The following is a 72,089-nucleotide window of genomic DNA, read 5'->3' as shown; positions in this document are numbered from 1 at the left end:
ATGATCCAATAAGAACCAGAGCGTTCTTAAAAAGTGAAAATCAGAATCTGCTCTCAGAAGCTTAAAACTAATAGTCTTGTTGTCATCAGCATCTGAAAGCAAGACGACAGCTGTAATCTGGTATCTTCTGGCTGTAAACTCGTGTTGGCTACAGGTAAAAGCGTGCATCTGAAGGGACGTCTTCCTAGGTAACTGTGCAAATCGTTTCAGAAGTCACTCTCTCACCTAACGTCATTTCTCATTAAATGCAATTGATTATATTTGATTTTGTAACTGTTCACTGTCATAAAATGCATTACATTGTCTTTTCAAATCCGTGTCTATAAATTCATTTCAAATTCTTTTAGGGTTTCTTTTCGCTCTCTTTTCATTTTCCTTTGTGTATGCATTGCTGCAATCTGTTCTCTCTTTTCTCTAACCCTAAGCGAAAACCAAGTTCTTGTTCTTCTCTCAAAGTTGCTCAAATGGCTGCCTCATCATCTCTCAATGCTGGTCCCTCTGCACCCATTCATCCTCGCGAAGGAGAACAACCGTTGGTTCTGGTCATCACTTGCTCAATCCCTAAAGACAAGTTGGAAGTTATCTGTGAACTCATGGTTGATTTTGACAGTCTTGAAGAACATGAGTTTCGTCTTAAGGAGGACATGATTTTTCAGGGATGGACATCACTTTTTGCTGAGTTCTGTGGTCCTACTTACCCAGATTTAGTGAAGGAATTCTGGATTCATGCCGTCGTCACTCCTACCTCCATCCTATCCTTTGTTCATGGAAAATTTGTGGTAGTAACAGAAGCAATTCTGAGAATGATGTTTGATCTCAGAACCGCTGAAGGAGCATTTGAACTTAATAAAAGAGAAGACTGGGATGACATTCTATCCACTCTCTATGATGGAGGAAAATACAACAAGCCTGTTAAAGATTTGAAGCTCATTTATCAAATCTGGACAAAGATTCTCTTGGGGTGTTTCTATCACAGGAAATCAACCCACTCTGTTGATTATGTGAAAAAGGAGCAACAATACATTCTGTATTGTATTGCTACCCAGAAGAAAGTTGATGTTATTCACATCATTTTCAAACACATGTGTAAGGCTGTGAAAGAATCTAGGGATACTTTCAAATCGAAAAAGAGCTACATCATTCCGTTTGGAAGAATCTTTACAAATCTTTTGGTCCACTCCAAGATTGTGGAAAGTCTGGAATCAGAAGGAACCATTAAAGATCTTGCAGTTTGCTCAGGAAGCTGCTTGAATGCTCTTACCTTGAGAAAGATGAATGTAATCAGTTCTGTAAAGAACGTTCCTAAGCCTCTTCCTGGAGTTGAAGACAGAAGGGATCCTATTCTTGCTGAATTTGAATCCTTCTTCAGAAATGAGATTCCAGAAGTTAGGACAAGGTATCTCAACTCTCTCAATGAAGAAGCTGTCCAAACTGTCCCTGAAAAAGGCGAAAGGAAAAGAGCCCCTTCTTCAAAAGCTGCTGACTTAGAAGAAGTCCCTGAACCTGCTCAGAAAGCTGCTGTCAACAAAGAAAGAAGGACTAAAAGGAAGCTTGATCGTTCCTCTGGTAGTCAGGATAAAGAAGTTCTTACAGAAGTTGTTCCTGTAGCTACTGACAGTTCTGCTACACTTGAAGCTATAGTTGAATCAGAAGCAGCATCTGAGAAAAGAGCAGAAAAGGAAGAAGATGTTGCTGTTGAGAAAAAGAAAAAGAAAAAGGCATCTAAAGTTGTTGTTGTTCAAAAAGTTGCTGAGAAGAAGAAGAGAAGAAGAATGATTGTGACTGATAGTGAGGAGGAAGAAGTTGCCTCAGAAGCTGTAGAAAAGGAAGAAGACAGTCGAATGGCTGCCAGAAGAAAAGAAATTGCTTCTGGAAAAGCAAAGGTGGTGGAAGAGAAGAAATCCAAGAAGCAGAAGCACCGTGAAGCTGAACTTGCTGCTCTTCAAAATGTCTCTAAAGGTATTGCCTTCTCTGAACCTGTTTCTGCACCTGCTTATCAATCAGAAGCTGCACCAATATCTGTTGCCCCTCCTTCTGAATCTCTAAACCAACCAGAAACAGACCCATCAGAATCACCCATTCTTGTCCGTGTTCTCACACCTTCTTCCTCTCCAATAACTAAAATCACTACTCCTTCTTCTTCACCTATTTCAAATGTTCTCATTCCTCCCTCTCCTTCTCAAACAAAAACTGTGTCTAACCAAGTCATTGAACCCACTGTTCTTGACATACAACCCCTCCTAACTGTCATTCCTCCCACAACATCTTCACCATTGTCTCTACCCCCTCCTTCTGAAAATAATGAACCCATTCCCTGCACCTCACTAAATAATTTTTCAGAAACCGTAGAAAATTTCCTTTTTCCACTTAACCGTGATCCGCAGCCCTTCTCCATACTTAAACCAGATTTTGGGCTACACAAAATCAAACCTCGTCGTCCCTACAGTATTGGTGTACGCTTTACAATTGTAAAGCAGCTTGTAGACAGAGGTGGGGAAATCCTTCGTGCAGCTCATCATGGTGGAATAGATGATGAAGCAATGCGCAAGATTTGGCGGTCCTTTAGATTCATGTCTGATGTTGCCTTTAAAGCCCTTCAGGAGTCTTGTGAATATCTTGCTCCAAGACCTAAAAGGTTTCTAAGGGATGCTGAAGATTTTTGGTTTACTAGTTGTAGTGGCCGATTCTGCTTTGAAGAGAAAAAATTCATTGATGAGCTTGAATTAACAAGGCTCCTTGCAAAACTGAAAGCGAATCCCTGCAGAACTCTTGTGGTCTGGCGACCAAAGTTCATGGTTCTGACTGGTGACTTTCAGGGGCTGTTCAATTGGTTCAGAATGAACCCTTCTGAAAGTGCTCCTGGTATGCACTTTCCAGAAGTGGTCTATCCTGCAACTGTTGCTGGTCCTCCTTCTCCAACAAATCTTGCAGCCATTCTTCAAGCCCTGGAAGATGGAAATTCTGAGTTCCCAGAACCAGAATATGTTGAAGCTATTTCTGAGTCTGACTCAGATGTGGAGATGGAAGATGCTGAAGAGATTGACTGTTCTCATTCAGAAGATCATCCTGCTGAGAATGTGGTGGTACATTCTGATGATCTCCCTAAAGAGACTACCATGGAAGCAGCAGTGGAGAATGATATGCCAGTCAACAGAAGTCTGGAAGTTTCTTCTTCTGGTGAACCCTCCTATCTGGTGCGGACTTTGGAGGCCATGCAAAAGAATCAAAATGACCTGGCTTCCCGTTTGGATAGGCAAGATGAGACCAATGCAGAGTTCAGAGCCTTCATGGCAAGGCAGACTGAGAGCAACAATGGGATCCATGAGACACTAGCCAAGATTTTGTCAAAACTAGGGTCTTAGTCTTTGTGTCTTAGTTATTTTCTGTTTGTTTGTTGCATCTGTTTTCTTCATAACTCTTGTACTTCTGCTTGTTTTATCAATGATTATTTGTTTCTCTTTCCTTTGTCGAATGCTTACATCTGAATCTTTTACATTCTTTTTGATGTTATGACAAAAAGGGGGAGAAATAGTGATAAATGATTTGATTTATATTAGCAGTTGCCGGGAAGAAAGCCCCCACATTACTAACAGAAGCTGCAAGCTTCATATGTTTCTAAGTTGTGTTGTTGCAGGAATTGAAGATTCAAGATCAATAAGCAACAAGATGAATCAAGTTCTTGGATTCTTGAAGCAAGCTGAGTGCTACGAAGCTTCAGAATCAGAAGCAAGAAGGAAGAATGTTCAGATATTCTGATGATAGAATATGTTCTGATACATTCTATATGGCTTACATGGCTCTGATACATATTATGTGTTCTGAAACATATTCTATGTTCTGATTCATTCATGCTGACTTTTGTCGTTTAGTTTTGTTCTGTAACATTTCAGGATGTAGAGATGCTCTGATGATGCTCTGGTACATTCAACAATGTTCTGATACAATCTAGCATGAAGTGATGTAAGAAGAAATTCAAGCTCTGAAGCCGTCCGCTGGAAGCAGAAATCAGAAGCTGTGAATGTTCTGAGGATCAAAGAAATTCAAGTTCTGAAGCTGTCCGATGGAAGCAGAAATCAGAAGCTGTGAATGTTCTGAGGATCAAAGAAATTCAAGTTCTGAAGCTGTCCGATGGAAGCAGGAATCAGAAGCTGTGAATGTTCTGAAGCTGTCCTATGGAAGCAAAAATCAGAAGCAGTGAATGTTCTGAAGTTCAAGCATATGTGAACGTCTCTACTGAAATACTCAGGGAAGTCTTTTATTTATAAAATTCTTCTAGTATTAATTTCAGGGGGAGATTATTCATCTCAGGGGGAGATTGTTAATCTCAGGGGGAGACACATTCACATTATGTTTATATGCTTATGCTATAACTGTGTAATTGTCTTTTGCCGTCTGTTATTCTGATTGCAAATTCATATCATTTATATATGTTTTTGTCATCATCAAAAAGGGGGAGATTGTTAGAACAAGAATTGTTCTGATCAATAATCTTAGTTTTGATGATAACAAAGTATATGAATTTTGCTCAAGATAATGTGGTACTCTAATCCTATGCAATTTCCTTTTCAGGAAATATATAAAGAGTATGCACAAATCAGCGCTAAGAAGCTTTGACTCAGAAGGTTCAGTATGCAACTTCAGCACATGGTCTGGCAAGACATCAGAAGATGGTCAAGCAGAATCAGAACATGGTCTATTAGAAGCATCAGAAGAACTTGAGTTCAGAAGCAGAAGCACTGAAGTCATGGAATCACGCTCAGAAGCATATCAAGATCAGAAGATCAGAAGATGCTCTGCACCAAGCTGTTTGTACTCTGATGATATTCAACGTAGTATTTACAAAGAACAAATCAGAATCAAGTACTAGATGGCAGGCTACGCTGATTGACAAAAGGAACGTTAGAAGCTATTAAAGGCAATGTCAGTAGTCACAGCAAAAGCAAGGCTCGAGGTAGTTGACAAAACAGTGAAACATTAAATGCAATGCTGTACGGAATACGCAAAGCATTAAATGCTCCCAACGGTCATCTTCTCAAACGCCTATATAAATGAAGTTCTGATGAGAAGCAAGGTTACCAATTCTTAACATTTTTCTGTGAATATTAACTTGCTGAAACGCTGTTCAACTCAAAGCTTAGAAACTTCATCTTCAACCTCACTACATTACTGTTGTAATACTTTAGTGAGTCTAAGCTTAAATCTGTAAGAGAAATATCACAGTTTGTGATTATCGCTTTTAAGAAGCAATTGTAATACTCTTAGAATTTGTTTACATTAAATTGTAAAGGACTAGAGTGATCGGGTTGTGATCAGTATACTCTAGAGAAGTCTTAGAAGGTCTCTAAGCAGTTGTTCCTAGAGTGATCAAGTTGTGATCAGAAGACTCTAGAAGACTTAGAAGTTGTCTAAGTGGAAAACCATTGTAATCTCGTGTGATTAGTGGATTAAATCCTCAGTTGAGGTAAATCACCTTGTATAGGGTGGACTGGAGTAGTTTAGTTAACAACGAACCAGGATAAAAATACTTGTGCAAATTATTTTTATCTTACGAGTTTTTGAAACTACACTTATTCAAACCCCCCCCCCCTTTCTAAGTGTTTTTCTATCCTTCAATGATGTGCTGATGTGTATAGTAAACGCTTTATTTTGGAAAACTCCTCTTTGAGAGTGAGTACTATACGTATATATATATATATATATATATATATATATATATATATATATATATATATATATATATATATATATATATATATGTTCATATCTTTCGTGTGTTATGTATCATTTTATTGGCAGGTGTTGTATGCTTTTGGCATCGCTGATGTCCGTTTGTTTTCTAGGTGTTTGTTTGGTTACTTGGTGTAACATCCTAATTGTGTTGTATGAAAATTTAATACTCTGATATTTTATTGCCTAACCGCTTTGGGTAGAATTGGGGTGTTACATTAGTGGTATCAGAGCAGGTTGGTCTGTCCGGCCAGTGTTGTCTAATGTTGTTTAATTCCTCAGTACGTGATAAGTGTGTGGAGCACTGTCTGTACTTATTGTGCCTCTAGCCGGTTGTGTGCAGGAGTGTTTGAAGCTTAGTGGGGGAGAAGATATGCTTCTCGGATATGTTTCAGTTGCAAGATGTTAGTATGCTATTGAGGGCAGCATTACTAGTGTTGTTGGGATTTGTTGTTTTCTGAAGTGAAGGTGACTTGGACTTAAGACTTTGATTGTTAATCAAGTTGGAGTGTCTCGGAGTATATTTTGGTTATTTCTAAAGAATGGAATTTAGAAAGTTGTGATGCTCTAACGCTACTGATGGACTGTGAAGTTGTTGTTTGAGTAGCCTTGTGTGAGGTGTCTTTGTTGGATCAGTGATTTAGGAAAGTATTGTGGTAGACCTGGTTGTAGGATTTTTTGTAAGTAATTGAGACGGTGGTAGGAGTTATTAACGTTGTTGGAAATGTTCTGAAACTCGAGTAAGAATTAGGAATATGAAGAGATGAGTAGGATCTCAGGTATTTTGTTTTGAGATATTGTTAGAAGTGTTTTGGTACGTAGCTACCGGACGTCGGTGTTAGCTGGCTCAGGTAATCTTGGGAGAGTTGTGAATTATGGAATCACAGTGCTTCTGTGCTATGAGCAAAAGTTGGAAAAGAATATTATTAATGTTGGTACTGATAGTTTATACTCTATTATGATTGTCGGCTACCTATTGACAAATTGAGGACCTGATCACCCTTAAACTCTTGTTGATAGTAGACGGGATCGTATTGGACGTGATAGGCTTATCTGGCTAGTTTGATAATATTGGAAGTGAATGAGTCGGTGCAATGTGGTACGATGTTGTTTATGTTGTCGACGACTTTGGATGTTCTTGAGGAATAGCACTTATGGGAATTGCAGATAGTTGTGCATTTGTATAAGTGTTTCTTGAAGGTTTAAGTGATTCGTCGTAGAAAAAGGGGAATTTCATCTGGGAGTTCTATTTTGACGGATTTAGTTCCTAGAACTATTGTTGTGTCGAGGGTTCCGTATCGGATGCCAACTTCTGAGTTGAAAGAGTTGAGGAGTCAACTTAAGGATTTTCTTGAGATGAGGTTTGTTCGTTCGAGTGTGTCGCTGTAGGGTGCACGTGTTTTGTTTGTTAAGAAGGAAGGTTCTATGAGGCTTTGTGTCAATTTTAGACAATTGAGAAAAGTGACAATTAAGGAAAAGTATCCACTTTCGAGGATTGATATTTTGATGGATCAAATTGGTTTGAGCTTGTTTGTTTTGCAAGTTTGATTTGAGGTATAGGTATCATCAGTGTGAAAATGATCATGCTAAGTACTTGAGAATTGTTTTGTCCGTGTTGGGAAGAAGAAGTTGTTTGCTAAGTTTCCTTGTGTGAGTTTTTGGTTGAGTGAAGTGAATGTTCGAGGGGTAAGTGGAGGTTTATGCTTTTATGCGAGTTAAGATTTTTGAAAGGATTTATCTGTCACAAGATTTATAGTTGGCAGTTGTTATTTCTGTTTGGGAAATTTGAAGGCACTAAATTTTCGGATCTAGATTTGTGTGTGCAAGTGACTACAAGAGTTTGAAGTATTCGTTTGATCAGAACGAGTTGAATATGAGAAACCATTGCATACGTCTATGTTGATGATTCGAGTATTGTGATTGTTGAAACAGTTGTGAGATTTGAGTTTGGTTCGTAAAGCGACTTCTTCAAGTGTTGAGCTTTATATGTGAAAGCTTACTTATGGTATTCTTGATGAGATTAGAAAAGGTTAGAAATCGGATTTGAAAAGAGGACTTTGGATGGAGAGTGTCATAGTGATTTGAGTAATCATCCTGATGCTACTAAGATGTATCAAGATTTGAGAAGGTCATTTTTAGTGGCAAGGTAATGCAGAAGTATATGAAGGGATTTGTTTATTTGTGTTTGACTTGTCAGGAGTCGTCTGGTTTCATGTAACTGTTATCCATTCCTGAGTAGAAGTGGAATAGCATTTCTATGAATTTTGTTTCTGGTTTGCCGAGGACGTCGAGTAATTGTGAGGCGATTTGGGTCATTGTGGATATATTGACAAAATCTGCTCACGTTATTTCAATAAGAATGGATTAACCGATGGAAGTACTGGCGAGTGGTATGTTGATAAAATTGTTTGTTGGTTTGTTTGTTTGCATGATGTTTCGTAAGGTAATGTTCGGATTGAGATCCGAGGTTTATTTCTGAAATTTTGAGAAGGTTCGCAAAGTACTTTGGGTACAAAGTTGCGTTTGAGTTTGGCGTATCATCCTCAAACGGATGGTCAGACTGAGAGAGCGATTTGGTCACTTAAGGATCTATGAGGGCTTGTGTTGTGAAACAAGGATGTGTTTGGATTAGTTTTTTTTTGCCTTTGATTGGATAATACAAAGACTTTTGTCTGGTGTGTAAGCTGACACAACAGATTAAGAGGTTGAGTATGTTAAGAGAGGACAATGAGTTTCTGGTGAATACTAGAAAAAGATGGAAGTTGGATATGTAATTGGTAAATATGTTTGTTGTGGGAAATCAGAGTGCGCATCGGAAGCGTGAAATGACGCGGCTCGTATGTGTGTGTATGAATTGTTAGAGTTCAAATTTTGGACAATGGACGTGGTAGGAATGATAAGACTACCAGATGTTTTGATTACATGTTTGACTGCTATGTCTTGGCATGGTTGTTTGGATGCTGTGCGACCGGGTTGTTGGTATTCTAGTTTTGTTGAGGCTGTTCAGAAGTTGCATTTGTCGTGGAACTTTATGTCCTTATCAAAGATGGTGTCTCATTTCCATGGTGATGATTCGAGTGCATGTAGCTAATTCCTTTGATGGGGGATTAGGGGTGTGTTGCTTTTGATGATGGTAACAATCTGGTTGCGGTTTGGTCAATGAGTGCATTGTATGGGTATTGCATCTCGTTGTCGTTGTTGTGTTTTGGTTGTTTTGCTTTTAGCTAGAGTGATTCGTTGTTGGTGCTGATTGTGTCGTTGCTTTCGTGGCTTGATAGTTGGTTAGCCGGATGCAAGAGCGTATCCAAGTTTGTTTGCGTTTGGGATATTTCCGAGGACAGAAATGTTCTAAGTGGGGGAGAGTTGTAACGCCCGGAAAAAAATAAGTATATGCTTGATTTGGACGTTGTGACGTTTATTAGAATTTTACCGTTTTTGGAGTCGTTTCAGTCGGTATTAGTTCGGGATGGCGGACTAATATTTAATTGAAGGTTTTCATATTTTTGGTACTAGAAATATTAGTAAGGTAATATTCCGCGTTTTGGGGCGTTTGAACGATATTTGAGCGTAGGGGCATTTTGGTCATTTCCGCGGGGTAGATATTTTCTTTATAAGAAAGAGATATTTGTGAGAAAGGAAAAAGGGTGGAAAGAAAAAGAAGAGAAAGAAAGGGAAGAGAGAAAGAAGAAGAGCAAAGATGGAGAGAAAGTGAAGAAGGGGATTTTGGAGAAGATGAAGAATCAAACCAAGGTAAGGGGGTGAATCTAATTTATCTTGGATGTATGATTCTTTTAGCCTTGTTCTTGTTCATCTTCTTCATCCTTTCCATGTTTTCCATTCTTGCTTGTTTTGTAAGAAGTTGTGATGTTTTCATGATATAGCAAGATTCAAACATGTCTTGGTTGGTATTTTGTATAGAATCATGTCCTTGTTGTGTTATGGTGATTGATCATGCTTTCTTTTGCATTTCCATGGCTTGATTGAGTTTGAATAAAATGTTAGGTTTTGAGAAATATTGATGATTCAACCATGAAAAGTTTGATGTTAGGTTGTTTCTATGGTTTGTATGTGTTGTATTGGTGTTATAATGTTGTTTTAGAGTGATTTTGGTGGGTATAAGGGGATTAGAACAGTTCTGGTTCGTGCTTATTTTTTCTGGGTTTTCGTAGGTCCGCTGAGTGGAGGGGGGTCCGCTGAGCGGAGTTTTCTTTGGCTTGCTTCTGGCAGGGTCCGCTGAGCAGAGCTCAAGCGGCCAACAGCATTTTCTGTTTTTCCAAAACTTTGAAACTTCGTAACTCTTGGACCGTAACTCCGATTTTGTCGTCGTTCGAAGTGTTGGAAAGCTAACGCAATGAACTATACTATTATCTAATTAAATGATTCATAGGATGTAGTCTCCTATTATGTTCAACTATCCAAACTTTGAAACCAGGTCTATGGCTACGGTTATTTGTGTGTAGCAGTAGGCTTGCAACCATTCAATCCATCATACAATACAGATAAATCTTAATTGAATACTCAGATTAACCAAAAGGCACCTTCTGAATACGATGACGCTGTTAATCTCTCCCAATTCGTCCCGGTGGCAAAATCCCCAACCGAGGAAACTGTAAACCCTAAAAATGGTGTATCATAATACCTGCATCTAAACTTTGAATTAATGGCACAGGGAGTTTCGAGACACCATCACGATCAATAATATGCAGTAATATATTATGTATGATGCTTATATAAACATAATCAGACTCAAAAATTTGACACAAACCGTGGCTCCAAGGGAGACGATTCTGGACTTGGTGATCGAAAGTGATGATGTAGTTCGCTCCAGAGTGCTTCGAGAATTGTTGTTTTATGCTTGTGAGAGCTTGAATCGGCCTCAAGAATTGTCCGCCATGGCACTTTGAGCAAACGGTTTTCTTGAAGCTTGTTTTTGGTTTTTGAGGCTGCCAATAATCCTTATGAAAAATCCTCTCATCCAGAACGAATATGTAGTTATATATAGTGAGATTAGGGTAACTAAAACTCAACAAATCTTCTTGAATCAATCCATGGATCTTTGATTGGAAATACATGTAAAAACCTTCTATTTTTGATTCAATCACATGCCAATTAAATCTTTTTCTCTATCCACGAATTTGGGATCATATATTTGTCCTAATGATTGATTAAAATTTATTTGGAGATCAAATATTTGATTAAAACTAATTTTTTCACATTTATATGATTTATTCCATATTTAAATGAATTAAAAATTCAATTAAATTGGATAAATGTTATAAATATAAAATAATTAATTTAATGATCATTCTAAAGTCCATGGACATGTTTGGAGTGTATTTTTTTGGCCCATTGATCCAAAAATACCAAATTGTGCGATTAGGTTTTTGTGTTTTTCTTGAATTTTGCCCAACTTGTGCAAGCCATAACTCCTTCATTTTTTACTGTATGGAAATGTTCTTGATCTTTTTAGAAAGCTTATGGTGTCTTCTAAATGATGCTTTTGGTTTCATCTTAATTGAATATTCCATTCTCAAGTTATGAGCTTTGACCCAAAAGGTGTTTTCGTTGACTTTTCGGAGGACCTGTAATATATTGGCCCATATCTCTTATGCGGAAACATTTCTTGACCTTGGGCCCAACATCAAAGTTGTAGAGAATCAAATTTACTTGAGAATGAGATTTGGTTGAGGAATTTCTGAGAAAGTATGAGGGATTTATGGCTGGTCAAAGTTTAGTTGACTTTTACCTAGAAACCCTAATTTAGAAACTTTTGAATTTGTTGATTTCTGATCTTTCCTTGATGAACCATGATCAATTCTTGATCAAATGGTGAATGATACTTCAATATGAGAATCTTGACAAAAAATCAGGAGTTTTGACTTTACTTTGACCACAGTTGACTTTTAGGTTAACCTGGTCGACTGTTGACTTTCTGAACAATTGAGTGACCAATTCTTTGAGATGAGACTTTATACTTGTCATGGAGATGATGTGAGATATATTGAGCCATATGAGATGCCTTGGAGCCATTGATTTACTGATTTTCCTTTGAATAAGCGAAATCCTAATTCTCTGATCTTTGCTTAGGAGAGTGTGTCTCGAAGCTTTGTGATTTGATTTGAATTTGAATAGGAGAAAATGTGTGGGAAAATTTTAGGGTATGACAGGTTCTTTAAAAACTCTATAAAGGAAAGATAGATAGAACACAATTATTTTTATCCTGGTTCACCTTCTCAATAAGGCTACCTCCAGTCCACCCTCAACAAGGTGATTTGCCTCTCTCAACGAGGACTTAATCCACTATAATCAAAACCTGATTACACTTGCATGACCAACTACCGTGACTCACATTACCATGCATGAGCCAAACTGTTGGTGACTAACAATCCTGCACAAACCAACTGTTTGTGACTAACCAACTTCTAAGACTCAACTAGTCCTAGACTTCTTGAGACTCCTGGCCCAACTGGTCTCTCAAGGACTCAGTCACCATGTAACTTCTGATGACAGTGTATAGTATTGCTTCTAGAAAGTTGTAATCACCACTGTGATATTTCACTAAGATTAAGTACAAAGTAATGAAATTTGAGAATGAATATGAAAATTTGCTTCAGAGAGTTTTTTCCTCACACTTGATGATTTTTCAGAATAATGATGTTCTCGTGTGTGATTGATATATTTGATTCAAGAGATCATGAGTATATATATACTCAGGATTTTTTTCCTGTTAACTTCAACTCCTTTTTGCAGCATTAAATGGTTTGCTTGTTTGTCTCAGCTTTTGTTTTCTACCAAGGATTTGCATGTGGATAGATTCTTCAATCATCCTTGGGAATTGCACTTTTGAAGTGTTGCAGCCGTCTTAGTAATGATTATGTCATTAACGCCTTTATTTTGAATCGGTCTTCGTGATCTTCTGATTAGCTGTGCATTTCAGCTTCTGTAGTAGATATATTCTTTCGTGATCTTCTGTTCAGCTTGTATTTCAACTTCTGTTATATGTGTATTCGCAGCGGTTTGGTGCAAGCTCTGAAGTTTCCTTGACGACTTGAGTATCTCTTGCATTTATCCAGCTTTACATTTATTCCAAGTTCTGATTGTGCTGGTACTTGTACATCTTCTAAAATATGAAATATATGATTAGAGTACCATGTTTGCTTATACAAAATTTATTTGTTTGTTATCATCAAAACACTAAAATATGATTAGAACCAAACTATGTTCTAACAGGAATCAATATTTGCATCCATATAATCGATAAAAAATTCAACAATCATATTTAGATTAAACGACAACACCGAACACAACCACACAATAGCATAATGAGTAGGACTAGCACTCAATATCATAGAACCACACAATTGCTTCATGATTATTTCACCTTCACTATAACATGACAACACGTCACACGTATTCATATGATTTCATATCCATTCATCATACATAATTAAACTCGTACTCCATCACCATGGGATAGTGCTTTGTGTTAAGTTTTCACCACTTCAAACGACGCGTCATTTGGACCTATGAAACTAAAGTTACGGTATAAATCGTCGGTTAATAAAACATAGTTCAGTTTAGAAAACTTTCAAAATTAAGCCAACATCAATCGATTGACATATGGTGTCAATCGATTGACATCAAATCCATTTGCTCACTGCCTTTTCAAAAATTTCTTCAGGACTTCATTTAATGGATTAATTCAATACATTAATCAATTGGCATAATTTTTTTCACTTTTCACACGCATGCAATCGATTGACACGGGATGTCAATCAATTGACATATTTCCATTTTCTAAAAAATCCAATTTTCCCAGTATCGGTCGTCTTCCTCCTCACCTATCTCTCATACCCCATTCCAACCTTCATTATCACATTCAAAATATACAAATGCACCTTCCATCATGATCAAACATGTCAATTATTCACTAATTAACACAAATCTATCAATTTCAACATGGATTGTTCAATCATGTTCATACCCTAAACAACCCAATTTCACATCAAATTCATCATTTAATCTAGGTTACATCTTAATTCATATTATTAGGGTATTCTAATTAAAATTATAATTATATCCCCCACTTACCATTGTTCTTACTCTTGTAATTCTCTTAATTCTCAAATTAATTCCCTCGTTTCAATTAAAAAATAAAATAAACTATTATTATCTAATTATTAAAATAACTCCAAATTATTCTAACCAACTTCAACGCCTCCATCTCAAGGTCACACACCCTCATAACCCATAATTATTTAATTACCACACATAATAATTAAATAAAATATATAAATTCATTAATTATTCAAATAAAATAATTAAATCAAACTGGGGTTTTATAGAAAGCAGGTTCTTTTGTCATCAAAGTGGATTTTGCTAAGGCTTACGACAACCTTAGTTGGAGTTTTGTCCATAAAACTCTTACTGTGGTGGGATTTTCTCACTCTTTAATCCAAGTCATTATGAATTCCATCTCTTCTGTGTTGATGAGCCTAAGATTGAATGGTAATCAATCGAGTTATTTCAATTATGTGAAAGGCCTTCATCAGGGTGATCATATCTCTCCCTACCTTTTCGTTATCTGTATGGAAGAATTGTCACACATGATAATGGGTTAAGTGGACTGTGGAAGATGGAAAGGTATCAAGGCTGGGAGGACTTGTCCAACAATCTCACATTTGATGTTTGCGGATGATATCATTTTATTTGGAGAAGCTTATTCCCGTTAGATGAGGTGTGCTGAGGAGGTGCTGGAGAACTTCTGTAATATTTTTGGCCAAAGATTTAGCAATGATAAAACTATAGCTTTGTTTTCGAACAATACGCCAAAATTTTTAAGACGCAAGCTCATTCATATGTCAGGCTTCAAAGAGACCAAAGAACTGAGGAAGTATCAGGGTATGCCCATCACGGGGAGAAGCTCCAAACCCAAATATTTCAACCTTATCCTAAAGAATATTAAGAACAAACTAACCAGATGTAAAGCACACCATTTATCTTTTGGAGGTAGGATGACATTGGCGAAGACGATGGTGGAAGCCATTCCAACTTACTCAATGATGATGTGCTCTTTATCCAAGAATTGCGTCAAGGAGATCCATAAACTTCATAGAGGTTTCATACGGGGTCATAAAGATAAGGAGAAGCATATCCATGCAGTCAATTGGAGTAATATCATGCAACCAAAATAGTCGGGAGACCTGGAAGGATTGTTGGTTGAAATATGGGGGCATCCATAACCATTTGGATAACAACAACAATTATCTTCATTTGGAAAAAGTGTCTGACTTGGTTGATAATAACCAAGAGTGGAACTTAGGCTTGCTGAATAGTGATTTTGATAGGGAAACAATGGAGAAAATCAAAATAATTCACCCTTCTAGAATGTATCATAGTGAAGACGCTTGCCTTTAGAAAGGTAATTCTAATGTTGTTTTCACGATCTCTAGTGCATACAACCACATGAATATAGATAACCAGGATAAAGGCAATGATAAAGTTTGGAAGATCATCTAGAGATTGAAATTTCTAGAAAGGATTAGAACCTTCATCTGGATGGTGAATCATGAGAGAATTCAGAAAAGACGTATCTTCATAGGTTTTCCATCTCTGATTCGTGGTGTGATGACTTTGAAGGTGTTGAAGAAGACTTAAAGCATGCCTTAAGGAATTGTTATATAGCTACAGTTGTATGGTTGCATCTTGTTAGTGAGGATCACTGGGGATTTTTCTTTGATTGCAACTTAAAGGATTGGATTTATGGCAACCAAACAAACCAGCTTTATACAGATAACCATAAGATTACTGTAAAAACAAGAGGAAGCATGATGAGAATTTTATCATGCCTAATGATTTTCCTTTGATGATTCATGATCGCGTATGACTTAGTATGTCTAATGAATCTGACTGCAAGCGTACAGTCTTATCGCGTAGCTTTAAAGATTATCGAATCCCAAGGGACTAAGAATCGATCTACCGGTATCTAATTGTTACTGCGTAAATCTAAGGCTAGTAATCTGATTTATTAGGATCAGAGGGGAACTCAAGGAAAATAAAATCTAACTTAAATTATCAGAGGGGAATGCCGGTTTGTAATGGTCGGACTTCGGGAATTTAGTAAACTATTGACGCATGTCGTATTTTTTTAAAACATCTTTCAGTAGAAATCATTAATTTAAAAACCTTGTTCTCACACTCTCGTGTTTATTGATCTAGATCTTATTACTAAACCTAAGTGAGCGCTCTCACTGTATCAGTTAAAGTCTAAAAATAATTTTTGAAAATAAATGAAGTATAATTACGCTTAAAGTGCTCTCGTTGTATTTAAGGTTAATGCTCGATTCCTACTATCTAGTTAAAACCTCAAACTCTCATTTTTGTTGATTCTAACTTCTATCCGCTTTTTACTCTCGTAACAAAATAGTTGATAATTAATATTATAAATTGAAACCAGAAAAATACTTTCATTAAAGTATATGCCGATAGTGTTACTAAACCCCTTAGTTTATGTGACCTTACATAACGGTATAACAAATTTAGCCGGACATAATTTTAAACATCAAACCAGAACAAAAATAACAGATTGACAACAGTCAAAATATGTATTCAATAAATAATAGTAAACAATAATTATGCTGAAAATAGAAACATGGAACTAAGAATGAAATTGAAACGGCAAATCTTCTAGTACCAAAAGCACTCTTCCACAAACTACTAGGCTTTGCTTTGATCTGGAACACAAAACAGATTGCAGCAATTAAATTGATTGATAAAACCTAAACAAAATTCTGAAATCTGGGAAAAAAACTAAGGGGGCAATAGGTTTTCGGTGTGGAAAACTATTGCCAAAATGGTTGGGAAAAAGTAGAACTGAATGTGGAAAATGAATGTTGTAAATTTTGCGAAGAAGGAGAGAGACTTTTTTCTGATAAATGCTGAGTATTTATATTGCTCGAGTTCAGCTAGGTTGAGAAAATGTAGGACGAGATTTCGTTGCTTCCGTCTCCAGGACTCAGTTCACAGAGAGAATTTAGGGAGGCTGGAAAATAGGAGGAAGTTAGGGTGTGACGAGCGCGTCTGAGTGTGTGACTATCGTCACACACTTTTGAATGGGTGGCAGGCGGCAAAAGGGGGAGTGACGGACGTCATTCTCCTGGCTTATGCGCTCCTTGGGCCCGCGCTTGATAGCCAATTGGGCCTTGCGCTTTGGCCCTTCATATTTATTCATTCTTCCACCCCCTTTCTTGTCTTCTATATTTGTATCTTTTTCTCTTCATTTTACCTCTTTTTTGTTCATTTTCTCGTGTAAGCCTAGAAATGTTAAATACCTGAAACATAATAAAAATACTGGTATAATACCAACATAAAGCAACATAAATAAAATAGAATAGGGAAATAATCTATGTAAATTATGAGTGAGAAGCTTTATCGAAGTATCTTTGAAAAACCTCAAGTGGCGAAGAACATTGCTTGGAATTCGACACCTCAGGGCTGGATTTCCGTGAAAGTATATGGGATAATCAATAAGTCATCTAAGGCAGCTTGTGGAGGGCTTCTAAGACGTCATAATAGGGCTTAGTGCGGAGGATTCTCCAAATATATTAAAACTTGCAACATTGAAACAACTAAAGCTTGGGCGGGTTCTGGAGGGTATTAACTTTGTTGTGAGTAAAGGTTTCAATAGGATTCAAATTCGATTGGATAACAAGTTAGTGATTAATAGTATCAATGGCAAGAAGTCTCCCATAGGAGCAACTAAAGGATTGATAAGTCAAATTAATCATGAATTAATGCACTACATCTTGGTTAACTTTACCCGTGTTTTCAGATAAGCTAATCGGTGTGCCGATGCTTTAGCTAAACAGAGTCTTCATATTGATCATGGACCTCAGGTTTATGATGATTTTTTGGAGGATTTATTAAATTTTTTTTTAAGGACTTGTTTGGGGTTGCAACCCGCCGTATTTTTTCCTTGTAATCTTTCTTTTCTCTGGGTTTAGGCCCTCCTTTTTATCAAAAAATAAATAAATTAAAGCCATAACGGATTGAAACGATATAAAGATTTTGTCAATTTCACCTTAAATCTAGATATAAATTTAATAAATAAAACTTTGTCACACATAACAAATATAAAGATAATAGAAATCGATTCAATTCGTAAAGAGTTTACTCTACTCAAACTTCATTAAAAATTAAAATAAAATAACAAATACATATTATTATCTCCACCTTGTGTATAAATATAAGAAGGTGTGATACATTGAGAATCAACTAAATAAGAACTGGTTTCTTAGATAACTGTAATGTAACTGTACAATCTTTAACATGGACACCAGATAAGTGGACCATGGATAACACTTAACAATAACTATTGATTTATTTATTTTTCAATTTATCAATAGATAACATGTCATTATTAAAACATTAAAATATCATCATACTCCTAACTTACATTTTCCAAGAAATTTAGTACCTCTTGGCAAAGTAAGCAAAAAGGAGAAAATTGAAAATGTTGATAACACATAGAAGAGCATAAAAAAGGTCTAACCTAGAATGATTCAAATCTTGTCCACCAAACCATTCCATGCCAAATTTTCCACTAACTGAATTAGATACAGTCACCAATATAGAACTCAAAAACATCCCCATAGAACCTGAACACCAAGACAGTGAAGTACAAATACTTTTCATACTTTCAGGTGCTTCTGAGTAAAAAAATTCAATCATTCCTCCCACTGTAAGTATATCAGACAACCCTAATATAATATATTGGAACAATAACCAAAATACAGAAAGTGTATTCCCATTCTTGAATGCTTCAAGCCTCTTAGATTCCATGATTGAAGCCACAAACATTGATATTGATACCAATGCTAATCCTATTCCCATTCTAAAAAGTGGTTGGTAGATTTTTTTGTTTGTTGTTGTACCTTTCTTTTTGTTAATTTTTTTGAATTGTTCAAATGTGATTATGAATATAAGCGATACGATAAGTGGAATCGTTGCTAGAGATTGTGTAGGGATTGTGAAACTAAGTATCTTTCTGTTCATGAGATTCCCTTGTTGTACTAAGAATGTTAAGCTTTGTGCTAAACTACAACTTATCATGATTGTTGTGAGAAAAATTTGAAGAAGTCCTAGGAAGGTTTTTGTTTCCTTAACTTGAACAACACCAATGTTTTGATCCATCAATGCTTTGTTTAAAAACCTGGAAAAAATTACAACATTTTATTTGATCGTGTGATTCTTAATATCTATTTATTCATATTTTATAACATCATTTATTTAGGCACTAAGTTTTACTAGAAGTAATTCAACTGTGTAAATAAGAAGTTGATAAAAAGATAAATAGCTTACTTGAATTTATCATGAGTTTTCTCTATAGGAAGTAATTGTTCCGTGACATCATGATTCAAACTTCCAGAAGTTGACACTTTTCTATTTTTTACTGAAGCAGCAAGTACCTAGAATCAGAAAATACAAGTAATGTTATTAATTAATGAAAAAAAATACATGTAACTCTCATTTTAACACCATTTCTAACATCTTTTTTTAATTGGATGAAATTTATTAATGTATCACCACTATATATAGAATTCAAATTTGTGATAATCACAAATTTCTCAGTTGCGTAGTTAGAAAATCGATGGTCATTTGATCACCTGAATGATTCCAGTCACTGGACTTCCAACGGGACGTTTATATCTATATAAAGAATATCCAGACACGAAAGTGCCCAGTGCTAAGCTTGTAACAAAAACCATTATCATAAAACTTGTGCTCCACCCATATTTTCGTTCAATTGAAACCATAACACTTGTTGATAGAAGAGCTCCTATGCATATACTAAAAAAATACCAACTGAAATAAGAGGAAATTAGGCTCTTGTTGGTTTGATCAAGTTGATCGGCTCCATGTGCTGGCAAGGTAGATTTGATTCCACCATTTCCCATGGCTATACAATAAAGTCCAATGTAAAGATAAAGAGCTTGAATGTTTGACGGTGTTTCGTTTTCTGGCAGTTGTAAATTAGGGTTTTGTGCTTGATATGTAAGCATGAGTAGTCCCTGCATTTCAAATAAAACAAATTATAGAGCAAATTAGAAAAGTAATGAGTGAAGTTTAGATAAATTTTGAGGTAAAAATTCATCTAATCAAATGTTAAAATATATGCAGCTCGATTTGATTTTGAAGAACTAATTTAAAAAATTCGACCTAATTGTACTTAATTTTATGAAGTTTGTTTTATATCGATTGTTAGATATTTAAATTATAAATTATTTTTTATTAATATCTGTATTATAAAATTATGCTAAAATAATAATTTTAATATAGAATATAATATATAAAAATGTTTAAAAATATGAAAAATGAGATAGGTTTAAAAATAGGTTAAACTAAACTAACAAGTATAGATAAAATATATATAAAAAATAATAATTGAATAGAATAGTGCAATATACTATACTAATGAAAGAATAGAAAAATATTAAAAACATATAAGCGATTTAGTGCGATCTTAAAAAATCAATTTAAAAATCAATCCAAACATATTTTTACAAAGGATATTCAAATAGGTTTAATAATATTAGGCTTTATGTTCAATTTTTAAAAGTTAATTACATATTTTAACTTAGAATCTATAATAAATAAACAAATAATTAAGATTTTCATACCACAAATTGTAAGCCACCAGAAATTACAAATACAGTAAATCTGGTTAGGTAGGAGTCACTAATAAATCCCCAAACAATGCTTAGCAGAGAAGCTGTTCCCAATAAATTGGTAACCATAGTTGAAGAATCAGCAATTGAATAATGCATTGACTTAAAAAAATAGTCACCTAATGTCACTGCATTGCATGACACAATCAAGCTCTGCATTATCTCTACAACTGCACTCATAAAAATAGCCATTTGATTTGTTAATATTGATCAAGTCTTAATCATAGTTATACTAAATTATTTAATTTAATTTAATATTTATTATACAATGGATATTTAAAGGAGAAAAGCGATAAAAATAAAATAATTAATATCAAAATGGAGGATGAATTTGTGAACAATTTATATTACAAAATCAAAATTATAATTAAACTTTAAATAAATAAAATTTAGCTTACCACATGCAAGGGAAGCAGCTTTTATTCCACTATGCTTGTTTTGATCTGCTGTCCTGCCTTTGTAATAAGTATATTTACCACTTTCAACATTGCTTAACTCTGGATCCTATAGATATTTGAAATTAAGTGTAAAAAATAGTCAAACATTTCATAAAATAAGAAACTAATAAGCAAAAAATATTAAGCCTTCTAATATACAAGACAAAGTAAAATTATTGAAATAAATGAAAGCCAGAGAAGAAACATACCATTGAAGAATGAAAGATTTCTTTTGACTAAATGAATTAAAGATTATTACTGTTGTTACGCAATATATATTGATGATTTACAAAAGGATGAGTTTAAATAAGAGAGTTATTATTTTATTTTTGAAAATTTAAAGCAAGGAAATCCTTTGGATTTTTATCAGTCTAATTCCTCCCTTTTTAAAAATTATTTTTACCTCTCAATGTTCTCTTTACAACCTAAGAGAGAAAAAACATATTTGATCATGTATTTTTGCCATTTTACGTTAAAAAGAAAATATTTGACTTATCTTCTAAGTTCATATCATTATATAATGACAATATATGTTAACCAATAATTAGTATAATTAGCTTCGGCTACCCAAAAAAATTCTTGGTCTAATGTGTATCTTATACTTATTAGTTTCGTGTATCTGATAATATTCTATTTTATATAGTGTAGAAATATGGGAGAAATAGTTAATATGTTAATTTCAAGGTTTGAAACATGTAATTTTTTTCTTTTTAATAAATATCCAACAGATCGAATTCAACAGGTCACTTTCTTTTTCACCAGGATAATAAGATTATCTGAAAACAATTCTTTATAAAAAAAATAATTTTACCAAAATAAAAATCAATATATATGTTAAGGGTGAGAAGAAGAAATCATGTTATGATTATTTAACAATTAATAAAATACATTAAGTAAAAAAAGAGGATTACAACTATAAATGAGATGCAAATCTTTGTAAATCTGATTCTTTCTTGATATAGCTAGGACTATAATATAATACGGATAGATAAATATATGTGATATTTCAAGAATGACACAATTTTGTTATAAATATTATTTTTATATTAGATATTTATAAAATATTAAATAAGTTATATATTTATTTTTTTATTTAATTTAAAAATTTGTCAAAAAAATTAAAAGCAAAAAATAAATGGTGTTAGATCACTAAAACTAATTGGATATGTGACCTAGGTATTTGTGACCTTCGTTTTATTAATGTAGCTTTATTGGGGAAATCGCTTGGAGGTTGATCTCAGGCGCTTTTGGCTTGTGATGTATTATTATCCTATATGCTAAGAATGGGACCAAATTGTCGAATCCTTCAAGAGCTTAGGCCTTCTAGTTTCTATTCTACTTCTACCTAGTGGAAATGAATATCACTTTAGGTTCTAAAGTTAATGCATCCTCTGATTAGTTTGCGGATAGGTTGTAGAAAAAAATTGGAGCTGACTTTATCACCTCTTTTTGGGAGGATCTTTGGGTGGGGTCAATCCCTCTTTGAGTTAGGTCCCTAGGATTTATTCTATTTCCAACCATCAATATTATATGGGAGTGGTTGGATATATCATGTGTTTTGTGTAGTGGGCCCTTAGAGTCAATCTCTCGTCTCTTTGTTACTTGTGACTTGGTTGCAACATTGTGGTATAGAGTTTTTATGTGTTGGTTGCAACGTTGTGATATAGAGTTTTTATGCATCTGAGGTGGCCTTTTGTCCTTTGTAGGGACGTTTTGTTGCTTTTTGAGGTCTTTATTTTGTTGTGGATTTTCTATAATTAGATATTGTCTCACCTTGGTTTGGAACTCAGTATTACAATATATCATGAAATCCCTGAATGATTTTATTTTTCCAAGTTTATTAACGTGAAAGATTTGGAAGATAAGAGCATTTTTCTACTTAGATGTGTGGCCTACTCATGTCATTTTGTTCTTTTCTATTTAGATATGTGGCCTACTCATGTCCTTTTCTCCTTTCTCCGACTAATTTCTCAACCCTATTCTTTGTTTCAATCAATAGTACTTAAGAGTTTTTAACCCAGATCTTCGAGTGAAGTGTTCTTATAGCCTTTTTTGAAAAAAATTTGTTTAGATGATGGTGGTTATTGGTGTTGAGATCTAACCTATTTTTCCTTAGTGGTGTGGTGGTCTTAGAACGGTTACTTCATTTTGTTATGGTTCTTTAGCGGTTTTGTGGCTTTTCTTCTCCTTTATTTGATTATTGCTTTTCTTCTCCTTTATTTGATTATTTCAGGATTTCAAGAGGTTAGCTTGCTAGCTCTTGTGCATGTGCTTGATTTTGTATTGTAATATCTAACAGTGTTTTAAAAATCAGACCAAACCGATCGAAACGAAAAATCCAGATGAGTCATCGATCTGTTGTGATTATTGAATTAGGTATGCTATTGAACTAGTGAAAACTGATCAGAACCAATGAAAACCAGTGGGTTAAATGCATTTTTTTCAAATAAAGCAGCGTCATTTTGGTAATTTTTAGATTTTTATTTTTGGGTTTGATTTGTTTTGATTATATATTTTAAAAATAAAATATAATTAGACTTTATTGAAAAAAAATCATTCATTTATGTTTCATACCAGTCCATAATGAAGGGAAAAAAAGTCATAAAACCCATCTCTAATCTCTAATCTTCATACAAACCTAGAAAAGAATTCATAATCCTAGGAAAAAAATCCATAATTCATAAATCCTAAGAAAAAAATCCATTGCCTTTGCATATGATCCAAAATCAAAATCGATTGTGGTGCCAGATAAATTCAGAAACAAGTTTCAATGTGATAGAGGGGTATAATATTATTTATTAGTATTTATTAGTATTATTATTATTGGGCTTTTAGTAGTGTTTGGGCTTTTATATTATTAGTATCCATTAAGAAAGTTATATAATGTAGTCTCATAGAGACATTGAGAATCAATCAAAGAAATGAAATTTATCTTTATTCCTTTTATTTTATCTTCTTCATAGTTTATATTTTCCAGCTTATAGTAGTCTTGTTAGGGTTCTTATTTAGCATCCTAACAATTGGTGCTTTCATTTTCGATCTCACTTCCGCTTAAATTCATGACAATATTATTGTTTGATGGAGAAGAAGATGTCTATTGGTGGATTCTTTGTGTTGAGAAATTTTTCAAGGAGCATGAAACACCGGAGTCATTGAAGGTTTTGAAAGCTATTGGAGCATTAAGAGGTTCTGCTTTCAAATGGTGGATATGGTGGTGTCGTTTTCATCGCAGATATAGTTGGGATACGTTTACAACAGCAATATTATGGCGTTTCAAGCCGGAGTGGAGACCCATTTTACCGCTGGATGATGAAGAAGAGGAACCACCGTATGAATCAATGGAGTCCTTTTATTCAACCAGTGATTATATTGAGGAGAACGAAGAAGAAACTGTTGAAGAATCGTCGTTCTTGAACGAGCAAAGTTGTATTGCCGAGGAGAACCTAGAAGAATCACCGGAGCAACCCAATCTATATGACGAAACAAAACCACCACATAAGCAACCCCTATTGCCGACAAAAGATGAGGAAGAGGAACATGCTATGGATTATTGGGACAATGGGTTGCCTTTAGTCCCAAATTCCTCCAACATTGCTTCTCACTGTTTTGAAAATCTTGACGACACTGTTAAAGATGAAACACCACAACAACCAGGCTCTTGCATTCAAAAACCTAATTTGCTTAATTTCCTTCCTCATTGCTCATTAACACATTCCACAACCTGTGTGTGTTCTTATCGACGACCCATTTCCTCTGAAGCAACAGGCAAAGATTTCGACAACCCTATTGTTCTAATTGATGATGGGATACCCCCACTAGAACCTCCCGACGGAATCACGGCCATGGCATCGTCCCTCATGAATCCAACAATTTATGATTCATATATGTTCTTCATCACTGAGGTAAATCTTGATGCCAACTTCTCATGTTACTTTGCTCGGAAAACTTCTCCATTGGGCTCTTCACCGCAACTTTCCAAGAAACCCCTCTGCAATATTGTTGATGGTCCGGGTATCATCAATGGGGTTTTAACAGTGGTAAACACAATCAGTTTCTTTAGTCTAAACCGCAACTTCGCCATCATCTTTGCAAGTTTGGATATGGACCGTTCTTCATGCTTTATGAGCTTTAAATCTGGAAGCACTGTCAGGGGAAGAATTATAGAATTTCTCATGAATTTGGGAAGACTATCCAAGATAGCTATTGGACCTGATGGAAAAATTCTCGATGCTGAAGAGGCTTTTCATATAGCTGGAATCGAAACTAGTTTTTTCGATTTGCAATCGAAAGAAGAACTTCTGTCGGCTATTTTCGCCGAGGTTATGCAAGGAAATTCTGAATTTAGTGACCATTTGACTCATAAGTTAAAACATCATCCTGGTCAAGTTGAGGTTGTTGCTATAACAGAACATATTTTAGATGGAAGTTATTATGTTAAGGCCGCACAAAAAGTTCATGAAATTGATCAACTTCAGAAGCGTAAACAAGATAGGTATGTGCTTCGAACATCGCATCAGTGGCTTGGACCGCAGGTTGAAGTGATTTGACACACAATAAATATGATTGAGAGGGAGATAAATTCTGTTAAGGACAATCAACTTATTGCTGTTTCAAGGAATAAAGCAGTTCATGGAGGAAATCTCCAAGGTACACCAACCGACATTTCCATGGATTTTGAAGATGATATGCATGATGCCAATGATCTTGAGTCTTTCGATAATGATTTCTACAGTGGCAAAACTGAAGATGCTCCCATGGATTACTACTCCGAATACGATGCTAATGCTGATGATTACTTTGATGATAGTGATGATTCTGACCCCGCCGACTCTCGCAGACCTGAGCAAAATTTTACTATATTGAAAGAATCAGATATCTGGCAACGACAGGAAGATGATATCAGTAGAGTAGCAGCAGTTCTTTCCATACTACGGGTTGCTGCGAGTATCCTACTTCGTCATTATAATTGTAGTGTCAGTAAAGTTAATGATGCTTGGTTTGCTGATGAAGAACAAGTTCGAAAAACAACTGGTTTGTTGGAGAAGAAAGTTTATGTGAATCCTGATGATTCACATAGGACAGGAATGCGCAGTGCGTTTCGTGAGTCAGGGTATAAGGCTTTGGACCTTCCTACTTCTTATGTGCCGATTAGAACTCCTACAAGGAAGCTTCTTGCTACACCGACACTTATGGGGACTCCGCTTTATCAAATTCCTGAAGAGAATCGTGGTCCGCAGTTTCATATTCCTAAGGAAGCTCCTGGTGGTTTGCCTTTCATGAAGCCTGGAGATTATCAGTATTTTGGGGCTTTGTTGAATGATGAAAATGAAGAAGAATTTACTCTCGATGAGCAGAAAGAGAGGAAGATTATAAATCTTCTGCTTACAGTGAAGAACGGTACACCACCACAAAGGAAAACATCTTTGAGGCAGCTAACTGATAAGGCTTGTGAGTTTGGTGTTGGACCTCTGTTTAACCAAATTCCGCCGTTGCTTATGCAGCCTACTTGGGAGGACCAGATTCAGGTTCAGCATCAAACTCCTATCAATGTTACGGCACCGTCGAACGGCGGCGTCAGTGCTGCTCCAAACGCGAACCAGTTAGTTACGACGTCGTTGTACGTCGGTGACTTGGAACTGAATGTTAGCGATTCACAACTTTATGAACTGTTTAATCAGGTTGGACAAGTTGTTTTTGTTAGAGTTTGTAGGGATTTGGCTACTCGCCATTTGCTCGGTTATGGTTATGTTAATTTCAAGAACCCTCTGGATGCAGCTAGGGCTTTGGATGTGTTGAATTTTACCCCACTGAAAAACAGCTCTATTAGGGTTATGTATTCTCACCGGGATCCTAGTATTCGGAAGAGCGGCTCTGCTAATATTTTTATCAAGAATTTGGACAAGACAATTGATCATAAAGCTTTGCATGATACTTTTTCTACTTTCGGACATATTCTCTCATGCAAAATAGCTAATGATGGTACTGGCCAGTCTAAAGGTTATGTTTACGTATCTGCTCAGAATGCAATTGATAAGTTAAATGGAATGCTAATCAATGATAAGCAGGTGTATGTTGGTCATTTCCTACGTAAGCAGGATAAAGATAATGTTCTTAGTAAGACAAGATTTAATAATGTCTATGTCAAGAACCTATCAGAGTCATTCTCGGAAGAAGATTTGAGGGTTACATTTGGAGAATATGGTAGCATTACTAGTGCTGTTTTGATGAGAGATGCAGATGGTAGGTGCAAGTGTTTTGGTTTTGTCAATTTTGAAAGTTTAGATGATGCTGCTAAATCCGTTGAGGCTTTAAATGGAAAAAAAGAGTGGTATAACGGTGGAGACTTGGATATAAAAATGCTAGCTAGATCTTCTTTATTCAAACAATGGGATCGAGGAAAAATATCTCCATTTTGGTATTAATTTTAGAACCTTGAGGACAAGGTTCAAGTGAACCCGGCGGCAATGATAGAGGGGTATAATATTATTTATTAGTATTTATTAGTATTATTATTATTGGGCTTTTAGTAGTGTTTGGGCTTTTATATTATTAGTATCCATTAAGAAAGTTATATAATGTAGTCTCATAGAGACATTGAGAATCAATCAAAGAAATGAAATTTATCTTTATTCCTTTTATTTTATCTTCTTCATAGTTTATATTTTCCAGCTTATAGTAGTCTTGTTAGGGTTCTTATTTAGCATCCTAACAATTTATGAGACTACATTATATAACTTTCTTAATGGATACTAATAATATAAAAGCCCAAACACTACTAAAAGCCCAATAATAATAATACTAATAAATACTAATAAATAATATTATACCCCTCTATCACAATGATAAATTCAAACCCAAAATATAACAAATTCAAATCAAAACAAACCAAATCCAAAAACAAAATCACTCCCAAAAATTTCAAATAGAAGACATTTTCCTCAAAATTACATAAAGATATTCTCATTTCCTCAAATATTTAACTCGCAGCTAGAAAAAAGACAATGTATTAAAATCCAGAAAAGAGAAGCAATTTCCATTTTCATCTAATCCATCGCTTCAGAAAAACCCAAACTCAGACATTTTCAACAATTTCCATTTTCATCAATTCAGAAAAATGGCAATGTATTCTCATCCCAAACACAAGTCAGAAATTTTCAACAATTTCCATTTTCATCAATTCAGAAAAATGGCAATGTATTCTCATCCCAAACACAAGTGTTCCTCATCTTCAACAAATAGAAAAACCTGTCTGCAAACACCAATGGCATCAACTCTAAACATCATCACAAGAACAAATCGTTCAAGACGAAATCGTATATTGGAATAAAATCATTTTATTTTCCCGCAAAGTCATGAGCCAGGAGAAGAGAAAGCACACTCTGATATCATTTAGTGCTTTGCCTATAAAATTACATATGCAGTATTGCATTTTCATCTATGAAGCACGGACACCTCTAGGAGTAGGCGTGTCGCGGTGTCCGACACGCGTCGGTGTCAGACACTTGTATGACACCCGTACGACACGTGTCGGAAAAGTCAAACAAGTGTCGGAAAAGTCAGACAAGTGTCCCCTAAAAAATGGTTTTTTTTTTTGCGCCGACACTCTTTTAATCAGTGTCCGACACTCGTATGACACTCATACCACATATTTCTGACAACTTAGACAAATATTTCAAACAAAAATTTGTTTTATTTCTTTACTTTAAATCACATTTATATATTTTTTGGACAAATCTCACACAGATCTAAAAGAGTTAAACATGTATTGAAACAATGTTATCAATAAAGAATTTCAGACATTAATTTTGATCAATATATGGATAAATGAAACTCAATTATTAGCTTATATGTAGCGGTGTCGGTGTCCTATGTTTTCAACATTATCGGTGTCGGAGTGTCCGTGTCGTGTCGTGTCCCGGTGTCCGTGTCAGAGTCTGTGCTTCATAGATTTTCATTGACATCAAACAGTCCTTAATTATAAACATTACCAAGATACGATGAATTAGAGCTAACCACAAAATATACCTCAAGAACTTTTCACTCATATCGGGGAATCTCACCACCCATTACCCTCCACGGACCGCCATAAAACTTGGGTTTCATGAGAGGAACTGCTTTCCCAGGGTGCTCTTCCCAGTACTTTTCCTGTGATAAAGCAAGATTCATTGTAAAGATCAGAATTTCAAATATAGGTTCTCCTAATGCATAACCCTTAAAGTTAATAGAATAGAACATATTAAGATGGAATTGAAAGTATGGCAAAATCTCAAACCAACATGATTTTGATAAAAAATAATCATCAATTGATGGTTACGCCATTTAACTGTCAAACATCACTCTCTTCGTCACAAGGTGATAAAGAGCAAGGTAACAAAAAAGGCTCAAAACCAATAAGTGAAAATGTGCGTAGTGATTTTTATCGTTAACCAACAATAATTAACCTGAAGCAAGAACACGGAACATTTTACATACAGACCTATTTTAAAATAGAGTACGAGCATAGAAGAACAGAAGCAGATAACACAGTTAAACAAGCCTTATAATCAAACTAAACAGTGCCGTTTATTAGTAATATGGAGTACCTGTTGCACTTCAGAAATAAGTACGATACAGATACTGCTATAAAAATGTAGAATGATATACAACTCTTCAGATACCAATAGAAATAAAACATGAATCCCTCTAATCACTAACCCTTTACATCTCACGTTGGGGAACAAGCATGCGCAACCCAAGATGATAAAACATGCTCAAATTCACGAACAAGTAGGAAGGAAAAAAGAGGTGAGGTTCGTTGAATCATTTACAGCTCTGTTTTTGCATGGCAGAACACAAGGGCTTCTTCCTTTCCAAAGACTAAATATGTCACTCTCTCTCAGCACACTGCACCTTTTAGATTTAGAACTTTTTTTTTTTTGCGCAGAGAATGGAGTAGCTTTTTTCTCCCCAACAGAAGATAAAGTCCCCCCGTGACACCTCACCTCTTTATGTTCCACAACAAAATGAACTTGTATATTCGTAGAGTACTACAACGTAAGTCAAGATCTGATCTAAAATCTAAAATCTAAATTTCACTATATAATACTTGAATTTCAATTCAATGGCATGTATCGGTTGTGCTTTCCACATGTTATAAGTTTAACTAGGCAAAACTTTCTCTAAGGGTGTGAGAAATTATCAATTCCTCAGCTTCTCACAGTATTCCTTCTTAACTTTATTTTTTCTGACAAATCATCTAAAACAAGAAAGACGTCTCTATCTCTATCATTTTCTTGAAGAAATTCAACCACTGTCATGTTTTAGTTATTCATAGTTAGTTATTCATAGTTAACACGTCGACATCGGTAATAATTTGAAAAAAAGTTAAAAGCAAACCTAATCACAGGTGTCTGTGTTAGTTTTGGACACCGACCGATACGATACACTTTTTATCAGAGGTGTCAGTGCAACACAGTCGGCAACACACTGTCAGAAACTAACTGCCAAATGACTCTAAACTGATGCTGCAGTATCAGAATGTTGAAACTGTAGAAGTCAATATTGAAGTTAGCCCTAAATCCCAATTGAACACTAAATTCCTTCAAATAAACAAAACCAAATCGCTCAACATAATTCATAACTGAAGTCTTTGTTTTCCCTATTCCCAAATTTTAGTGTCTAAAAATACCCTAACTCTACAATTTCAGCGGAATTGCCGATTTTAATTAGTACTAATAAATGCCGGTAAACAGAATAATAACGAAAAATAACCTTGTAGAGTTGTTCGGTGATAGCGGCACCGATGACTCCGGTGTAGAAAGCGGCTGTATAAGTAACAACAACAGGAGTGAAAGATTTAGGTCTTCGGTAAGGTTCAACCATGTCCCATAGAAAGGTTTTCTCCCATTTTGTGTACAAATAATCTGCGTATTTTCTCCATACATAACTCGCCATTGATAAATTGTGAATTCAGAATCGAATGAGGAGAGTGAGAACTGAGAAAGAGATGAACAGCGTCACTCTGATTTGGTTTCGATCGGAAAGAGAGCCGTGGGATGAGAGTATCGTGTGTTTTCTACTGCCGCTATCCTCAAGTTAAATTTATCGGGTATAAAATGAAGAATTAATTTATTTTGTTAAAAAGGATTTGGGTTAATTTTGTAGAATTATTTTAATGATTTGATGATTAGTTGAACTCATTGTAATGTTAATTAGGTTTGTTTGAATTTGAGACAAAATTTCATCAATCTAAAACTAAAAAGGTATGTGTTTCGTTTTGGTTAAGGATGATTAATTAAAAAAAACGATAGGATTGAATTCAATTTAATATGGTTTATTTATAATTGATTTTTTATTTTATAATTATAATTTGTTTATTTTTTATCTATCATATAAAAAAATGGAATGGTCTAGAAAAGACTAAAATACTCTACTTGCTCACTAACGTTTCGCGTAGATAGCTTCCCCAACCTTTCTTCTTTTAGGCTTTGCCATTTATTTCTTCTCATTTTTTCTCTCAGTGATTCTCTCTTTCTTTCTCTTTCACGATTATTTTTTCTTTCTCTCTCTCACGAATCCTCTTTATTTTCTTCTCCCTTCTTCTAACTCTTCCCCTTCTTCCTGTTTTTATTCTTTCTACTTTCTTTTCTCTATTTCATAAGATCTATTTGATTTCTAATTTCACTCTTTTTTTTCTTTCTTCAGATTTTTCATGTTTAATCTCGAAGGTTTTAACTTTTTTCGTCATCAACAACAACAAAGGATTTGTAGGTAAAAAATATAGAAGAAAGTTTCAGCGATTCAAATCTATAATATAAGAAAGTTCTATCTTTTTGAACTTTCTATGTGGTGCTGCCAAGTGGCTTAGTCTTAGAGCATGTCATACCCCAAATTTGTCCTACCCTTTTACTTTCATTTGGCTTAGGCTTTTCATTCATCTGCATACCTCCATTAGGGCATTAACATGACCTCACATTCATTCATCAAATAAACATACACAAAGCATGGGATCATTTGTCGTGGACTAGGGTTTATTTCCCTGGTTATTTGAATCGAGACTCTTTAATTAGGGTTTCGAGCTCGTGCACATCTCATCAAGTCTTTTGTTATAATGATCATACAGTAGTTGGAAACTTTGACTCGCTCGGGTAGATTTCTTATATAACAAGTGTTTGAGTTGGTTTTTAAAGCCAAAGAATAAATGGAATTGAGGTTCTTAATGTGCGTGCTTGGAAAAGAGTGAATTTGAAGATATGAGCTCATGGGTTGACTTTTGGTCAGCAAAGTCAACCATAGAAGGTTGACTTTTGTAAACCAACCTCTATTATTTTGCTCATCTTTTGACATTTGGCCGACACTACATTCTTTGATTATGTCATGGTGCCCATTCAAAAAGAAAGGAAGAGAAGATTTTAAACTCAAAATAACACAAATGGAGGAAAAGAAGTCATCATTCAATATTCATTCAAGTATCATTCATGATCCACTCATAAGAATGTTCCATTCAAAGTTGCGAGCATGAATTCAAGTATCAAGAGTTAAGTTACAAATATCATCCTTTTTTCTCATTCAAAAAAAAACATCCAAGGTCATTGTAAAAGTTCTATCATGCTCACATCCCCATATAAAAACCATTACAAACTATCAGTAACTTTCAAAGTTATTTCAATAAACATCCATATACAAAAAATACATGTTACAAAGCCTAATGCCCATGTCTAATCTTTTTATTCTATAACATTGAACCTCATGCTATGCGACTTCGTCTCCACCCATCTTCATAACCATCTTGTTCTTTCCATGCTCAAGATATCCAAACACCAAAGGCTGTTAGTTCATAAGCGACGCCCGCTGTAAACAAAAAGGGAAAGCACTCGGTTCAGCCACCACAAAACCATTTCACATTCAAACTAAACCATACTACACTACAAATGCAGAAGAGAGGAAAAAACAGCAACATCAATCAGCATTCATTTTAAACCCACATACAGGGCATACACCAAACTGAAATCCATTCACACAAACAGAACCTCATGTTTCAAACAATACTCATTCAGCCCCATATTTCAGAAAAATAACAGAAAGCCAACCAACATAACTAACTTTCACCATCACCAATAACTAACTTTCCAACCATAACAGTTGCACATAACTTCCTAACCAATATAACAGAATCCCAACAGAATTACAAACCAACCCTAACCACTTAATATCCTAACAGTTTCACTAACAGCTCAGTTTACATAACAGAATCAACCAAATTTTCAGTTACAAACCCAACTAACTATTAACAGAAAAAACATTCATATAACCAACCTACTAACTGTCAAAAAACTAGTAACAGAATAACAGAAAGGGAAAGAGGAAACTAACCTGAGATTTTCTATAAAAGCCAAACTCGGTTCACTGATCGAAGGTCCCTGAATTCTTCATCTCTTCAACTCTTCACATCTTCATCCTATCTCTCTCATCTCCATCTTATTCTCCCAGCTTCATCTTCATGATCATCATCTTCATTTCCTCTCCGCCACACCATTCACCATAGCCTTCATCTTCCTCTAACCTCCAACCTTCAGTCATCTTCAAACTCCCAAAGGACCTTCACTCTGCACTTAAAACGAATTCTTCGTGAGATAACTTCAATCAACATCTCATCACCGCCTTCGAAATTTGCAGAAGAGGAAATCTATAACAAAAGAAAAAGAAACGAGAAATCAAGAACTCACCACGATATATTGAGTCTTCTCCTTCGCGCTTCAATTTTCAATTCACAGGGCCCTCCAATCATCTTCACGCAGCTTCAATCACATGATCGTCATCGATCTCCAATCAGCATCAATCTTCGCACCTCCACGATGTTCTTCAGGTTGGTCCATCATCTTTGAATCGTCACCGAAAGTTTCTCTGAGTCGCACGCTCTGCAACACAACAACTCTGATCGTTCATCATCATCAATCACCATCAACTGCAACAACACCACCGCGCCCAGATTCAGATCGCGAAACAGCTGAAGAAGATGATAGGTGAGCGAAATCGAGATTGAATAGAAAGAGTGAGTCCGAGAGAACCAAGAGATGAGATCGTCGTTGCCGTCGTGAGGGATGAGGGAAGCGAGAGATTGATGAACTGAGGCGGAGAGAGCGCAAGCATACCGGAAAAGCTCGCAGCGCCGTCGCATACGAAGAGGAGAGGAAATACGGGTATCAATTTTGACCTAGGTCCTCTTTCCTTTGTTTATTGCATTTTTGTATTTTTCTGTTAATTAATAAGATATTAATGTAATTAATTGAACTTGATTGAGGTTAATTAGAAGTAATTGGACACGATTAGGTCTTTAACAATAAAACCAAAAATCTAAAATGTTTTAAATCAAATAAAAAATGCATAAAACCAATGTTAGATCTTAGTTCACTTCACAATAATCTTTTCTTTTAAATTGATTAAAAACATGATAAAACCTTCATTAGTTTGTTAGATTTTTAGGTAATATTTTCCCATGAAAAACTCATAAAAATAGTAGATTTTTTAGGTTGATTTTGACATTAATCTGTTGACTTCTCTTTCATAAAAAACGCATAAAAATGGTAGTATCTTTTAGTGTAATTTTGCATTAGTACTCGAATTGTTTTTATGTTAGTTCCATGTTATTTTGGTATGATGCTTGAGTGATTTTGTTACTTGTATCTTTGGCCTCATTCTAGGCCTATCTTGTTAGTACCTTTTATTGCTCCTTTTAGAATTTAGTCCCATATTAACATTAGGATTTAGACTTGTATAGACAACTTAGACTAGAATTTAGGAATAGTTCCCTTCTCATTTTCTTTTTCTTTTCAACTTTTAAAATACTTAATAAATATCGATGAAGATCATACCGTTACTATATTTCATAGTAGGAAAGAAATGATTGGGGCGTAGGCCCCGATGTATGTTCTTTTCTACTTAGCGGAGAAGAAATGATTGAGGTGTGAAGCCTCGATGTATTTCTTAACCGTTATTTAGAGAAACGATTGTGGCGTAGGCCTCGATGTGCATTCTCTAAGTATTCACAAAAGAACTCCTTTTTGTATTTCCTTTACTTAGCGGAGAAGAAATGATTGAGGTGTGAAGCCTCGATGTATTTCTTAACCGTTATTTAGAGAAACGATTGTGGCGTAGGCCTCGATGTGCGTTCTCTAAATATGCAAAACAAAACTCTTTTTGGTATGATCTAAGTCACAAATTAAAATCCCCATAAAAAACACCAACCAAAAACACATAAAGCACTAATAAATGGTCAGATTTAAAGCAAAGTAAGGAAGTGATGCGAAGCATTGTAGTAGGTCTTCGTCATCATGGACTTACCCTAAAAGACACAAACCAATCATTTCTTTTTCTTTTGCCTCGTTGGCACCTAAGGGCACCGTTATCTCCGCTCTACTGCATCCTAGGCTGTCCCCTTATGCAAGAGCGTGAGCGTTAACGCCGCCCAACTAAAAAACACAAAACAAACAGAAAATCGTGAGCCGAGCTACGGTAACTCTGATTCCTGAAAAGGATACGTAGGCAGCGGGGTAGGGCCCGTGCGAGTACAATTCTTTATTTTCCCTACATTTTGCATTCATTTCGCATTTAGACATAGACATAGTACACACCCTTTAGATAGAAACAAACATAGGTGGATACCATCGAGTACGATGGGCGTGAGGGGTGCTAGTACCTTCCCCTTGCGTAACCGACTCCCGTACCTTGATTCTCTGGTCGCAAGACCCTGTTCCTTCCTTTGTTAGGTTTTCTGATATTCCTTTCCCTTATGGGATAAATATATTGGTGGCGACTCTGTTCATTTTTCGCGAGCGTGCGACAGCTGGCGACTCTGCTGGGGATGTGATAGACCTGTGCTGGTCCATTCTTAGCGAGTATATCCTAGCCTTCGTTTGTTTCTTTTCTTTGGGTGTTTTTCTTTGTTTGTTTATACGCTTGCATCCTGTATATATATCTGTTTGCATATCATGTCTATTTTCCGCTTGCATATCATATTTACTTTCTCGCATTCTGGACTATATTATGGGTCCCCGTGGGGGCCACATATTTTCTCTGTTTGCAGGTTGGGTGGGATGTTTCTATGAGGTAAAAGGCCCAATACCCAGGCCAGAGTTGACACATAGGATACCTAGGATAGAGTGGATAGTCATGACGCCGATGAGATGTCAGGTCTTGTCTAGTGCGATCATGAGACCCACGCCCAGTCGAGGTCCAAATGGGGTATCATTGTTGGCATGTAGATGTTCCAACGGTGGTGCCTCAGGAGGACTGATAACGCTGGTTGCCATTTTAACCTTACCCTGGCCTAGATTCACCTGTGAGTGGGGAGGGATATACATGACAGGTACCGTTGGTGACTCAAGTTTGATGGTGACTATTCAGTTCTGTTGGTGACTATTGTTCCTATGGTTCTGAGATACCTATGTCGGACCTTTGATCTCATGACGTTCCACCTACATTAGTTATTCAGAGGATTATAAAGTGGTTACTAAGATTATATGGATCTTGATCCCATGCTTTTGCATTGCATGACATCATTACTGCATCCACCTCATTTGTGGGGATCCTAAAGTCTATTTCCAAAAAAAAAAAAGAGAGAAAAAGGAAATAGAAAAGCAAAAAAGAAAAAGAAAAGATATTATATACAAAATAAGGCTTTGATTCCAAAAGAAAAAGAAAAAACAAGAAGTGCGAAAAGACTTTAGGATCCCTTGGAAATGAAACATTGCATTCATATCATGTTGCATGTCATGGTTCCGTATCAGAAGCTAATTGGGGTCCCTTTCAATCCAGATTTCTGCTTCATCAACAAATTTGACTTCCCTACATCTGTAGCATACAAGGATTAATCAGGAAAATCATGGACCGTCTTGAACAGAATCAGGCAAAACTTCGTAAGGACATGGATACTATGGGGGAGAGGATGACCCAACTCTTGGAGACTCTCCATGTTGTTGTTCAAGGGCAAGAAGAGCTAAGACAAAGTGTTGCTAAGTTGGTTAATGGTACTCCGGCCACTGTTGCTAATGGGGGATCAAAACCTGTGCCCGTGGAAGTTCATAACAAGGAGGATTCACACCATGAGAATGATTCTGAACTTGAAGCTTTCAAGTTCCCGATCGAGGAAAATGAGAGAAAATTCCATCTCCTAGAAGAAAGATTGAATGCTTTAGAAGGTCGAAGCTCCTCCGGTTTAAATGCTATTGATTTGTGCCTAGTACCCGATATCAAGATTCCTGCTAAATTCAAAGTCCCCAGTTTTGAGAAATACAAGGGTACTACTTGTCCGATGAGTCACATCAAGGCATTTTGCAACAAGATGGCGCCGTATGCAGAAAATGATAAGCTTCTAATGCACTTCTTTCAGGATAGCCTAAGTGGGGCATCCCTTGAGTGGTATACACGACTCGAACGAACCCATGTCCGCACATGGGATGAATTAGCAGAGGCTTTTCTCAAGCATTACAAGTACAACAGTGACATGGCTCCTACTAGACTACAACTCCAAAGTTTAACTCAGAAGGTTGATGAGTCTTTTAAAGAGTATGCACAAAGATGGAGAGAATTAGCTTCCAGAGTCCAACCTCCACTCTTGGAACGAGAGCTTGTAGACATGTTCATGAATACTTTGAAAGATCCCTATTTGAACATGATGGTTGGATGTGCTTCCTCCGAATTTTCAAATTTGGTTGTCGTAGGAGAACGAATTGAAAACGCCTTGAAGATGGGTAAAATCCAGGATATTGCTAATGTTTCCGAACTCACAGAAGAAGAGAAAAGTGAAACAAATACAGTTTCCGAGATTGAAGAAGAGGAAGTCCCGGTTTATCCTCAGGTTCAGGTTCCTAACTATCAGATGGTCATAGTTCCTCCTAGCCAATATATTCCACAAGCCTTTGCCACCACTGTCAATCAACAACCTCAGATGGTCCAACAACAACCGATTCAGTATTTGCCACAAAAGCAATGTGTTCCACATCAACAAGGCCATCTGAATCAGTTCCCACCTAGAAGTAATTTGGGACGAAGAAATGCTCCTTTGGACCAGATTCCTATGACATACAGTAAACTTCTGCCATATCTAGTTCAAAGCTTGTTGGTGACTCCCAAATCTCTGAAGCCTCCCCCACAACCATTTCCACCTGGGTATGACCCTAACGTGCAATGTGGGTATCACGCTGGATCAGCAGGGCACTCAACTGAGGACTGCAACGCCTTCAAAGCCAAAGTACAACAGTTGATTGACGGGAGGCATATAACCCTTCAAAGAGGAAACATGTGGGTGAATGGAATTCCCTTGCCCAATTGAAAGCTCATATTTCAGAAAGTCTCAAAAATCAACAAATTCCCTGTTTAAACTCATTGATATGATAATAATAAAAGCACATCTCCTTCTCAAGATTCTTGTGCTCAGTTCTATCCCTGAGGGTTGGTGTTTCAGTTGGTGTTTTGGTCTTTCCTCACAACAGATAGCTTTTCTAAGTTTGATGGCCATGCAAGGTTCCTCCATGTTTGATGGCAAATACTTTCTCCAACATCTATGCTTGGGGCTCCCGCATGAGGGATAAGCAAGACGTACTCTTATCTTGAGCATTGCATCACTCGCACTGCTCGAATCCCTAAAGTAAGACAAAAGTTTACGACTCTTGGGTGACTTTGTTGAAGTTTTCTTTTGAAGTAATCTGAAGTGTTTGGAAGGAACTGCAAAAAGTATTCAAGATCAACAAGTCCAGACGGATTCAAGCCTCCTCTACTATGGCAATCATCAATTCATTTCTGCATTTTCATTTGTAATTTTCCTTGTTTTGTTAAATGTTTCTTCCATGTAAAACTTGTTTGTTTTGAATGAAAATAAAAATGCACTGCATATGCTAGCTTCGAATCAATCCATTCGTGTTCACTCATATATTTCTGTCTATCGATATCAAACTCTTGATTAAGCAAAAAAATATCAAAAGGAGAATGATGAAAAATATAATAAATGCAAAAATCTTTAATTGTGCGCTTTTGAATAAAACCCCGCTGAGGATGTACAGGCATTGTTTCTAATCCCCAAACACTGGAGATATAAGGGAGATAGACCCTCGTAAACCCCTTTGAGCCTTGAAGTAGGAATTTCTTTTCTATACAAAGAAAAAACCCTCACATTTAACCCAGGGGCAGGGTAGCGTTCAATTAATCTGATCGAGCATTCAGAATTCATCAGGAGTGTGCATCCAAGGATACAACAAAGGTTATCTTTCAAAAGGTTGAGGAAAGTCAATATCACAATGGTAATCCCTCATCAATCAAAGAATGAGGCAGTCACAATCATTCCCACAAGTCAAAGATTCAGGATCACACGACCTGTTCAAAAAAAAAGAAAAGAATTGAAAAAAAAAAAAAGAGCCCGCTAAGTCAACAACTTGAAAATGAGTGACTTAGGCAAAAATTAGGGCATCCCGCTGGACTCCAAAATAAAATTCAAAAGAATTTGTCCAGGCAAAAATTAGGGAAACAAAAAAGAAAAAGCAAAGCAAAAGCGAAAAACGAGGGTTACAAAATAACGATCCTTATCAAAAGAAAAAAGTCGTGTGATCAGACAAAAAAAAAATCAAAAGGTAAAGTGACCGCCATGTCAAGAAGACCTCATTGATTCCTCAATCATCTCAAACTCCTCTTGAAGGATGAACGCTCGTATCAGGTTAAGTTGAACTTAGGACTGGAGAACATCACGAAGAATGGGTGGGTTAGGTTAGACTTTGAGCCTTAAATCCTTTCTTTCTAAAACCGTGAACCAGACCACGTTACAACCCTTAAAAAGACCTAATTGAAGCAGGGTTTATTTCAAAAGCAAGTTGTGTAAAACTGACTCCTAGATGTTTGCTTACCATTTATGTTGATATCGATATGACAAATAATTCAAACACTGAATGTCACAACTTTGTTTTAATAACTTTGATTTCGAAGCTAGCATAAGCATTGCATTAATATTAGCATCTTCAAAACAAATATCTTTTACTTGTGAATAGACACTTGACATCAAGGAAGATCCAACAATGAACAACTGCAGAAAAAGTTGATCGATTCCATGAGCCATTCACTTCAAAGACTGATTACTCCAAGGGGCAAGTTGTGTGAAAACTCTGTCAACTGAAGCATCCATTCACTGTTGGTCAATCTGGGGCAATTGAATCGAGGTTCGACCTCTCAAATTCAGCATATCTGGGGCAATCAAGTCGAGGAATCTCTCTTGGGTTCAACCAATCTGGGGCAGTTACGTCAAGATTTGACAAATCTTTCCAAGGATCCTTTGGGGCGAATTCCCTCGTAGTTCACGAAGCTTGGGGCACAATCTTCTGAGTTTTATTGCCTTCTCCCCGATCATAGGAGTTTATTTCTCCTGGAACCACGGTTTCTCCCCAAGCACATGAGTTTATTTCTCATGGGAGTTGTCCCATTCCCCCGACCTGGTCTCCTCTTCTAAAGTTCTCATCCTCAACATGGCGAATCGAGGGAATCTCCTCAAGCTCACCATCCCCAAGCAATTCAAGATGTAGGGAAAGTCAGATGAAGTCACTTCCTCCCCAACAAAGCTACATTTCAACCATCAGTGCAGTTGCTAAGGATCTTTGGTACTGTAGGGTTTCCAACACCGATCCATATTGGCATCTCAAGACAACGACCAATGGACCCCAATAATCATGCTTCTCCATCACTCTAGCGCCTTTATCTGGCACTTTGCATATAGTTTTCATTGCATACGACATTGCATCCTCAAAAACGTAGCATATCCATTAAGGTGGATCATTACGCCATACAAAAATTCAAACATACATCAATGCATAAGCCAGTTTGTGTGTGCCCAAAAGGTACGAAGTAACATATATACCCTCAGAAGAAGTGTCATCTTCTCTCCCTAGTGTGGATCAGACACAATGTCTTTCTTTGTCAGAATCGTTGTCTCCGAGGTTATTTCCCGCGTGTTGCATGAAGATTAGAGTGCGAATGAGGGTGGGCATTCAACCCATCTCATTTTTCAACCGTTTGAATAACCATGCTTGGTGTGTGGCAATTCGAACGATTGCCACTCTTGATGAGTTACACCCCGCCTTTGGCCTGAGGGATCAATGTAATTCTTATGCTTCGCCAGCATCAACATCTTCGTGAATCTCCAATGCTTACCGATGTCTTTTGATCGAGTCTAGTCGTCACTAGTCTCCGTGGTCCCTTCCCCCGTACGGAAAAACTTTTTAGATCCAACCCCCGTGTTGTGAACCATTTACCTTCCAACTTTCGAACAATTTCAAAGCCCAGTCCTCGCCCTGGAAAATCAAGTCAAAATCCAGTTCCCGTCCTGGTAATCATTTTCAAAATCCAGTTCACGTCCTGGTAATCATTTTCAAAATCCAGTTCACGTCCTGGTAATCGGTTCCCAAAATCCAGTTCCCGTCCTGGTAATCATTCTTCAAAGTCCAATTCTCGCCTTGGCAAACTTTTTTCAAAGCCCAATTCTCGCCTTGGCAAACTTTTTGAAAGCCCAATTCCCGCCTTGGCAATCCTTTTTCAAAGCCCAATTCCCGCCTTGGCAGACCTTTTTTCAAAGCCCAATTCCCGCCTTGGCAAACTTTTTTTCAAAGCCCAATTCCCGCCTTGGCAAACCTTTTTGCAAAGTCCAGTCCTCGCCCTGGCAAATCATTTCCATCATTTTCAGTCCTCATCTAATATCCTACGGTGAAGTCAGTTCCCGCCTGACAACCACCATTCATCCATAATTTTTTACCATAAACTTCTCCACCAGGAAAAAAAAAATCTCTTTCCCCAGCAGATATCAAAACAAAAATAAGGATAACACCTACACCATCTTTTCAGGACAAATTTCAGGTCTTTGTATTTAATTTTCTTAAACCTTGAATGTTCGAAAGGCTAACGCCAATCTCACTTTCAGGTTTAAGATGATTAAATAGGGGCAGCTGTCATACCCCAAATTTGTCCTACCCTTTTACTTTCATTTGGCTTAGGCTTTTCATTCATCTGCATACCTCCATTAGGGCATTAACATGACCTCACATTCATTCATCAAATAAACATACACAAAGCATGGGATCATTTGTCGTGGACTAGGGTTTATTTCCCTGGTTATTTGAATCGAGACTCTTTAATTAGGGTTTCGAGCTCGTGCACATCTCATCAAGTCTTTTGTTATAATGATCATACAGTAGTTGGAAACTTTGACTCGCTCGGGTAAATTTCTTATATAACAAGTGTTTGAGTTGGTTTTTAAAGCCAAAGAATAAATGGAATTGAGGTTCTTAATGTGCGTGCTTGGAAAAGAGTGAATTTGAAGATATGAGCTCATGGGTTGACTTTTGGTCAGCAAAGTCAACCATAGAAGGTTGACTTTTGTAAACCAACCTCTATTATTTTGCTCATCTTTTGACATTTGGCCGACACTACATTCTTTGATTATGTCATGGTGCCCATTCAAAAAGAAAGGAAGAGAAGATTTTAAACTCAAAATAACACAAATGGAGGAAAAGAAGTCATCATTCAATATTCATTCAAGTATCATTCATGATCCACTCATAAGAATGTTCCATTCAAAGTTGCGAGCATGAATTCAAGTATCAAGAGTTAAGTTACAAATATCATCCTTTTTTCTCATTCAAAAAAAAACATCCAAGGTCATTGTAAAAGTTCTATCATGCTCACATCCCCATATAAAAACCATTACAAACTATCAGTAACTTTCAAAGTTATTTCAATAAACATCCATATACAAAAAATACATGTTACAAAGCCTAATGCCCATGTCTAATCTTTTTATTCTATAACATTGAACCTCATGCTATGCGACTTCGTCTCCACCCATCTTCATAACCATCTTGTTCTTTCCATGCTCAAGATATCCAAACACCAAAGGCTGTTAGTTCATAAGCGACGCCCGCTGTAAACAAAAAGGGAAAGCACTCGGTTCAGCCACCACAAAACCATTTCACATTCAAACTAAACCATACTACACTACAAATGCAGAAGAGAGGAAAAAACAGCAACATCAATCAGCATTCATTTTAAACCCACATACAGGGCATACACCAAACTGAAATCCATTCACACAAACAGAACCTCATGTTTCAAACAATACTCATTCAGCCCCATATTTCAGAAAAATAACAGAAAGCCAACCAACATAACTAACTTTCACCATCACCAATAACTAACTTTCCAACCATAACAGTTGCACATAACTTCCTAACCAATATAACAGAATCCCAACAGAATTACAAACCAACCCTAACCACTTAATATCCTAACAGTTTCACTAACAGCTCAGTTTACATAACAGAATCAACCAAATTTTCAGTTACAAACCCAACTAACTATTAACAGAAAAAACATTCATATAACCAACCTACTAACTGTCAAAAAACTAGTAACAGAATAACAGAAAGGGAAAGAGGAAACTAACCTGAGATTTTCTATAAAAGCCAAACTCGGTTCACTGATCGAAGGTCCCTGAATTCTTCATCTCTTCAACTCTTCACATCTTCATCCTATCTCTCTCATCTACATCTTATTCTCCCAGCTTCATCTTCATGATCATCATCTTCATTTCCTCTCCGCCACACCATTCACCATAGCCTTCATCTTCCTCTAACCTCCAACCTTCAGTCATCTTCAAACTCCCAAAGGACCTTCACTCTGCACTTAAAACGAATTCTTCGTGAGATAACTTCAATCAACATCTCATCACCGCCTTCGAAATTTGCAGAAGAGGAAATCTATAACAAAAGAAAAAGAAACGAGAAATCAAGAACTCACCACGATATATTGAGTCTTCTCCTTCGCGCTTCAATTTTCAATTCACAGGGCCCTCCAATCATCTTCACACAGCTTCAATCACATGATCGTCATCGATCTCCAATCAGCATCAATCTTCGCACCTCCACGATGTTCTTCAGGTTGGTCCATCATCTTTGAATCGTCACCGAAAGTTTCTCTGAGTCGCACGCTCTGCAACACAACAACTCTGATCGTTCATCATCATCAATCACCATCAACTGCAACAACACCACCGCGCCCAGATTCAGATCACGAAACAGCTGAAGAAGATGATAGGTGAGCGAAATCGAGATTGAATAGAAAGAGTGAGTCCGAGAGAACCAAGAGATGAGATCGTCGTTGCCGTCGTGAGGGATGAGGGAAGCGAGAGATTGATGAACTGAGGCGGAGAGAGCGCAAGCATACCGGAAAAGCTCGCAGCGCCGTCGCATACGAAGAGGAGAGGAAATACGGGTATCAATTTTGACCTAGGTCCTCTTTCCTTTGTTTATTGCATTTTTGTATTTTTCTGTTAATTAATAAGATATTAATGTAATTAATTGAACTTGATTGAGGTTAATTAGAAGTAATTGGACACGATTAGGTCTTTAACAATAAAACCAAAAATCTAAAATGTTTTAAATCAAATAAAAAATGCATAAAACCAATGTTAGATCTTAGTTCACTTCACAATAATCTTTTCTTTTAAATTGATTAAAAACATGATAAAACCTTCATTAGTTTGTTAGATTTTTAGGTAATATTTTCCCATGAAAAACTCATAAAAATAGTAGATTTTTTAGGTTGATTTTGACATTAATCTGTTGACTTCTCTTTCATAAAAAACGCATAAAAATGGTAGTATCTTTTAGTGTAATTTTGCATTAGTACTCGAATTGTTTTTATGTTAGTTCCATGTTATTTTGGTATGATGCTTGAGTGATTTTGTTACTTGTATCTTTGGCCTCATTCTAGGCCTATCTTGTTAGTACCTTTTATTGCTCCTTTTAGAATTTAGTCCCATATTAACATTAGGATTTAGACTTGTATAGACAACTTAGACTAGAATTTAGGAATAGTTCCCTTCTCATTTTCTTTTTCTTTTCAACTTTTAAAATACTTAATAAATATCGATGAAGATCATACCGTTACTATATTTCATAGTAGGAAAGAAATGATTGGGGCGTAGGCCCCGATGTATGTTCTTTTCTACTTAGCGGAGAAGAAATGATTGAGGTGTGAAGCCTCGATGTATTTCTTAACCGTTATTTAGAGAAACGATTGTGGCGTAGGCCTCGATGTGCATTCTCTAAGTATTCACAAAAGAACTCCTTTTTGTATTTCCTTTACTTAGCGGAGAAGAAATGATTGAGGTGTGAAGCCTCGATGTATTTCTTAACCGTTATTTAGAGAAACGATTGTGGCGTAGGCCTCGATGTGCGTTCTCTAAATATGCAAAACAAAACTCTTTTTGGTATGATCTAAGTCACAAATTAAAATCCCCATAAAAAACACCAACCAAAAACACATAAAGCACTAATAAATGGTCAGATTTAAAGCAAAGTAAGGAAGTGATGCGAAGCCTTGTAGTAGGTCTTCGTCATCATGGACTTACCCTAAAAGACACAAACCAATCATTTCTTTTTCTTTTGCCTCGTTGGCACCTAAGGGCACCGTTATCTCCGCTCTACTGCATCCTAGGCTGTCCCCTTATGCAAGAGCGTGAGCGTTAACGCTGCCCAACTAAAAAACACAAAACAAACAGAAAATCGTGAGCCGAGCTACGGTAACTCTGATTCCTGAAAAGGATACGTAGGCAGCGGGGTAGGGCCCGTGCGAGTACAATTCTTTATTTTCCCTACATTTTGCATTCATTTCGCATTTAGACATAGACATAGTACACACCCTTTAGATAGAAACAAACATAGGTGGATACCATCGAGTACGATGGGCGTGAGGGGTGCTAGTACCTTCCCCTTGCGTAACCGACTCCCGTACCTTGATTCTCTGGTCGCAAGACCTTGTTCCTTCCTTTGTTAGGTTTTCTGATATTCCTTTCCCTTATGGGATAAATATATTGGTGGCGACTCTGTTCATTTTTCGCGAGCGTGCGACAGAGCAGAATTTGTTTCTTCTTGATACGCCATGTGTAATTTTGATGATTAATGAAGGTATGTTGTTCCATATTCCACCATTGATATCTTATATAATTGGCATTAAGTTTGGTTTGTCCATGCAGCTTCTATGCTCCATTATTATATGTTACAAGCAGAACTTAATGAGGACTTTATATGCTTCTTTCCAGTCAGCTTCAGCATCGGTTATGGTTATGTAATGAAGAGTGGAATGAAGAGTTTGTAACTCCTACATGGTTTTGTTATTTATAGTATTGGTTGGCTACACTTTTCTGCAGTATCATACCAGTGTTCAATATGGCAAGACCATTAGCAAAAATATGTGACATCAATGACAGCAAAGAACTTTGGAAAGTTTCTGTTCGTGTACACCACAAATGGACAGTTGTTTCGAACAAGAGGGAGCATTTTGAGATGATTTTTGTTGATGTATCGGTAATGAAGTGCATTGTTTGGTTGTTTTTACATATATTGTTTTTGGTTTGTTGTATGTTTGATTTTAATGTTTTTTCCAGGGTGGTGACATACATGTTGTTGTTCCTGCACCGCATGTATCTCTTTTTTTTGAAAAAATGGTCTTGGATCATAGTTACACTGTTTCCAATTTTAAGGTTCAGGCTAATGTTGCGGCTTTCAGACCTTCGTCTCATAAGTTTATGTTGAAGTTTACTGCTGGCACTACGGTTACAGATGATAACAACGCTGAAATACCTCCAAAGCCGTTGGTGTTTACTAAATTTACTGATATAAAAAACGACAACTTTAACAAGGATGTGCTAATAGGTAGAATATTTTATCTCTATTCTGTTTGACTGGATTTGTTTTTTATGTGTTGTTTCATTTTAAGGTTTTTTTGGCTGTATGTGTTTTAGATGTCATTGGTATGGTGGAAAGTATTGGGTATTCATAGACCACATCAGGTGCCCGAAAGCAGCAGATTAACATGATGCTGCGTGACGGGGGTTTGTATTCATATTTATTGTATAATTTATCGAACATATCTTATGTGACTATGTAGATGACATGGTTTGTATTATTTCTTCAGTGAGAATACTATCAATTGCACGCTTTGGGAATCCTATGCTGAACAATTCATGAAGTTCAAGCAGGAGCGCGGAGATGATTCTGGTCCTATTTTTGTCATGATCCAATATGCAAAAGTCAAGGAACAGGGTTAGTAATTGAATATAGATGGTTAGATATCCTTGTATTTTGATATAGATGGTTATGTAACATTCTATTTGAATAGGTAAGTTTCCACTGTCCGTGACAAACACGTTTAATGTTACCGTCCTTGGTCTGAATACTGATTTGCTGCCGATGAAAGAGTTTATAGAAAGGTATGCTCCCTGGATTTGCTCTTGTGTGGTTTTAATTTTTATGCAATGTGATTGTTACATTACTGTCTTCCTTTGACAGTTTTCCGAAGGATTCCATGATTACGTTGTCTGGCCAGGAGGGTTCCAATTCACAGCTTTCAGCATAGAACTCTGAAAATCAACAGATGACTCCTGTACAGAAATTGCTTTCAAAGGCTGTTGTAATGCCTATTGGGGATATTATAAAACTTAGAACTGTATGTTTGGAAGTTGTTGGCCCTTTATTCTGATTTAGTATATATTGCCATTTTTCCGTTGCATTTGACTGTGTATCGTATTATCTTTTGGTTCCATAATTGCAGATTACATTTTGTGCGACTGTTGGAGAAACTAAAATGCTAGTTGCCTCTCCGTATGGTTGGTATTATCGTGGTTGTCATGCTTGCTCATGTATTGCGCGTGGTGACAGAGCTCCGTTTGAGTGTGAGGCTGGACATTTCACTGAGGCAGAGATTTTTAGGTTAACATACTTGTCACATGTTTTATGTTATTTCATTTATATGTGTGATTGTCAAGGTACTGAACATGACCTTTTTGAGTGCTCTATGTATACTGCGAACGTAGGTATAAGATTGAGATTGAGGTTACTCATGCCGGGAATAGCTATAACTTTCTATTTTGGGACCGAGAGTGTGAGTTACTTTTGGGATTGTCTGCTTCTCAGCTGCGTCATACAATGATTAAGGTATTTCCGTTTACATACTGTTGGAAAAACATAGACAATTATGCCAGAGTTAACTGATCTTTGTCTTGCAATCTCCTACAGGCTGGCATTCATGATCCCTTGGAATTCCCGCTGGCATTGGATCAGATGTTGGATTGCAAGATGGCTTTCAAAGTTAAGTGGCAACCACGTTGGAAGAATGCCTCTGTCGTTATGCTATTGAAGAATGACCCTTTTGTGAAAGAGCTTGCTGATCAGTTTGACACAGATGAAGTATTTGAATTTAATCTTTGCATGTGTTATGCAACTTAAAATCATTGTAAACTGACTTTGCGCATATTATGATTTTGTACTATCTTTCGAATGATTTGTAGATGAAACAATCTGCTGTCGAAGCAATGACCACTGTTCGATCCGAACCTAATTTTGTCGTCGTAAGGACGTTTACTGTACTGAAATGTACTCCACTTTTAATGTACTGTTGAATATTAATTGTGTGATGTTTGTTCACTTATGTAACAGGATCTTGATGTGAGTTCAACGCACAGCACAGATCCAGTTACTCCTACTGGAAAAAGACACTTTCCAGGCGTATCAAGCGAGTCAACAACCTCGGATGCCACGTGTGATGGAGAACTTTCATCAAACAAGTTAAAGAAAATTATAAAAATAGAGAAGATAGATTAGTAGTTCCTGCATAATTTTATGTATGTTTTGGTGTGTTTTTTTTTTTATGGTGTGGACATGTTTTATTTCCTTTCCACTTTATTTGTTTTTTGTTTGTATTGCCACATAAACAAATCAGACTTGTAAGTCTGTTTCTTTTGGTTTGGTAACAACTATGTAATTTAATTTCTGTTATCTTAATATAAGACTTTTCTGTTTTTTCTTAATCATCTATTCAACTGCTATGATATACTTTGTTTTTTACTCATCTCCAATATCCAAACTAGCATTACATGCTATTGTAAAAACATATTGTCACAACTAATAACAACCACAATTTGCAATATTGGTTACGACTACACATGTAAAAGACACATAAACCTTATTCAAAAGTTACTCACGTGAAAATGAACTTGCATTTTTACTGAGAAGTCAACACAACTAGCATGCACCGACCAAATGCTCCGTTGAATGTCATAAACGTATTAAAAAATTCCTAACATGAAATTGAACTTGCAATTATGTTGAGAAATCAACACACCGAACATGCACCGACGAAATGCTCCGTTGAATGTTATAAATAATCAAAATTAATATAGCTGCGCATATGACATTGTATGTATTCTCTTCAATTTGTTGACATTTATCTGAGCACCTGTGGCAATTGGATTAAATGGGATCGCTGTCGCTACCGCGAAAATTAACAGAGTCGCCACTAACATATTTATCCTGAAAAGGAAGGGAATGCCAGCAAACCACAAAAACAAAACAACGGTCTCACAACCAGAGAAAAAGGGTAAGGGAGTCGGTTACGCGAGGGGAAGGTGTTAGCACCCCTCGTGCCCATCGTACTCGATGGTATCCACGCTTATGTCTAAACCTATGGGTGTGTAAGCAAAATGCGCTAATCTGGACTAAAATGAATGCATAATGTAGGGAAAAGAAAGAGTTATACTCGCACGGGCCCTACCCCACTGCCTACGTATCCGTTTTGCGGAATCAGAGGTACTGTAGCTCGGCTAACTAATTTATGTTTGTTTTGTGTTTTTTAGGTGAACGAGTTACATTCACACTCCGCTGCTCGACCTTTGGAGACTTATGCTTGGGAATGGAGCGGAAATAACAAGCTCTTAAGAAAAGAAAATCAAAGAGTGTGGTTTGTGTTTTAAAGAATGCATGAGGAAAACCTAAGCTAAGGGGGAAAGCTTGCTACCTAATGTTATCATACAAAGGGTACAAGTCTAAACTAAACTAACAACCTACGAGAAAAAGGGGAAGCATACAAGAATATCACACAAACGAGCATCCGCTCGTAAAGCAAACAAAACCAACGGTACTGACCGAATGGTAGAAAAGCGGTCCCGCCATAGCCAAGGGGAGCAGCTCAACCCAAGTCAACCAAGCATTAGACCTCGTGAAAATGATCGGGCCATAGACAAGAGGGCGGACCCCTCTCAGCAACCAAGCCGTCACGGATCGTAAAGGAAAACGGTGCGTGCGTACACCGAGCATCAACGTCGAGCGACGCGAGCTATAAGAAAGGCGGGGGTCCGGTTGCATGAACCCTTTTCCTGACATACTCGATAACAAGATCTTGTGCAGGTTCAAAAGCGAGCCACGCGTAGCATGCGCATAATGAACGGACTCGATGAGACTAGGCGGGGGTTGATTGCTAACCCTTTCCGCGTGCCTTCCATGAGGACTTAACGGAGTGCCATATAGGACTTATTACACCGTGACTCCCTGCCGCAAAGCACAAATATAAACACACCAACAAAAACAGAGCCTCTTTCGAGGGCTTGGCCAGATGAATGTCTAGGTCCTACTTCTCATGTTATTGGATGATGCGAGAAAGCGATAAAGTGCAATAGAAATAAAATGAAACGGGATCAATACCAAACGGATGATGATCCGTAAACTAAAGTGAAGCAAAGCGAAGAAACTAGGATCCCGCGAGCGAGCTAGCAAAGCAAAAGCAAATAGTCAGCACACCGATTAGCCATGAAAGCACACAAGAGTCGACATGCGCGTCGAGCACAATCACAATACACCTGCAAGAGGAACAAGCAAACCAAGCAAGCAAGTATAAAGTAATAGGAACGTGTCTCCCGGATGAGAACACGATACAAGTGAATAGGGATCGTGTTCCGTGAGTAAAGCGGAACACTCAAGCAATAAGCGTCGGTTGGTGACTATCCAAGAGCCTTGCACACTAGCACACAAGTTAGAGATAACAAAACATCGCAATCGGAATTGCGTTATTGCATTCTAATATAAAAGAAAATGAATAACTAATGCAAACATGAAATGAACAACAAAATGTCAAAGGGAAAACAAAGATGAATAAACCACAATCAATCAATGCCAATTATCTCACAAGATAGCACGTTTCACAAGCTTTCCAACGATATAAAGAACGCGCAAATCGGAGCTACGAGTAAAAAGATATGAAAGATTGAAGTTAGGAAGTAAAGGAAGCAAAAATAGGTCGACCTACCTTCGACCTAGGTCGACCTAACAGGTCCAGAAACGAAAGAAACAGCTCCAGGTCGACCTAAACTCACCCTCGGTCGACCTAACAGTGCTAGAATCAAAAATTGAAGGTTTTAGGTCGACCTAAACTCATCCTGGGTCGACCTAACAGTGCCAGGATCAAAAATGAAGGTTTTAGGTCGACCTAAACTCATCCCGGATCGACCTAACAGTGCCAGGATCAAAAATGAAGGTTTTAGGTCGACCTAAACTCATCCCGGGTCGACCTAACAGTGCCAGGATCAAAAATGAAGGTTTTAGGTCGACCTAAACTCATCCTGGGTCGACCTAACAGTGCCAGGATCAAAAATGAATTTTCTCGCAAGGAAACATGATGCCATTCTTCATGAATGTTCAGCATACAAGCAAATATCAAACATGCAATGCTATGAGTCAAGAGCAAACACATTATTCAGCAAATTGATTGGTCTTTAAGAGCAAAATTAAACATTCCATCGAATAATTAGCATGCAAGCATTGAATAGTAAGCATTGTGATTATATCATCAAGAGTAATCGTTATCAAACCTCAAATGGCATCAATTTAGCGTAGGCATCATGAATTATCATTCCACAATCAACAAGCATGTGGCATCATCAACAATTCAACGATAAATTTCAAATTCAATCAAATAATCAAGATCAACACAAATCAATCAATCAACAAGCAATTATCATCATCAATTATCATAGATCCATCATCCACAATCAAAAATCATCATGATCAATGTCGAATTAAGCAACAAAATCAATGATCTAGCAAGGTTTGTAGTGAATTTACCGGATCGAATGAAGAGAATGAGATCGGATGAACACGAACGCGAACACGACGCGAAAACGAACAAAATCCAAGAGATGTAAGGGAGAGAGTGGCGCGTGAGATCCTTTGATAGGGAGAGAGACGCGCGACACTTCAATCGGAGGAGAAGATCTTGATTTGTGCTTTGATCTTCATTTGCTCTTGAGATTTGATCTTGAATTGATGAAGTTTTTGTGAGTTTTTGTGGTTTTGATCCAAGAAAATTGAGAGAATTGAGAGAAAGTGTTTTTGATCTTTTTGGTGAGATTGAAGTTATGAGCATTCTCCTTTGATTTGTGAAGAGCAAAATGTTTATATATTGTCAACGCGAAATGTCCAAATTGCCCTCGGTGCGTCTTATTTTGGCTTGTTTTTAAGGAAACTCGGTTCGGCTCTGAATTCCGGAACGAAACCAATACCATTGTGAAGATGACCAAATTTGTGACTCGTCGCCGCGAGAATCGTCTCAATCCGATATGCGATGAAGAAATTATGCGCGTTTGAATGACGAGGAACGTCGATTCATCTGGTGCGACTGTGCAGAATCTTGTGAGTACCGCTCAAAGAACTCGATAAAACCCTATCTTCGGCTCAGAATCTGAACAGGCGTGTGTGACGAAGAATCGAAGCTAACGAAATTTCCAAGGAAATGCCGTCGGAACGGACTTCATACGATAAAAATCGAAGAAGTTATGAATTTTCAAACTAGGCGCGACACACTCGAAAACACACTTTTTACCGAAACAACGCGACGATCCTTAAAATTCTGGGAATTTTCCGTGCATAATTGGCCTTTGGTCCGAACATATGAAATCTTGGTAATAATGGCACGGAGTTCTAGTTAAATTTTCACGCGAATCCGACTGGCGGATTATGAGATATGAATTTTCCGAGGCATGAAACCATACATTCAGCACCATTTTTCACTATGAAACCTCAAGTAAATTGCAAATCTGACAACCTTCCTCAAAGAATTGGCTTCCAAGCCGAACACGAAAGTTGTAGATATCGTTGAAACAGTCAAGGCCACGCGGGAACTTAGCTCATATCACCTTCCAAATATGACTTGCGAATTTTCTCGTATTTCCACTGTTTAAACCATTTTTCACACCGTATCTTCTTAAACCCATGAAAACTCTTTATTATTTTTCTTCAATTTTTGAATGATGAAATAAACGTCATTATTAACTTATAGCTCAAATAAAGAGGGCAAATTTTGGGGTGCAACAGCTGCCCCTATTCAAACTTCTTGAACCTGACGAGTGAGAAATGAAAGTTTCGAACCGTTGAGGTGGAAGGAGATTGAATACCAGAATGAACTCGAAAATTTGCACTCTTGATCAATAGAAGATTCCAACTTGCAATGAAGAAAGAATGTACCACCCCGCAAGCAGGGAGAAAAAACTTCAATTGATCTGGATAATAAATATATTTGTTTGTTTCATAACAGCTGTTATCACTTGAGTAATGTGAATCCATACAGTTTTATATTGTAGAATTCATACAGTTTAATATTGTAATTGGAATTGATCTATATAATTAGTCCACTCATATTCTTCTTAGAACTACTTACTGGCCATGGCATCGTAGCTATCTTTAGGAAATATGCTAGAAACTAATGAACAAACCAGTCATACTAACTCTTCTATTGCTAGACAAAGTAGAAGACTTAGAATGAAGGAGAAGAGAGATGCACAATGCACTGAATCAGATCATTCTCAAAACTTGGTAGATAAAACTGATGTAAGTGATGCAAGGAAGAAAAGAAGGCTGATATTGCAAAATAAGAAATCATCATGTGGTCATCCCACCAGTGTCCCATCCCCAAGTATAGTCTCCCTAGTTTCTATTCCAAATGTAGAAGATAGAGCTCATTCAATTGATGCTCGCAAGAAAAGAAGGCTTATCTTAGAGAATAGAAAGTTTTCTGTCATACCACCTGAAACACAATATTCCCAAGTGCCACTGTCTAACTCTGAGGATGAATGCAGCTCATCTAATACTTCGGACTCTGAAGATGATATGGAACAAGCACCGTTAGCAGATTCAAATTTACAAGGTAATGTTACAAATAATAAACATTTCAACGGCATATCAAATATTTAGATCACAAATGACACTATGCTAATTTCTAAATCTGCATAATATTCTGATATAGGGGATCAAATATGGTAATGTACATATTGTCATGCACACATGTGGCTTCAAGAATGTGCCAGTAAAACCAAAAAGGGACATGTTCCAACATTCCATCGCTGTTGTCGCGGTGGTAAAATTGTTGTACCTTTACTTGAAGAGGCACCCCCACTGTTGAGACATCTGCTGTTTAACAAAACATCTACCGAGAGCAAAAATTATCGAAATAATATTCGAACATACAACTCAATGTTTTCGTTTACTTCTCCTGGAATGAAATTTGACACCACATATTCAAAGAAAGGAGGACCACCAACTTTGAGACTGCACGGTCAAACCTGCCATCGAATAGGTACTCTACTACCAGAAAATGGAGACCGTCCGCAATATGCTCAGATATATATTTATGACACAGATAATGAAGTTACTAATAGAATGAAGTGTTTCAGGTATTTCTAATATTCCACAAATAGTTAAGGTCTTCGTGATCGTTACCTATATTTATTTTTAACGTCGCATAAAATGCGCAGAGACAATACTGAAATTGACGAGAACACTGTTCATAATTTGAAGATCATGTTAGATGAGTTCAATATTCATGCAAAAGTTTTTAGAATGGCGAGGGATGTCCTGGACGATAATGCATTCTTAGACTTAAAACTGAGGGTTATATGTGATAGACCTGAGGATGGACGCGTGTATAACAGACCAACGGTTTCAGAAGTTGTTGCACTAATTGTGGGAGACATTGATTCTGCTTGTAATAGGGACGTTATTATTCAAGCACGCAACGGTGGTTTGCAACGTATTGATGAGTTTCATCCAGCATATTTGGCATATCAATACCCTCTCATATTTGCGTATGGTGAAGATGGTTATAGGAAAAATATATTGCATAGATATCGCCATGAAACTGAGGTTACCCGACAAAATCGTCAGAGCATCAAGGACTGGCTTTCATACAGGTTACAAGACCGTAGCGAGGAGGCAAAAACTTTGCTACACTCACGCCGTCTGTTTCAACAGTTCTTAGTCGATGGTTATTGTATGATGGAATCTGAAAGGCTGAACTGGTTGCGAAATAATCAATCCAAATTAAGAGTGGGAAAATATAACAGGTTGACAGATGAATGCAATAACGATGATGGCAGACAACAACAAAAGCGGGGAAAGCGAGTTGTCTTACCGTCATCTTTTGTTGGGGGAAAAAGATATATGGATCAACTATATTTTGACGGAATGGCAATTTCAAGTAGATTGGGTTTTCCGGACCTATTCATTACATTTACTTGCAATCCAACATGGCCAGAAATTATCCGTGCCTTGTCCGAAACTGGGTTACAACCACACGATCGACCCGATATTATTACTAAAGTCTTCAAAATCAAATTTGACGAACTCATTGCAGATATAACAAAAAAGCATGTTCTAGGGAAAGTTTTGGCCTGTAAGTATGCATTTTTATGTTCTATTAATTAATTAACATCTTCTTCCTAAATTGAAATTACATATTAACTAACTGGTACATTTATAGTTATGTACACTATTGAATTTCAGAAGAGGGGATTGCCATACGCACATATTTTGATTTTTTTACATCCTCAGAGCAAATACCCCACACCATCTGACATTGACAACATCATCTGTGCTGAAATACCAGACCCTGCTGTTCATCCGAGGTTGTATGCGTTGGTTAAATCTAACATGATGCACGGCCCATGTGGAGTGGCGCGCATGACATTAACCTGTATGAAAAATGGTAAATGCTCTAAATACTTTCCAAAGAAGTTTAACGAGGAAACTATTGTTGATGCAGAAGGTTATCCCCTCTATAGGAGAAGATCAAAAACCCACGTTATTGAAAAAAATGGTATCACATTGGACAACTGTCATGTGGTACCTTATAACAAAAGATTTCTCCTCAAATATAACGCACATATAAACATGGAATGGTGTAACCAGAGCACTTCAATCAAATATCTTTTCAAATACATTAGCAAAGGCTATGACAGAATAACAGCTTCAGTGTCAACCAACAACAATGAACCGGTTGACGAAATAAAACAATACTTAGATTGTAGATATATCTCACCATGTGAAGCATGCTGGAGAATTTACTCCTTTCACATTCATGGTAGAAGACCGGCAGTTGAACGTATGTTTTATTACTTGGTAGGCGAAAAGGCTGTTTACTACACTGATCACGATCGAATGGAAAATGTTTTGGAGAATCCAAGTGTTACTGATTCCATGTTTACTGGTTGGCTATCTGCAAACTCAAAGTATACTGAGGCACAGTCACTCACTTATGGTCAATTTGTACCTAAGTTTGTTTACCACAAAAAAGAAAGGGAGTGGAGGCCCCTCAAAAAGGGATTCACCATTGGGAGATTGATATGGGTTCCACCAACAACAGGTGAACTTTTTTACCTGCGGATGATGTTGAAGGTAGTCAAGGGACCAAAAAGTTATGAAGAAATTCGCAAGGTCGGTAATACCCAGTATGAAACATTTAGAGATGCATGCTTCGCCATGGGATTTCTGGAAGATGACAAAGAATATATTGGTGCACTCAAAGAGGTCAGTGAATGGGGCTCTGGACATTTTGTCCGAAAACTATTTGTGGTGATGCTATTGTCAGGTGCTGTTAATCGCCCAGCACACGTTTGGAAGGAATCATGGCAGCTGTTATCTGATGGTGTCCTACATGCTCAAAGGCAATTGGCTTTAAATACAGGTTTTTAAGAGTTTAAATTTAAACAATATATACTAAATTATTGCTGCTGTTATATTATCTATCACTCTATATATATATATATATATATATATATACACACTAAATTATTGCTGCAGTTATATTATCTAACACTCTATATATATATATATAATTACAACCAAATGGATCTCTTCTATTAGCCAATGCCTAACTTTCTTCTTTATAATGTTAAAAAACAGAATTGGTTCTCACAGATGCCGAATTGCAACATTTGACCCTGATTGAAATAGAAAAGCTGCTTCAAGAAAATAAAAGGACACTAAAAGATTTCAAACCAATCCCTTATCCAGATGGATATGTTCTGCAACACTTAGGTAATAGACTGATATATGACGAACGCAATTATAACATTGCCAAAACAAAGACAGAATTCACAAATCTCTTTCGTGGACTTACAGGTAAACCATTGAAATTATTATTAACTAAATTTTATAATACTACTATATGTTTGGTTGATCATTTAGCGATTCATAATAACTATATCGTTAGTTATGCTATTGAAGAAAACCAATTTTGTGAAAGACCTTACTGATAACCTTGACCCAGATGAACAGACAGCTATGTATCAAAAAATTATGCGCGCAGTTGAGTCTCAGAATGGTGCAGTCTTCTTCCTACATGGTTACGGTGGAACCGGTAAGACATACATGTGGAGAACATTGGCGGCAGCATTAAGGTCGAAGCATGATATATGTCTGACAGTCGCAACCAGTGGTATAGCGTCATTATTGTTGCCAGGAGGTCGAACTGCACATTCAAAATTTAAGATACCAGTGCCAACGCTCGATAATTCTACTTGCAAAATTGAGTACAATGATGATGTGGGAGACCTTCTTAGACAAACTAAACTAATTATTTGGGATGAGGCTCCAATGGCACACAAGCATACTTTTGAAGCACTAGATAGAACGCTCAGAGATGTAATGTGTAACCCCCCAAATCTACCCCGCAATTATAAGCGAAAATCAGAGTGCATTTAAAAATATTCATTAAAGATGGGATGTCCTAATTCGACTTAAACCAACAAACATACTCATATTGCAATCAACACAGATACATAGCATTCAGAAAACAAGACTTTATCCACATCTTCCAATTTCAAATTATAAACATCTTTATATTCAACTTATCACAAATGTCATCATAGAATACAACAACCAAGTAATAATCGACTAATCCCCCCGAGTGCTACGTATCAGAGCAATGGACACCGACTCGACTTGCCATAAAGCAACATCAAGACTTCACATCAATAACCTCGAACATCCACGACTAATCTTGAATACCTGCCCATTTCCCATGGTAGGGGAAATATCAGCAAAGGGGTGAGATATCTTACAATATAAAGGAATGCATGATAAATAATATAGGAGATATAAATCATACATAATTTCACCACTTCGCATCACATAACATCTACAACAAGTTTCACCGCAAAACAACTTATCAATATAATACAACTTTCAAAATGGCAACAATATCATTAATCAGTTAAGACAACATATTCAAATTCACAGTCATACTATCATCATGTCACAACAACAGATCATCGACTCAACAATTCAAATAACATAATCAACTTATGAAATGACAACAATGTCAACAATCAACCATGACAATATATGCAATTCACAAGTAAGATTCTAACACATCACCACAAACATCTCATCATCAAGTCATCACGTCACCACAAACATAATCAAATAAGACTCAAATGCAATTCACATGTGACTCGACTTATGCAAATGCATGTGGTACCATTCGGAGTAAAACTCCCACCGTCTCAAAATTTGCCATTGGGCACACCGTCGCTATTTGCCAACAAGGCCACCGTCTCTTTATGCAATGGATGTGACTCAATAAATGCAACATCCATACAAACCACATAAACAATACGTCACAACATCGTCTAAATCACCATCGAACATTATCAATATAATGTCGAACTTCAACAACAACAAAATCATCATCATTCATAAGAATGCATCACTTCACAATCACGTCACTATGTTGCATCGTCATACAACAATAATTCACCTCACAATACATCACAATACAACTATCAACATTATACAACTTATCAATAGTGACCATAGGGTCTACAACAACAACGAAAAATTCATCATGTTATAGAAACAATAACAATTCAACATATTGCACAACAACAACAAACATCAACATGTTACAACAACAACAGCAATAATTCATCATGTTACAACAACAACAATTCATCATGTTAACGACAAACATCAACAATTCATCACATTACCAACAACATCAACAAATTCTTCATATTCCTTAATTCAAGTAATCATCATAACACATTATATTCAACTTCCTAATAAAGACATATATATTCTTAATTCATCACATGGCATCGTCGTCGACTCATACATATCAAATACGCACAATTAATCACATATAGCATACAACATCTTTATCAATTATGCATATCATCACATATCTCATTATCTCATTATAAGGAAGTCACATATTATCACTTCAATAACATTGTATCGTCGTAAGAAAAATATACATCAAGTTATACCGCAACATGGTTACATTGATTCATAGCAAAGAACATACTTCACATGTTAACACAACATAGTTCATCACTTAATCCTAATAAACATAATAGGAGAATAGGTCCTATGAATCATTTTATTGCATCATGATATATTTCATTGCGTTAGCTTTCCAACGCTTCGAACGGCGCCTAAAACGGAGTTACGGATCAAAAGTTACATCATTTCAAAGTTTAGAAAAAGTTCTGCAAAACAGGGTTCGCGGCGCCAACAAAGTTCGCGGCGCGAACTGAGCGAATTCAAAAATTCCTAACTTTCTGTCAGACAGTTCGCGGCGCGAACAGAGGTTCGCGGCGCGAACTGGCGATTTTCAGAAAACCCCAAACACAGAAAACAGCCTACGAAACCCATCCAAAAACCCCCAAACTCAACCCAATCAAGCTGAAAACACCAACCATCATGAACAACAATGGAATACATGTTATAAACACAAATACAACACATATTATGGATCTTCTAACATCATAACAATCATCAAACATCAATTAAAACACATTTCAAATCATGAATTTACACATTTGTTCATAAACCCTAACATCTCTACACACAACTTCCATGGAGAATAACATACAATCTAACCCACCATATACATCATCATGCCAACCCTTAGAGAGTAAGAACCCCACCCTTACCTTATCAAAAGCTTCATCTTCATCAATGGAGTTCTTCCTCTTCATGCCATAGCTTTCCCTCTTCCTTCCCTCTTTCTCTTCTTTCTCTTATTTCTCTTCTTCTTTCTCTTCTTTCTCTTCTTCTTTCACAAAATGAGTTATGAGGTTTAATCTCTAAAACCCTAACTCTTACTATCTTCCTTTTCTTAATTGGGCTTAGCCCACAATCCAATCTCTTATGTCATATTTGTTTCACTTAGGCCTAATTCATAATATCTCTTTAATTACTCAATTAAGCTAAATAACACACATAAATAATTAACCCCACAACATAACCGAATATTATTTCCAATAATATTCCACAACTACAATTGCTCCTTAACTTAATTAATACCAACTCGTAATTGTACTTCTCTGACTAATTAATCTGACCATAAACTTAACTGCTCAAATCAACATATTAATCCAATACGCCTTTAGAATAATACCGATAAACTCCAACCTCGACTAATTCCAACGAATAAATCCTCGATCAATTTAATTAAATAATTAATTAAATTCGGGGCGTTACAACTCTCCCCCACTTAGAATATTTTCGTCCTCGAAAATCTATCCGACATAATCATCCTTAACTTCGCTTCTATCTCTCTGATCCTCAATTGCGCTTGTCAATACTTCCACTACCAAAACAACTTAATCTGACTTAAATCCAACGTCAATTATTCGACATCTCTACGACATACTCGTTAACAACTTACTAACCACCTCAGGAACCTCCAGGCTTATCAATACTTATGGTAACAACAACTTTAACACGCTTATACTTGGAGGTACAATCTCACTTCATTAACTTAGCAACAGAGTCATCACTGTTCAACAACGCCTTGACTATCGATCCTTAAGGTAGTAACAATCATAATCCTCATATACTCGGGTGTTCAACTCCATACTATCATCGTATTAACAACATTCTCAACACCAGAACACACACATACTTTCATTCCCTTAATTATACATGTCAATCTTTAACCAACACTAACAGTTCTATCTCCGTCTCGTCATATCACTCCTATAAGTTACATCGACATAGCCAGCATAATCAACTCAGTCATAGTACAGAATATCATTTCTTACTTACAGAGTCCAATAACAATATCACGACAACGGAAACCAACTGACTATAACATCAACTTAACAAGATTACTCGACGAATACACCCAACTCCACCATCAACTAACAACTCTAGTATTGTCCTTATAAACTCGGTAAAAATACCATATTTCTGATACCTCGTTCTCATCTTAACAGCCCACCAAATCATACATGCGGATACAAACATATCATTCCCCTAGGCTTCCGATACCTAGTTCTTCACCTCTAACAAACACACACGCATAGCAACTGCGCCACCTTACACATCCGCTGCGCAACACTGATAATCCATCTTAAGTCACTGTCCACATTATATCTTTCCGTCAATCATATGGTTCACAAGTCTTAATCTAGTTCAAACTTCCTTAAACATCCATCACAAAATCGTTGTTCACTCGACATTCTCAATCCTTCACTTTGCAACGTTATCCCACCTATAAACCAGCTTCTCCGATTTGTTCACTACTTCTCAACTATTCATGGATACTTTTCTGTTAATTCCCACCAACTAGAGAACAACTATCTTCACGACGTAACATTCATCCATTTATGCACTATCAAGCTAGCAAGACACGTCTATGCCATCCAATCACGATTTCGTCTACTATCAACAAGTGATTAAGGGTGATCAAGTCCTCAATTTGTCAATAGATAGCCGACAATCATAATGGAGTATAAACCATCACTACCAACATTAATAATGTTCTTTTCCAACTTGTACTCATATCACTAGAAGCAATATGATTCCATAATTCATTAATCTTTCAAAATCATCCGAAAAAGCTAACATTGACGCCTTGCAGCTACTTTCTTAAACACATCTGACGATACATCAGAACAAAAATTCATGTACACCATTATCCGCACTTCTCATTATTGAAATCATACTCATCTCTGCGCACTTCCAGCTCTAACTCGCCCTTCAGAAGGTTTCAACAACTTCAATAGCTCCTACCACTATCTCAATCACTTACAATAATCCTACCGCAAGGTCTACCGCAATACTTCACTTAATTACTGATCCAACATCGGCATCTTACACGAGGCTACTCAACCAACGACTTCACAGTCCATCAGTATTGCCGAAACATCACAACTTCTAAATTCCATCTTCTAGAACTTATTCTTGTTACTTAACAGTTACCTTCATAAACAATCGTAACTTGAACCACACTTTCATATCACCAATCTCTACAGAGCCCTCATCCTTCGGGTAGTAAACATTAACAATTCCTTCTCACCCTCTTCTTCATGAGATTCCAACTTACTAGCAACCAAAATCATAAATCCAAGTCACCTTCGATTCGGGAAACAACAAACTCCAACAACACTTGCACTGTCGCCCTCAGCAGCAATATACTAACACCTTACAACTGAACACATTTGAGAAGCATAGCTTCTCCCCCACTTAGGTTCAAACCAACTTCTGCAGACAACAATTAGAAGAACAACAAGTACCGATAGTGTTTCACACACTCATCGCGTACACAGGAATAAACAACATTAGACAACATTGGCCGGACAGGTCGACCTGCTCTGATACCACTATTGTAACCCCCCATATCTACCCCGCAATTATAAGCGAAAATCAGAGTGCATTTAAAAATATTCATCAAAGATGGGATGTCCTAATTCGACTTAAACCAACAAACATACTCATATTGCAATCAACACAGATACATAGCATTCGGAAAACAAGACTTTATCCACATCTTCCAATTTCAAATTATAAACATCTTTATATTCAACTTATCACAAATGTCATCATAGAATACAACAACCAAGTAATAATCGACTAATCCCCCCGAGTGCTACGTATCAGAGCAATGGACACCGACTCGACTTGCCATAAAGCAACATCAAGACTTCACATCAATAACCTCGAACATCCACGACTAATCTTGAATACCTTCCCATTTCCCATGGTAGGGGAAATATCAGCAAAGGGGTGAGATATCTTACAATATAAAGGAATGCATGATAAATAATATAGGAGATATAGATCATACATAATTTCACCACTTCGCATCACATAACATCTACAACAAGTTTCACCGCAAAACAACTTATCAATATAATACAACTTTCAAAATGGCAACAATATCATTAATCAGTTAAGACAACATATTCAAATTCACAGTCATACTATCATCATGTCACAACAACAGATCATCGACTCAACAATTCAAATAACATAATCAACTTATGAAATGACAACAATGTCAACAATCAACCATGACAATATATGCAATTCACAAGTAAGATTCCAACACATCACCACAAACATCTCATCATCAAGTCATCACGTCACCACAAACATAATCAAATAAGACTCAAATGCAATTCACATGTGACTCGACTTATGCAAATGCATGTGGTACCATTCGGAGTAAAACTCCCACCGTCTCAAAATTTGCCATTGGGCACACCGTCGCTATTTGCCAACAAGGCCACCGTCTCTTTATGCAATGGATGTGACTCAATAAATGCAACATCCATACAAACCACATAAACAATACGTCACAACATCGTCTAAATCACCATCGAACATTATCAATATAATGTCGAACTTCAACAACAACAAAATCATCATCATTCATAAGAATGCATCACTTCACAATCACGTCACTATGCTGCATCATCATACAACAATAATTCACCTCACAATACATCACAATACAACTATCAACATTTTACAACTTATCAATAGTGACCATAGGGTCTACAACAACAACGAAAAATTCATCATGTTATAGAAACAATAACAATTCAACATATTGCACAACAACAACAAACATCAACATGTTACAACAACAACAACAACAATTCATCATGTTACAACAACAACAATTCATCATGTTAACGACAAACATCAACAATTCATCACATTACCAACAACATCAACAAATTCTTCATATTCCTTAATTCAAGTAATCATCATAACACATTATATTCAACTTCCTAATAATGACATATATATTCTTAATTCATCACATGGCATCGTCGTCGACTCATACATATCAAATACGCACAATTAATCACATATAGCATACAACATCTTTATCAATTATGCATATCATCACATATCTCATTATCTCATTATAAGGAAGTCACATATTATCACTTCAATAACATTGTATCGTCGTAAGGAAAATATACATCAAGTTATACCGCAACATGGTTACATTGATTCATAGCAAAGAACATACTTCACATGTTAACACAACATAGTTCATCACTTAATCCTAATAAACATAATAGGAGAATAGGTCCTATGAATCATTTTATTGCATCATGATATAGTTCATTGCGTTAGCTTTCCAACGCTTCGAACGGCGCCTAAAACGGAGTTACGGATCAAAAGTTACATCATTTCAAAGTTTAGAAAAAGTTCTGCAAAACAGGGTTCGCGGCGCCAACAAAGTTCGCGGCGCGAACTGAGCGAATTCAAAAATTCCTAACTTTCTGTCAGACAGTTCGTGGCGCGAACAGAGGTTCGCGGCGCGAACTGGCGATTTTCAGAAAACCCCAAACACAGAAAACAGCATACGAAACCCATCCAAAAACCCCCAAACTCAACCCAATCAAGCTGAAAACACCAACCATCATGAACAACAATGGAATACATGTTATAAACACAAATACAACACATATTATGGATCTTCTAACATCATAACAATCATCAAACATCAATTAAAACACATTTCAAATCATGAATTTACACATTTGTTCATAAACCCTAACATCTCTACACACAACTTCCATGGAGAATAACATACAATCTAACCCACCATATACATCATCATGCCAACCCTTAGAGAGTAAGAACCCCACCCTTACCTTATCAAAAGCTTCATCTTCATCAATGGAGTTCTTCCTCTTCATGCCATAGCTTTCCCTCTTCCTTCCCTTCTTTCTCTTCTTTCTCTTATTTCTCTACTTCTTTCTCTTCTTTCTCTTCTTCTTTCACAAAATGAGTTATGAGGTTTAATCTCTAAAATCCTAACTCTTACTATCTTCCTTTTCTTAATTGGGCTTAGCCCACAATCCAATCTCTTATGTCATATTTGTTTCACTTAGGCCCAATTCATAATATCTCTTTAATTACTCAATTAAGCCAAATAACACACATAAATAATTAACCCCCCAACATAACCGAATATTATTTCCAATAATATTCCACAACTACAATTGCTCCTTAACTTAATTAATACCAACTCGTAATTGTACTTCTCTGACTAATTAATCTGACCATAAACTTAACTGCTCAAATTAACATATTAATCCAATACGCCTTTAGAATAATACCGATAAACTCCAACCTCGACTAATTCCAACGAATAAATCCTCGATCAATTTAATTAAATAATTAATTAAATTCGGGGCGTTACATAATGTCTAAATACAGTAACTCAAAGGAGATGTTTGGTGGAAAAGTTGTTGTTTTTGGAGGTGATTTCAGGCAGATTTTACCTGTTGTCCCTCGAGAAAGCCGTTCGGATATTGTACATTCTGCCATAAATGCGTCTTACATATGGAATTCTGTTCAAGTGTTAACATTAACCAAAAACATGCGCCTGCAATCCGGTCTGACTGAAGATGATAAAAATGAAATGCAACAGTTTTCTGAATGGTTGTTAAGAATTGGCGAAGGAAAAGTATCTGAGCCCAATGACGGTGTGACAGATTTTGAAATTCCACCTGACCTGTTGATAACACAGTTCGAAGACCCGATCGTCGCCATTGTTGATGCTACATATCCTGACTTTATTCACAATTTTCATTCAATCCAATACCTTAAGGGTCGAGCAATTCTGGCTTCAACATTAGAAATTGTGGAACAAATAAACAATCATATCCTTGACTTAATCCCAGGTCTACATCTCTCTCACTACCCTTTACGAAAAACAACTTTTCATATTAATTTCACTTAACTCATTATATTCTTCATACAGGAGACATGCGGGATTACTACAGCTCAAATACTGTTGATAAGTCCGAAATCAATGACGACACAGTGGTAAATATCCTAACTCCAGAATTTCTCAGTTCCCTCCGTACATCTGGTTTGCCTACCCATCATTTAAAGTTAAAGGTTGGAACACCAATTATGCTCATGAGGAATATTGATCAGTCAGAAGGACTATGTAATGGAACAAGGTTGATAGTAACAAAATTGGGGACACATGTTATTGAAGCTTCGATAATAGCTGGAAAGAACTGTGGCAATCAGGTTTACATCCCACGAATGGATATGTCACCTTCCCAATCACCATGGCCTTTCAAGCTCAACAGAAGACAGTTCCCCATTATAGTGTCATATGCCATGACAATTAACAAATCCCAAGGACAGTCTTTGGATACTGTTGGTCTATACCTACCAAGGGATGTTTTTACACATGGACAAATATATGTTGCACTATCAAGAGTGACCACAAAACAAGGAATCAAGATATTAATACATGATCAACATGCAAAAGTTAAAACAACAACTACAAATGTAGTTTACAAGGAGATCTTCGACAATATATAATTCCTGTATTTGTTGCTTTTATTATACTGATTCTTAAATTTAAATCCCTTTTAAGGTTTACTGACAGATCGACACTAAAAAACGTCAAAAGCAATTATAGTGATAGCTGCCAGTTACTACAATATACTATCCGGGAAACCTATAAACGTAACATATTGCACAACGACATCGGACATCAACTCTAAATACAATACATTCACCGGCATCGATTTTATGACATCTACAAAACATATCCCACCCAGGACCTAACTCAATATTGTAAGGATCATGAATGTTTGACAGTTTCATTGTTGTGGACATACCGCTGTCCCCGCACAAAACAAGGGCTTCATACCCACAACTTCCCAAGATTCTTGCAGTATTTAACCCCAACTTCTGCAATACAAACACAAACTGTTAAATCACACAATTACTTCATTAAACCTTAACCCAAAAACATGAAAAGTATTAGAATAAGTTACTAAACTAATTTTCCCTCATTTAATGAAGACTGAGAAACTGTAACAACAAACGAATGAATGTTGTCATCAAATGTGTATCGGCTGTGAAAGTACGGTAAATCCACCCAATCTCCCACTTCTTTAAACCAGTTTATTCCAAAATTATTGTCCCCATAATAACCAAATTCAACAATAACGCCCGCAGGAAAAGCATAATATGCTTCTAACAAGCACCAACCACTTATTATCATCGGATGATCGCCAACTTTATTAAAGATCAACTTATGGTGGACACCTTGGTTGTTGAGCACTGTCCAAACTTTGTTTAATTCGTCATTGTAATTCAGTGTGAATTCTGGATCAATTTCAGGATACATCTTGAAATTTACAATACTTAATTTATGAGTGGAGATAATTTTAACATAATAAACAACATAATACCAATGCTTAATTACCCAAGAAACTGCTGTACATACCTGTGAACATACTTTTGCAATTAAAAAACAGTCAATTTGTCTGGAATGAATGAGAGTTCTTGTTTTATCCATTTAGTAGAAACCAAAGACACAACTTGTGTTTGTATGATACTCAAAACACTGCAAACTATACCTGTTTCAAATCGGTTTTTGGTATTTTATAGAACAACAAACATATATGGTATCAATTTGTAACATTCACATTTAATTTCGGTTATAAACATTCATTAAAAAATAACTTATAAAACACATCTATTAATATAATAAACACACAATAAACTTAATATTACATATAACATGTTATAGGACTTATCCAACAACTGACATGAAACATAAAGATATGTCTTAAAATTACATCAGGCTTCAAACAACATAAAACAAACACAGCCCCACCACTAATACATAACTATTGTCACACCATCATTACTAAACCTATCATTACATAACACACTCATATTTCAACTGCATTATCCACAACGGGATCGGTTGACCACTGCCACAGCTACCATTTGTGTCCCAGGTTGCACTGATGAACAAGGTTTGTCGCATATTACAAATCTCAGCCGGTCACCATCTTGAATGCCTCCTTCCTTCACAAAATCGCACCAACCCTTCCAAAGATATCTCTCAACGCAATACTCCCTCTTGGAATAATGAAGCTCACACTTGAATACCCTTTTGAAGTCAGAATCACGAAACAAGACGCGCGTATAACGCTTATCCAAGCAGTTGAGGACGACTTCTTGAGGAAATTGCTGCAACAATAGCATATAATATATCATCTTAAACCATACAACTTAAATAGAAGTAGAGGAAATTCAAAAACAAGAGTATTTGAAAAAACTTAACCCAAACATAACTAACTTAATATACTTACAAGCACATTTTCAGAAGCTACTTTGACAGAATCAATAACCTTACACCAGGAATAGTATTTGTATCCATCCTCTTCGTTCGTATCAATGGATTCCACCCTCCTTCTCCTCTTTTCTTTTGCAATCGTAACAGGAGAAGACCTCCTGTTAGCCACATCTCCACTCGCCAAACTGTCATCATGTTTCCCATCAGTCGATCTTTCAACGACAACCTCTTTCCCAGTTATTTGGCTCCATAAACGAGCACTTCTTCTAGGACCACTGCCAGCCGTCACATTAACCTCACTCCCAATGTTCAGCATTTCCCAACTTCTTTTCCATTCTTTCTGAATCCGCCTCTCCTCCAACACCCTCTTTATGGGAACTTCATTTTTGAGCATATCCCATGTTTCATCAAATTCCATCTTCCCTGCATTCCTGCTGAACAAAGACTATTCAGAATCAGTATATAATTTCGAATAAAACGTGAATCAACGATTGAACATGCAAATAGAAATAACAGAACGTGTATCAACATTAGCTGATTATCCCGTCTACATTACAAATTAAATTTACACGCAGGAAATCACCTTCCACCAGAAATCATTGAACTGTTCTCACCCATTTCACTCATTCCTCAACCAAACTTCTGAAAAACTAGGCGTAAAACCTTTGAGGGCATAAACCTTATATTAAAAACTGAAACAACGTAACGTATAGAAACAAACACAACATTTCCTACGTCATGTGCAGTAATATATTACTCTATTCATCACTAATGACACTAAAAGCCCATTACTACTCACACCTGACCATTCCTCTATTACAGCCACCGAAATACTTAATGTCATAATTCTTTTCAATAGAAACTTAATTCCAAACGTTAAACATTATGTTAAAACTAATAAACACACCCAATAAATAACTACAACAATATAAAAATCTTTACAACAAAAAAATAAGTCCAAAACGAACAAATTATCTTTCCGCTATTAGGTCAATAAAAATATAACGGATAAATGTAATAGTATTATTAGAACTTCTTTTTATATTAATCAAGAACACTAATCTATCGGAACTTCAGCAAATAATATAATTCATTCAAAACAAAAACACTACCATAAGGATAACACACCTATCTTATGATTTAATACATAAAAAAACTTAATTCACAATTGTTATATGATTGTTCACGGGAAGATCAAAAAAACCAGAAACTTCCCCTGTATCCCACCAAAAATTAACAACAATAAAACCACCCATACTGTTCAGGCAATACATATTACCAAAAAACTAAACACAATCAATATTACAAGTCCAAATCGAAAACACCCTACCCCTTGACCAACGTAACATATAGCCGTCTCGGAGGATTCTCTATGGTGAACCACAAGGTATCTCCAGTTCGGACATCCCTATTCTTCACATACTCGTGCCATCCTCCAGCCATAAATTTTTCCCTCTTAAACGGCTTTTCGTTTCTCATTGGCCAGCCAATCTCCACATAATAACTCCTCCGAGTATCTTCATCTATAAGCTCAATGCCTCTTTGATTCCACAGCAGATAGTGTTTTGAAACACACGCAGGAAAAAACTGCAACTAACACATAGAATAGTAAAATCATTGACCGTATCGATTATATCATAACACATAAAAACTCACAATACTAAAGTATTACCTGCACATTAGTCTGCATGCTCTGTCCGTCTTTAACCTCAACCTTCCAACTGTGGCAAAAATCATATCCTTCATCCCCTAACTCATCACTCCCCGAATCAGAGCTACGGTCATCGACACAAGGATCCTTCAATAATTTGACAACTTTCATCTGATTTACACTATATCTTTCAAACAGACCTTCATACTCCTCATCTGAGCTAACATATATGGAGTATCATCAAAAACATTAATGGCGGTCTTTCAAATAAACAAAATAAATGTCCTAAAACGGAATACCTACACAAATTTAGCCTTCCTCAATTTGCCCTTCAAACCCTCTCCAGCAATAGTCTCACCACTTCCCTGCCCGCCATCGGTTAATCTACAAAAACAACAAAACCACACAAATGGGTACCAAACAAAAACAATGCATGAACAACTACCAGATTCGAATACCTATTATAAAACACAACACCCAGCACACAAATGAGTACCATAAATAACAATGCATGAACAACTACCATATTCTAATACCGATGAAATATTACAGACCTTCTAAAACTAACGGGAATAACAAAATCGAGAACCAAAACACACATGCAAGAAGAAAGACGAAGTGTCACTGTTAGAAATGGAAAAAAACACGATAGAAGTACCTTTCATCTTCAACTTTGCCATCAGACCTAGCCATTGTTGTGCTCAGCGAAGTAGTAAGCAAAACGGGTCGAAAATCACCAACAACCTAGGAAGCTTCTATTTCGGAAGTACTTCTAAACTCTGTAAACAAAAGAGACAAAATGCAGTGTACCACTACTGACTCTTTGTATCCTATTATGTTTCCAAAAACTTTCTATAACTGTTGGGATTCATTAAATATATTTTTTAACAATTTTAACACACGTGATATATTTGTGATGCATGGACCCTTCATCTTGTAGTACCTTATGCATTCCATTTTATTAAATAGTATAAATACAACATATTTACATTTTTGGTACACAAATTAATATTTTACACAATAAATTGTTATTACCAGGATTAAATACAATTCAAAAAAAATGAAAGCTTAAGAGGTAGGCATAATCCAAATATATTCAAATAAATATTTATCAAAACCTCAAAAATATTTACAAAAATTTTAGGTAGACAAATAACTATTAGTTGACCCAAATGACACGACACCAACACGTACCCGTGCGCATGCACGGGTGTCGCACTAGTTTAGATCTATAAAAGGTAAAAGATACAAACTTTTTATGGTTTTTCGTTTTCAGTCGTTTCATTTTTAAACAATATTGTATTCATATTTTAGCTTCATCAGACATTTTTTTATTAAAAAATATACATCTGAAACAAATGCGCGTCCCGTACTAGAACCCGTGCGACGCACGGGTTTGTTACTAGTTAACTAGTGTGAAACCCGTGCCTCCGCACGGGTTCTGGTGTGGACCGATTTTATGTTACCAGTTAGAATATGGAATTCAAAAATAATAAAAAAATTAAAATAAATTATAAAAAAAGGATAAAAAAGAAGTCTAAGATTAATATATAAGTTAAAATTTAAAATATTAAATGTGTTCCAATATAATATAGGAGTTTTTTTATAAACCACTAATATTTAGGTTTTTGTCGGCCACCTTGAGACATTTTTATTTGAACAATAATTATTATTTTTCTGTATATAAATATATGTTTTCCTGTATTTATTTTTCGTATGTAAATATTATTTTTGTTTTGACATTCTTTATAAAATTATTGGAATCAATAGTAAATTTATTCTCGTATATAAATTTAAATTTTTTGAATTAATAGTAAATTTATTCTCGTATATAAAAAGGGTTTGCCAAACAGAACCTTATATATTACAAAGAAATGGAAAAAAAATATGTTCAATAAATTTATTACAATTATTTTATTTATTGATAGATTAAAAATATAATTAGTTTGATGAATGATAATATCTGATAAAGTATTTGAAATATTTATTTTACTCATAAAGTCT

At 36.4% G+C, this 72,089-nt stretch overlaps 2 protein-coding genes and 2 pseudogenes across 4 annotated transcripts; 2 read left to right on the top strand and 2 right to left on the bottom strand.

The window, feature by feature from the left end:
* Positions 1–18,195: 18,195 nt before the first annotated feature.
* On the bottom strand, positions 18,196–22,696 carry LOC131629317 (protein NRT1/ PTR FAMILY 4.2-like; annotated as a pseudogene).
* Positions 22,697–23,949: 1,253 nt separating this feature from the next.
* LOC131629316 (uncharacterized) lies at positions 23,950–27,312 on the top strand (annotated as a pseudogene).
* A 657-nt stretch (positions 27,313–27,969) lies between these two features.
* LOC131629323 (uncharacterized protein At4g29660) lies at positions 27,970–30,987 on the bottom strand. 3 transcript variants are annotated; one of them, XM_058900111.1, is made up of 3 exons: positions 30,641–30,987; positions 28,916–29,035; positions 27,970–28,291 (listed from the first exon to the last, which is right to left on the bottom strand). In XM_058900111.1, the coding sequence occupies exons 1-2, from the start codon at positions 30,821–30,823 to the stop codon at positions 28,928–28,930; spliced, it is 291 nt and encodes a 96-aa protein (XP_058756094.1). In that variant the 5' UTR covers positions 30,824–30,987; the 3' UTR covers positions 27,970–28,291; positions 28,916–28,927. The 3 variants fall into 3 exon arrangements, with proteins under 3 accessions (XP_058756094.1, XP_058756093.1, XP_058756095.1); XM_058900110.1 differs by having other exon boundaries at positions 27,970–28,139; positions 30,641–30,986; XM_058900112.1 differs by having other exon boundaries at positions 27,970–28,135; positions 30,641–30,986.
* Positions 30,988–54,060: 23,073 nt separating this feature from the next.
* Positions 54,061–66,657, top strand: LOC131629315 (uncharacterized). Its single transcript, XM_058900105.1, has 7 exons — positions 54,061–54,449; positions 54,531–55,447; positions 55,535–56,737; positions 56,971–57,174; positions 57,323–57,697; positions 65,517–65,999; positions 66,080–66,657. Exons 1-7 carry the CDS (start codon positions 54,061–54,063, stop codon positions 66,655–66,657), a joined length of 4,149 nt encoding a protein of 1,382 aa, XP_058756088.1.
* The last annotated feature ends 5,432 nt before the right edge of the window (positions 66,658–72,089 follow it).

This window comes from Vicia villosa, unplaced genomic scaffold (genome assembly GCF_029867415.1).
Source record: "Vicia villosa cultivar HV-30 ecotype Madison, WI unplaced genomic scaffold, Vvil1.0 ctg.000556F_1_1, whole genome shotgun sequence".
In the NCBI taxonomy this organism is placed as follows: domain Eukaryota; kingdom Viridiplantae; phylum Streptophyta; class Magnoliopsida; order Fabales; family Fabaceae; genus Vicia; species Vicia villosa.
The sequence above is the reverse complement of the archived record's forward strand: the minus strand, read 5'-3'. Positions and strand labels throughout refer to the sequence as shown.

Coding starts and splice junctions, on each gene's coding strand:
- LOC131629323 (XM_058900111.1), bottom strand. CDS start 30,823: ATGGCGAGTTATGTATGGAGAAAATACGCAGATTATTTGTACACAAAA. Junction 29,036..30,640: donor TCACCGAACAACTCTACAAG/GTTATTTTTCGT, acceptor GCTTTATCACAG/GAAAAGTACTGGGAAGAGCA.
- LOC131629315 (XM_058900105.1), top strand. CDS start 54,061: ATGTGGCTTCAAGAATGTGCCAGTAAAACCAAAAAGGGACATGTTCCA. Junction 56,738..56,970: donor GCAATTGGCTTTAAATACAG/GTTTTTAAGAGT, acceptor TGGTTCTCACAG/ATGCCGAATTGCAACATTTG. Junction 66,000..66,079: donor TATCCTTGACTTAATCCCAG/GTCTACATCTCT, acceptor TTCTTCATACAG/GAGACATGCGGGATTACTAC.